The 72,089-nt window shown below is 45.2% G+C and overlaps 3 pseudogenes; 2 read left to right on the top strand and 1 right to left on the bottom strand.

Moving 5' to 3' along the window:
* Positions 1-7,434: 7,434 nt before the first annotated feature.
* On the top strand, positions 7,435-7,740 carry LOC114494931 (annotated as a pseudogene).
* A 10,241-nt stretch (positions 7,741-17,981) lies between these two features.
* LOC114494324 lies at positions 17,982-19,097 on the bottom strand (annotated as a pseudogene).
* A 22,283-nt stretch (positions 19,098-41,380) lies between these two features.
* On the top strand, positions 41,381-43,240 carry LOC114494930 (annotated as a pseudogene).
* Positions 43,241-72,089: the final 28,849 nt, after the last annotated feature.

Raw genomic sequence — 72,089 nt, 5'->3', positions numbered from 1 at the left:
ATGAAAAATATGGAGTGGAAATGTAAAAGTATAGAGCTTCAGGATGCAATTAAACTTAAGTTGTTATCAGGTTAAAATTATTGGAAATAACCACAAAGCAAAATCCTATAGTAGATACACAAAAGATAATGAAAAAAAGAACTTAAGCAAACCACTAAAGAAGTCATGAAACCACACAGGAAGAGAGTAAGAGAAAAAAGAAAAAAACAGAAAAGAACTATAAAACTGCCAGAAAACAACTAGCAAAATGGCAATAAGTATATACCTATTAACAATTACTTTGATGTAAATGGACCTGATTTTGTAATAAAAGAACAAAGAGTGGCTGGATGAATTTTTTAAAGAAGACCCACCTATATACTATTTACAAGACACTCATTTCAGATGTAAAGACACACACAAATTGAAAGTAAGAGGATGAAAAAGCTGTTCTGTGTTAATGGAACCCAAAAGAAAGCTGGGGAAGCTATACTTATATTAGACCAAATAGAGCTTATAACAAATACTGTAATAAGACACAAAGAAGGGTATTACATAATGATAAAGCAGTCAATCCAACAAGAGAATATAACATTTGTAAATATTTTGCACCTACAATAAGAATATCTAAATATATAAAGCAAATATTAACCTAAATATATAATGCAAATATAGACAGCAATACAATAACAGTAGTGGATTTTAATACACCATTTATATCAATGAATAGATTATCCAGATAGAAAATCAATAATACAATATTGGTCTTAAATGACATTTTAGACCAGTTGAACATAACAGACATGTACAGAATATTCCATCCAAAAGCAATAGAATACACATTCTTCTCAAATGTACATGAAACATTCTGTAGAATAAATCAGAATCATGTGTTAGGCCACAAAACAGACTTAGTACATTTAAGAAGACTGAAATCATGTCAAAAATCTTTTCCAATAAGAATGGTATGAAACTAAAAATCAGTTATAACAAAAAACTGGAAAACTCACATATATGTAAAGATTAGACAACATATTACTAAATAAGAAATGGGTCAATGAAAAAATCAAAGAGAAATTTTAAAAATAGAGAAAATGAAAATAGAAATACAACATACCAAAATTTATGTGATGAAGCAAAAGCAGGTTTAAAAGGAAAGTTCATAGCAATAAATGCCTACCTGAAGAAACAAGAAAAATTTCAAATAACCTAACTTTACACCTCAAGGAACTACAAAAAGAAAAACAAATGAAGCCCAAAGTTAGTGGAGGAAGGAAATAATGAAGATCAGAGGGGAAATAAGTAAAATAAAGACTATAAAGACAATAGAAAAGATCAATGGAACTATGACCTGGTTCTTCGAAAAGATAAAACTGATAAAATTTTAAGTAGACTCACTAAGAAAAAAGAGCACTCATGTATATAATTGAAATCATAACTGAAAGAGGAGTCATTAGAACCAAAGCCACAGAAATACAGATTCAAGAGAGACTTCTGAGAACAATTATATGCCAACAAATTGGAAAACCTAAAAGGAATGAATAAATTCCTAGAAATATGCAATCTTCCAAGACTGAATCATGAGGAAATAAAAAATCTGAATAGATTGATACTAGTAAGGAAATTGAATCAACAAGGAAAATCTTCCCAACAAACAAAAGTCCAGGACAAGATGACTTCACTGGTGAATTCTTCCAAACATTCAAACAAGAATTAAAATCAGTTCTTCTCAAACTCTTCCAAAAAGTAAAGAGGAAGAAACACTTTCAAATTCATTTTATGAGGCCAGCATTACTCTGACACCAAAACCAGACAAGGACACCACAAAAAATATTAGAGGGCAATATCCCTGATAAATATATATGCAAAAATTCTCAACAAAGCACCAAACAATATTTAATAATACATTAAAAGTATCATACACCATGATCAAATGGGATTTATTCCAGAGATGCAAGGACAGTTCAACACCCACAAATCAATGAGTGAGATACACCATATTAACAAATGAAGAATAGAAATCGTATGATCATCTCAATATATGCAGAAAAGCATTTGACAAAATTCAATATCCATTTATGATAGAAACTTTCAATAAAGTGGATATAGAGGGGACTGACCTCAACATAAAAAAGCACATGCAGGACAAGCCCACAGTTAATACATTCAATGGTAAAAGCTGAAAGTTGTTCTCCAAGATCAAGAATAAGAAAAGAATGCCCACTCTGTCCACTTTTATTCAACATAGTATTACAAACCCTCGCCATAACAATTAGGCAAGAAAAATAATGAAATCTTACAATTTGTGGTGACATACATGGACCTTGAGGGCATTATACTAAGTAAAATAAGTCAGACAAAAATAACATATGATCTCACTTATATGAGGAATCTTAAAAAAAAAAAATAAAGCTCACAGATATGGGTGGTTGGTTGCCAGAGGTAGGAAGTGTGGGTGGTCAAAATGGGTGAAGGGGATCAAAAGGTACAAACTCGCAGTTATAAAATAAGTAAGTCATGGGAATATAACATACAGCATGGAGACTGTAGTTTTTGGTCTATATTGCATATTTGAAAGTCGCTAAGAGAGTAGATGGTAAAAGTCCTCATCACAAGAAAAAAATTATAACTATGTTGGGGACATATGTTAACTAGACTTATTGTGATCATTTCATAATGCCTACAAGTATCAAATCATGTGGTGTACCTGAAACTAATATAGTGCTATATGTCAGTTATACCTCAAAATACTGTTTTTCATTTATTTATATATCAGTATTTATGAATTTTTACTTAAATATTTACTTTTACATATTGGAAATAAATGTCTGGTTGTTGCCACTCTTCAACCTCCCACCCACTTTGATGACAATGGCATTTGAGAGGAGGGCGGGTCACCACAGCTGCTGAGCAGACACATGTTCTGCAAACACCCAGCTGGGAGTCCTGAGCCTCCATTTCTGCCTTCAGTGCGTCTCACTTCGGCTGTACCTCTAGAAGTCATTTGAGACCTTTCATGCATCTGAGAGTCTCTGTTAATCCCTTGCTTTTAATAACTTTTGAAATTTTCATGGATGATGAGCCTTCCACCCTGCCCAAACACACCACAGATAATATTCTTTCTTTACATGACTGTATTAAATCACCTTGTAAATAGATTCTTGGTATTAGAGTTAAATCTTAGGATAGAAAAAAGAGTCCAGTGTGTGATTCCTGGGTACCATCTTGAACAAAAATATGTTTTAAATTTTAGATATATATTGAGATTTATTTGCAGAAGGATTGCCCGAGAGTTCCTGTTTTCAGTTCTTTATTTGGAATTATACATATTTTGGTTTACTAAAGTAGAATTTCTTCATATTATTTGAAATATTTCCTATTACAGCATTCTTTGGAATAATTTACTTATATTAAAATTATTGAATTTTATTTTACTTTTCAACAGGTTACCCTGATATAGAGGAAAGTCTATGATTTGTTGGTATTTGCCTGCTCTTTTGCTCCAAGTATCTGTCATTAGCTAGAATTATCAGTACAATACTTAACACTATTGGAAATAGTTTGCATACATTCTTGTTTCACAGTTTTAATGGGGCCAACTCTGGAAATTTGCATAATATATTAATTACTCACTAGAGAGAGGGAGAGAGAGTCTAAGCCTATGCTTACATTGTTAAGTGTGATTTGGTGTTAGTACCTTCCAAAGTTTTATGTAATAAATAAAATAAATATGTTCTGTGTTCTGGACCTAGTAGCTCCTATGGCATGAAAATTATTTGAATTTTGAAAAAAGAAAACTATATGAAATGCGCCTTAGTGATAATTTAAATTAAAATATATATATATATTTCATGATTATATCTCTATTCTATTTCTGTTACTGTCTTCTGTTAATTTGGACTATTTTATTTTACCACAGAAGCATTCGTACATTAAAGTTTTTGATGTAATAACTTATCTGATCTTCCCTATATTCTTTGAAATCTCTTTTTTAAAAGATTATACTTATTTATTTATTTATTTATTTTCAGAGGGAGGGGAAAGGGAGGAGGAAGAAATGAAGAGAAACATCAGTTGGTTGCCTCTCATGTGCCCCCAATTGGGAACCTGGCCCATAACCCAGGCATGTGCCCTGACTGGGAATTGAACCAGTGACCTTTTAGTTCACAGGCCAATGTTCAACCCACTGAGCCACACCGGCCAGGACCGAAATCTCTTATGTGTTAGTTATAACACTTCTTAAGCATACATTTAATACAATCAAATATATATATATATATATATATATATATATATATATATATATATATATTTCTGTTTGTTAGCTTATTCTTTACTAACTTCCCCAGACTACTTCAGCTTGGCTCCTATGCCATTCTTGCATTCAGGGATTACCTAGTAATTTACATTCTTTATTATTTTATTTTTACTTTTTTAATTGAATCCATTGGGATGACACTGGTTAATAAAATTATGTAAGTTTCAGCCCTGACCACTGTGGCTCAGTTGGTTGGACTTCATCCCACAAAGTGAAAGGTTGCTGGTTCAAATCCTAGTCAAGGGTGCATGCCTAGGTTGCAGGTTCCCTGTTGGGGCATGAATTAGAGGCAACTGGTTGATGTCTCTCTCTCACAATGATGTTTCTCTTCCTCTCTCCCCTCTCTCTAAAAATAAATAAATAAAATATTTAAGAAAAATAACATGAGCTCGAGAGTCAGATTAGCCCAGGTTTGACCTTTAAAAAAATTATATAACTGACTTCAGGCCAAGAAGAAGGTGTAAGTAGATACACTTTGCCTCCTTGCACAACCAAAAGAAGGACAACAACAAATTTAAAAACAAAAAATAAGCAGATCTGCCAGAAAATCAAGCTATATGGAAGTATGACAACCAAGGAGTTAAATAAGAAACATTCATCCAGACAGGTAGGAGGGGCAGAGACAGGTAGCTGGGTAGTGGGGGCAGAGAGGACTCCTGGCAAGGTGGTGGCTGGAAGACCAGGGCAGGAGAGGTGGCAGCTGGGGAACTGGGCAAGGCAGTGGCTGGCGGATCAGGTGGTCCCACATTTTCATGGGTCTGGACCAAGAACAACAGCTGGGGAACAAGATGAACTGTGAAGCCCAGGGTTTCAGTGTGGGAAAATAAAGCCTCAGAACCTCTGACTGAAGAAACCTGTAGGGGTTGCAGTGGCAGGAGAGACTCCCAGCTTTGTGGGAGAGTTCATTGAGAGACTCACAGGGTCCTGGAACATGCACATGCCCACCCACCTTGGAATCAGCACTGGAGGGGCCCAGCTTGCTTGTGGGTAGAGAGGGAAGTGACTGAAAATCAGCCGAGAACCAAGCAAGTGGCACTCTTCCCTTCCCCACATATAGCACTACAACTTAGCCACATGGGTTGCCCCACCCTGGCCATACCTAAGGCTCCACCCCTTATTATGTAACAGCTGAGCCCAGACAAAAAAATATGGCCCAGATGAAAGAACAGATCGAAGCTACAGGAAAAAAAGCACAACTAAGTGATAAAGAGATAGACAACCTATCAGATGCAGAGTTCAAAACACTGGTAATCAGGATGCTCACAGAAATGGTTGAGTATGGTCACAAAATAGAAGAAAAAGTGAAGGCTATGAAAAGTGAAATAAAGGAAAATGTACAGGGAACCAACAGTGATGGGAAGGAAACTGGGACTCAAATCAATGATTTAGAGCAGAAGGAAGAAATAAACATTCGACCAGAACAGAATGAAGAAACAATAATTCAAAAAAATGAAGAGAGGCTTAGGAAGTTCTGGGACAACTTTAAATGTTCCAACATCCAAATCATAGGGGTGCCAGAAGAGGAAAATGAAGAGCAGAAATTGAAAACTTTTTTGAACAAATAGTAAAGGAGAACTACCCTAATATGTCCAAGGAAATAGACTTCCAGAAAATCCAGGAAGTTTAGAGAGTCCCAAAGAAGTTGGACCTAAGGAAGCAAACACCAAGGCATATCATAATTACATTACCTAAGATTAAAATGAAGGAGAGAATCCTAGAAGCAGCAAGAGATAAGGAGACAGTTACCTACAAAGAAGTTCTCATAAGACTATCAGCTGATTTCTCAAAAGAAACCTACAGTCAGGAAGGGGCTGGAAAGAAGTATTCCAAGTCATGAAAAGCAAGGACCTACATCCAAGATTGCTCTATCCAGCAAAGCTTTCATTTAGAATGGAAGGGCAGATAAAGTGCTTCTCAGATAAGGTCAAGTTAAAGGAGTTCATTATCACTAAGCCCTTAGTATATGAAATGTTAAAGGGACTTATCTAAGAAAAAGAAGATAAAAATATGAGTAGCATAATGATAATAAACTTATGACTATCAACAATTGAACCTAAGAAAACAAAAACAAACTAAGCAAAGAACTAGAACAGGAACAGAATCACAGAAATGGAGATCACACGGAAGGTTATTAGTGGGGAGGTGGAGGGGGAGAATGGGAGAAAAGGTACAGGGAATAAGAAGCATAACTGGTAGGCACAAAATAGACAGGGGGAGGTTAAGAATAGTATGGGAAATGGAGAAGCCAAACAACTTATATGTATGTATGACCCATGGACATGAACTAAGATGGGGAAATGCTGGTGGGAGGGGCAGTACAGGGTGGAAGAGAATAAAACAGAGAAAAATGGGACAATTGTAATAGCATAATCAAGAAAATATATTTAAAAAATAAAAATAATTATATAAGCTTATATTTTTGATGTTCATAATTAATTTGTTTTATCAGAACTTTTGTCTTCAAATCTTTCCAATTTCATTGTGTTTTCTTTTTTAAAAACTGTAACAGATAAATTTCACCCTAATTTTTTCAAAATAAACAAACTTAAGATTATGCATTTACAATTAAATAAGAAACAAATTTAAATATAAAACATAGTTATATGTAAAGTTGTCCATTCAGTTATTTGTTAAATATTTAACCCATTGAAATTTGGGGAAATAGTGTTTTCTCATGTAAAGTTTATGATACATTCTCAGTACATTTTAAAGTCATGTTCAAAGAACATGTAGGCATTTTGTCTTGTAATTGATTGAGGTTTTTATTGCAGTTTAATATATGTTTAATGTAGAATTTTATGAAAACTTGGGGGAAATTTTATCTCTTTGCCTATGAAGAATAATATGTCATAGACATTACATTACTCTATATTATAATTTACATTCAAATTATTTACAGTCATGCTATTTTAAAAAGTTTGTTTTTTCTTATTCTCTTGTTCATTTTCTCTTGACCTACCACAGAAATGTATGATTGTATAAAGTTTCTGGGTGCAGTTTGGTGTGTCTAGTTATTTGCATTTATTTGAACTAAAAAGAAAATATTAACATTTCAGCCTATTTATCTGTTCATGACAGAAGACTGTGGGCATACAGAAAATTTCAGGGAAGAAGTAAGAGTAGGCCACCATGCCCTGCACCAGCGTGAGTGCCTCTTCTTCTCTTGCTTTGGACCTTCCGCCTCACCACTGCTCGAAATGGATCCCAAATGCTCCTGCTGCACTGGTGGATCCTGCAGCTGAACCAGCTCCTGCAAATGCAAAGACTGAGAGAAGAGCTGCTGTGCCTGCTGCTGCTGGGCTGTGCCAAGCGTGCCCAAGGCTGCATCTGCAAAGGAGCATCAGGCAAGTGCAGCTGCTGTGTATGACATCAGGGACAGCCTGTTCCCCATTGTAAATAGAGCATTGTCTACAAACCTGCATTTTTTAATTTTTCATAAGCCTTAATCCAACTGCTGTTTTCCTTTTTGTATGGAATATTTGAATGACAATAAACTTATCTAGGCTCTTAACAACAACAAAAGTATTAAAAGTAAGCCACAATCCACCTATCAAGTATTTCCAAACATCTCAGGGTTTTTAATGTATTTTGACAGAATTTTGTTTAAATCATTAAGTTTCATGACTACTATAACAATATTATCTTAACAACATTATTATGAGGATGTTTAGGCTTTTAACGTACATTGTTACTTTTGCCACATTTATTGTTTTGAATGAATTTGATATTTTACTGCTTCTGTATTTTTTATGCTTCTTTTTTATGTCATTCTTATTCTTATAGTTTTTTAAAAGATATATTTTTGTATATATGGCTAAATTTTCATCTATTGCATTTATTTATTTATTTATTTATTTTCACCCCAGGATATGTTTATTGATTTTTAGAGAGAGGGGAAGAAGGAGAGAGAAAGAAACATCGATTGGCTGCGTCCCGACCAGGGATAAAACCTGCAACCCACATATGTGCCCCTCCTGGGACTTGAACACACAACATTTTGGTGTATGGGACAACATTCCAACCAACTCAGCCACTTGGCTAGGGCATGCCTTCTTATGCTTTTAATTTTCGAGTTCTATTATCTGTATTTCTTGTCATGCACAACATTTCTTATCTTTTTTACTATATTTAATTTTAGGATTTCTTACCGATTTTCTTTTTTTTTTTACTTAAAACAACATTTAATTGATTTTATCCACTATGATAAAAGACTATACAGTTTACTACATTTAATTCTATGGCTATAATTATTAAAATAGTAAATATGACACTAAACACATATTATATTCAATTGAAGGAAAAATACTGTCACACACAGAAATAGATTAGAAGTATGTCACTTTTGTTTTGCTTTTCCCATTCTCTTCTAGAAATTTAAAAATGTAATCAGGTTTCACATACTGTATTAATTAGGAATTTAATTCACCTTTAAGTAATCTCAACATGAAAATAATAGTTACGTTTTAAAATTATATATTTTGAGTGGTTTTACTTCATATCACATTAAATTTTGTAACTATACACATGCAACATATTGTTTACTTATTTTTAATGAAGTATCATCACAATTGATTTCAGAATCAAACTAATTTAGTAAATGACCGACACACATAAACAGGCAAATGTGACAAGCTTCAGTTTTACATAGAACTTCTTCAATGAGATCTATCTCCTCAGTCTAGGTTAATTCTCCTCAGCTATGGATTATATCATGTCCTTGCCCTGGGGGTCAGGAGAAATCAATTTTTTTTTAAAAACAAGCTCTGAATTAACATGCCTTATGATGTTGTCCAAAATGTATAAGCTCCTTTTTCCTCGAAAAGAACCACCCCAGGCCTCCACTGTACTTTTATTTTAATGTAATGTTTGGGACAATTGTCCCAAAGGGCTGATATTTCCCAATTAATCTGAGGGTATAATAAAATGAGCCACAACACAATATTTGAGATTTTGGTTTCTCACCCTTATCAAGACTCACAGCTTCCCGTCATCAATATTTATTGAGCATCTGCAGTGCATTAGGCACAACAACATACAAAAAAACATTGTCCCTGCTCTGGAGGAGCTTATATTCTAAAAGAAAAAAAAATACACCCCTTTTAAAATGGTCTTTTTGTTTGGTGTTTTTGCAAGATACTGAGGAAACCGTCTGTAGGGCGGACTTTGGATATAACTTCGCTCCATTATTTAAAAAAGAGAAGAAGAGGAAGGATTTTAAAGGCAGCCAATGACAGACCTTTCAGGATAGGTAGAGTTTACAGGGAGATAATATGATCTCATCAGCTAAGGAGAGATTTAGGGCAGTAAATAGGGCAAGGGAGAGAGTTTGTGGGATGTAAGCAAAGGGAGCCAGAAAGATCATTCAACTCTTCTACCAAGTATATGCAACCAAGTAAGAATGGTTGGTGACAGGACAGAAGGCTAAAAAAGGTAACCCTCTGCACCTGACAAATAGAAAGAATGAAGGATCAAAGTTGAAGGCAGGTTATAAAAGTATCAAGAAATTCTTAAAAACAAAAGTGATTTGGAAGCACAAAACTTAATTAATGCTACACAATGTCATGATGGGTCAAGGACATTGAAGCTTCTGAAGTTAGAAAATGCCATATACTGAAGGTGGCAGCACAGGGAAATACGACTTGCCTCATCACACAACAATCAAAATTACATCTAAATTATAGAACAACCATTGCTCAGAACTGGCAGAAATTGAATAGAATGGAAGTCTGACAACTACAGAATTAAAGAAACCACATCCATCCAGACTAGTAGGAGGGGCACAGATGTGGAATGAGCTAGTCTAACATATATGTGTGGTAGATAAAAATTCAGGAGGGATATCTCAGGAATGAGGAGTCCCTGCCCCACATGAGGCTCCTCAGCCCAAGGTACTAGCTCCAGGAAGATAAGTCCCCATAACTTCTGCCTACAAAAACCAGAGGGGATTCAGTCAGTGGAAGAAAATTCTGGAGCCCTAAGCAGTTCTTGACGAACCCACACATGAACTTATCAGACTCACTCTCTCTGAGCTCCAGCACTCGGGTAGTAGCTTGAATGGCTCCAGCAGCATACAGGGCAGAACTGAAGTGGCTGGCATCAAGGCGAGTGCTGGGAGAGAGCTTTGTCCCAGACAGAGGGTGGGCAGACCCACAGAGCAGGCAGGTGGGTGCCATATCTGGGACTCCATTAACATGGCTAACTGTTTTTCCTGCCCTGGAGATCCTCTGAGGCTCTGTCCCACCCACCTTACAGCTGCAAACAGTAGCTTTTCCCTATGAATGGTTGGTCTTGGCTGAAGCCTCACAACTTCCTAAATCCCTTCAAACAAGCAACAGCTGGCCTCAGTGAACCCCCCAGCCCCCCATACCTCTTGCTAAATGGCCTCAGGACTGGCACTAGCAACAGCTGTAAGGTTTTCTATGTACAGTATCATGTCATCTACAAACAATGGCAGTTTTACTTCCTCCTTTTCAATTGGATGCCTTTTCTTTCTTTTTTCTTTTTTTTTTTTTTTTTTTGTCTGATTGTAGTGGCTAGAACTTCCAATACTATGTTGAATACAAGTGGTGAAAGTGGACAGCCTTGTTTTGTTCCTGATCTTAGGGGGGAAATTTTTAGTTTTTGTCTATTGAATATGAGGTCGGCTATAGGTTTCTTGTATGCAGACTTTATTATTTTGAGGTATGCTCCCTCTATTCCCACTTTGCTGAGTGTTTTTTTTTTATGATAAATGGATGTTGTACTTTACCAAATGCTTTTTCAGCATCTATTCGTACAATCATGTGATTTTTGTCTTTCATTTTGTTTATGTGATGTATTACGTTTACTGATTTACAAAAATTGTACCATCCTTGCATCCCAGGGATGAATCCCACTTGATCATGGTGTATGGTCTTTTTAATGTATTGCTGGATCTGGTTTGCCAATATTTTGTTGAAGATTTTAGTATCTGTGTTCATCAACAATATTGCCCTGTAGCTTTTTTCTTCATTGTGTCTTTATCTGGTTTTGGAATTAGTATGATACAGGCCTAATAAGAAGAGTTTGGGAGTCTTCTGTGTTCTTGAATTTTTTGGAATAGTTTGAGAAAAACAGGAATTAGCTCTTCCTTAAATGTTTGGTAAAGTTGTCCTGTGAAGCCGTTGGGTCTAGGGCTTTTGTATGCCAGGAGTTTTTTTTTTTAATTACTGCTTCAATTTTACTAGCTGTTATATGTCTATTCAGGCTTCTGCTTCTTCTTGATTCAGTTTTGGATGATATGTTTCTAGAAATGTGTCCACTTTGCCTAGGTTTTCAAATTTCTTGGCATATGTTTGTTCAGTAATTTCTTACAATCCTATACAAAGGATTGTGGTATTGATTGTAATTTCTCCTCTTTTGTTTCTGATTTTATTTATTTGCATCCTCTCTCCTTTTTTCTTGATGAGTCTGGTTAAAGGCTTGTCAATTTTGTTTATCTTTTCAAAGAACCAGCTACTGGATTTATTGATTCCTCGAATTGTTCTTTTAGTCTCTATGTCATTTAATTCTGCTCTGATCTTGATTATTTCCTTCCTTCTACTCCCTCTGTACTTTGTAGTTGTTCTTCCAGTTCTTGTAGATGTAGGGTTAGGTTGTTTATTTGAAATTTTTCTTTTTTTAGGTAGGCCTGTATTGCTAAAAACTTCCCTCTCAGGGTTGCATTCTCTGTGCCCCATAGGCTTTGGGCTGTTGCTTGATTATTTTCAGTTGTTTCTGGAAACTTTTGATTTCTTCCTTGATCTCACTGTTAACCTATTCATTGTTCAATAACATGTTATTTCAATCACCATGAGTTTGACTGTTTTTGAGTTTTTTCCATGAAGTTGGTTTCTAGTTTCAAGTCATTGTGATCCTAGAAAATGCTTGATATTAGAAAATGCTTTCAATTTTCTTGCTTTTGTTGAGGCTTGTTTTGTGTCCTATCATATAATCTATCTAAGTAGAAAATGCTCCATTTGCATTTTAAAAGAATGTATATTTTCCTTCTTTGGGGTGAAATGTTCTGTATATATCAGTTAAGTCTATTTGATCTAGAGTGTTATTCAATGCCTCAATATCCTTGTTGATTCTTTGTTTGAAAGATCTATCCATTGTTGACATTGTGGCATTAAAATCTTCTCCTATAAATATGTTTTATCTATATCTTTCTTGAAGTCCTCCAAGATTTTCCTTATGTATTTGGGTGCTCCTATGCTGGGTGCATATATGTTTATAATGTTTATGTCTTCCTGATGGATTCTACCCTTCAGTATTATGAAGTGTCCCTCTTTGTTTCTTTTTATGGCCTTTGTTTTGAAATCTATTTTGTCTGATATAAGCATTGCTATCCCCCAGCTTTTTTCCCCTGCCCATTGGCTTGGAATATTTTTTCCCAACCCTTCACTTTCAGTCTGTGTAGGTCTTTTGGTCTGAGGTGGATTTCTTGTAGACAACATATATGTGGGTCATATTTTCTTTTCCATCCAGCTACCTTATGTCTTTTAATTGGTGCATTTAATCTATTTACATTTAAGGTTATCATTAATAGGTACTTATTCATTGCCATTTTACTTCCTTCGTACCTGTGTTCCTCTCTATCTCACTCTTTTTCTTCCTTTTCTTAAAGCAGTCCCTTTAGCATCTCTTGCAGAGCTGGTTTGGTGGAGTGTATTCTTTTAGATTTCTTTTTGTCTGGGAAGATCTTTATTTGGCCTTCCATTTTAATTGAAAGCCTTGGTGGATAAAGTAGTCTCACTTGCAGGCCCTTGGTTTTCATTACTTGGAATATTCATTTCCAATCTCTTCTGGCTTACAGCGTTTCCATTGAGAAGTCAGCTGCTAGCCTTATCAGGGCTCCCTTGTATGTTACTTCCTGTTTCTCCCTTGCTGCTTTTAATATTCTCTCTTTGTCTTTAAATTTTGCCTCTCAATTATGATGTGTTTTGAAGTGGGTCTCTTTGGGTTCATCTTGATTGGGGCCTTCTGTACTTCCTAGACTTGTGTGACTTTTTCTCTCAAGTTAAGGAAGTTTTCTGTCATTACTTTTTCAAACAGGTTTTCTATCCCTTGCTCCTTGTCTTCTCCCTCTGGTATCTCTATTATATGGATATTATTATGTTTCATGTTGTCCTGCAGCTCCCTTAAACCCTCTTTATTCTTTTGAGTCTTTTTTGTTTTGTTTTGTTGCTGTCTGGGAATTTTTTTATACCTTGTCCTCCAGCTTGCTGATTCAATCCTCTGCTTCATCTAACCTGCTTTTAAATCCTTATTCTGTGTTCTTCATTTCAGATATTGTATTTTTCATTTCCTCCTGGCTCTTATTGATAGTTTCTATGTCCTTTTTCATGCCAGTGTAGTTCTCAGTAAATTCCTTGAATCTTCCCTGGAGTTCTTTGAAGTTCTCACTGAGCTCCTTGAGCATCCTTGTAACCCTTATTTTGAACTTGATATCTGGTAGTTTAGTTGCCTCAATTTGGTTTAGCAGTCTTTCTGGGCATTTCTCCTTTCCTTTCAATTGGATGTTGTTTCTTTTTCTCCCCATTTTAGGTGACTCTTCTTGTTTGCTTCTGTGTATTAGATTGATCTGCTTTCACTACCTGACTTTGTGGTGTGATCTCCTATGGTAGGAGACCTGTGAGATTCAGTGGTGCAGTCTCCTTGATCTCCTGAACTTGATGCTCTTGGGATGCCCTTTATGCCATTTATGTTGGTTCTCTGGATGTAATTGGGTTTGGGTTTCTGTTGGGTTGTTCTTTGGTGGGTTCTTCCTTCTAGCTGACTGACTGAGAGTCACTCTGCCCACCACATCTTCTATGCTGTTGTGCAGGTGCTGCCATTACAAAAACCAAACAGCTCAAGAAACAGACCCACATCTGCAAAACTAACCCCCACCCACAATTACACTACCAAAAGCAAATAAGTCAATATTAATAAAGGTGTAAAGAGATTAAGACTACTATAAGAAAGGAAAAAAGAATATGAGATGACTGAGAGAAAGGAGATTTTAAGAGGTTAGAGGGAGGGGCAATAATAAAAGTAGGGAATAGAGATAAGACAAAGTGGGAAAGCAAATAAAATTTACTTTGTAACTAAAAAAGGGAGAAGGGAAGGTAGAATGGAATAAGAGAGGGGAAGCCTATACTACTAGGTCAAAACTGAAATTTAAAGTGTGTGTGTGTGTGTGTGTGTGTGTGTATGGAGAGAGAGAAGAGTCAACCACCACTATATATATATAATTATATGGACCTAATTGCAGAAAAAAGCTCCACCACAGAAATATCAACAACAAATGACCTAAGATTTATATAGGTGAGAAGGGAATAAGAGGGCAAAAGGAAAGAAAAAAGAGCTTAAAAGATGACTGGAAGAAAGAGACGTTATTTTGAGAGGATCAAGGGAGAAGAAATTCTAAGAGTATGGGAGAAAACCTGGCTAAGACAGGGAAAGATTAACATGTAAAATGAAAAAACGAAAGGTCAGGAGGAAGGCAAAATGGAGTAGGAGAGGGGAACAGTGAAATTTGAGAAATGCAAAGAGTCACTATGTAGAAATAAGATTGAAGAACTGTAACAACAGCAACCTTCTCCACAACCTATGAGCAAAGATTGACAAAGGTGGGGAGAGAATAGGGGCATTTTAAGAACAGGAGAAGGAATGTGAGATCACTCATGACAATCACGAATGTCTTTGAGAGGCTGGAGGGGGGAGCAAGAGTAAGAGTGCAGAATAGAATTAAGTCACAGCAAGAGAGAAATAGAATTTAAAACAAAAATATGAAGGGGGGAAAGGGAGTAGTATGGAGTACGAGAAAGGAAGAGCAATACATGAGATATGAAATAAACTATATTATAAAACCTGGTCCCATATTACACCCAACCCTGAAGGATATGACATGAATGTTAAACACCTTTGCAGGAGAGAAAAAAGTGCCTTGTTGCACCTGTCTCTATTCTCCCTGCTCTGCTGGGTTTAGGAAATCAGGCACAAGGAGCAGTGTAGCACATAGTGTCTGGCAAAGGGCCCTGCCAATGCTTTTTCTTCTTTCCCCTGGGTAAATGTATGCAGCAGGAAGCTCCTGAGCCTGATCTCCCAATCCACCAAGCTTGTATTGCCACAGGTAGGGGAACACAGAGTCTGTGAGAGGCTCTGGCTGACTGCAGCCAATCTCAGGCCCTGCCTTCCAGAACCAAGCCTGCCACTCTCTCACAAGAGGTTCAGCTCGAATTCACTCTGAGCTGCGCTCTGCTCAGGAGCTGTGCTGCGTCGGGTCCTTTCATTCTTATAGTGTATTTCTGCCTCTGACTTTTTGGTTAGCAAAACTGCTGCACCCCGCCCACGTGCCCAGGCCTGCAGAGCTTCCGGTCTCCTTTCAGGTCTTCTTTTAAGAGAGTTTCTGTGTGGCCTGCACACTGTAGCACCGGTCTCTGGGGAGCCTGTTCTCCACACACTCCACCCTTCCTCCAAAACACAGTCTCTCACATTCAGGGCTGGCCACCTCCTTTCAGGGCCTCCAACAGTTTTAGATAAAGTTTCTCTCTGAATCTTTCCCAGATGGCATTGGGAAGAGCCCCATAGCTATATTATAACATAGGGCAGTGGCTGTGGCATGCTGACCCCGCTCCCTCCAGAGATCTTCAGCCTCGGGTATGCCTGCTCCCACCATGCTGTTTCTGGAGCCTGCACCTCCCAGGTATTCTCTCACCACCCTAGTAGCTCGCAGGTCCTGAGCTGATCTACAGCTGCCCTGACTCTGTGCTGCCAGCAGTGCTGGGCTGGGCAGTGGTAATGGTCTGCCTAAAAAGCCCAGGCCATCATCCCCGGGGCGCCCAGCAGGCTGGCGGCTCCCTGTGCACTCCTCACACTCTCCTGTGCACACGCGCTCACTCACAGACACTTTTACTCTCTCTTCGCTTTGTGTCTGGGAGCAGATGAGCAGCGTGGCCTGCTACTCCCCTGCCCTGTTGGATCCTTCTGATAAACTTCGTATTTAAACCTGGTAAAAGCCTATTAGCCATCTAGAGGGAATAAGGGATAAATTTCCAAAAATGTACAATTTCCTTTAGAGAAGTTTCAGAATCAAAAAACTAATTGACATGAAAAGCCATAGAAAAGTAGTTGAAAGTCCGTTCATAGAACTTTTATCCCATTCCATGAACTTAATAAACGTGTTCTTAACAACTATCCTAAAATGGTTCCTGAAAATTTCATAAGACACTAAACAAAGCTAGTCATCATCTCAAGTTATTTCCCCTCTATTTTTAGAGCACATGCATGCATGTTAGGCAATGCAAAACAGAATCACAAAAGCAAAAAAAAAAAAAAAAAAAAAAAAACAAAGGAAAGAAAAAGAAAAAAAACCTAAGAAGTTAAATACATGTGTTTTCTTTTTTGTTTTACTGTTGTGCTTGATGTACATGAAGTAATGGCTATCAATTCATTTTACTGCATCTTCACTTGTATATTTGTTCTTAGGTTGCCTAAAACACTTGAATACAAATAAAATGCATGTAGCAAAAACAGTGCAAACAGACAGCAGGTACCTTTACAAACAGTGGGATGTGAGCCGCTTCTGCCCTTATCCAGAGTAAACAGGTCACGAGGGAAGGAGCACTCCTGCAGCTGCGCGGATGTGTGCGCACTGCGACTGAGTGCCCCGCAAATGCGGGCGCGGTTCCACAGCACGGTCCGCAGCCCCGTTTCTAGCACGGCCCTCTACCCACAGCAGCTCCGCCTGTAGCTGGAGCCAATTAGCCCTTCTGTTCCCCACCAGGACAAGCTAAGAGGTAGGCAGTGTTTTTTGCTTAGACATGGGAGCGATTTTAACACTGGCCCCTGAGAAACCACAATGTACCAGAAAATGCTATGTCAAACATTTATAACTGTATAGGAATCCCACATCCCCATACTGGTCACCTCAAGATGAAAGTGTAACTCCCTAATTGTCAACTGGCTCTACTCCCCTAATATTAAACAGAAAAAACACACAGGAAATAAAGAAAGTCAAATAGAAATAACATAAACCTGTCATAAATCATAAACAAAAAACTACTTGTGGGACAGAGTAACTGACAGATGGTATATTGTGTAAATTTTAGAATGAGGCAGACGAAAGTTGGAAGGCCAGTTAATTTTCTCCTCCTTCTCTGCTTCAGCTTCATCTCCTTGGGCACCCAATGTCCACGATGTCAAGTTGTCTCTCAGTAATAGCATTATTAGTGTGCTTCTTTGTATGACTCTTCACATAATGTACCAATTTCAGCACTGGCTTCATCAAAAGCTGTTTGCAAGAGAGCAGGCGTTCTCTGGGGAGTTCAGAATCTTGTAATAGAACAGTAAGAAGTTAAGGGGCAGACCCAATCTGATAGGATGTATTGGTTGCATTTCCTTTTTCCTGATTAAAAAAATTGTTTAGATTCATTCAATATATTTAATAAGTTTTATTATTGTACAAGGAAATCATCTCTTTATCTCAGGCTCGATAAATAGAGCACTCAGTCAAATCTTCACTGGGTTACATTTTCATTTCACATGGTGGTCTTTCATCAAAGCTTAATAAAAGACATAGCCATTTTTAAATGTTTCTATTCTAGAAAATACATGTGTGGCTCTTCAACAATTGTATATTATTTGTTATGACTATAATTTGGACTCATGAAATTTGGGGGGTGTACAGTGAACTTTATTGATGGTACATGACAAGGTAGGGCTTCTTAAGCCCCTCCCCTCCTCAGGGGGTCCAGGATGGAAACTGGAGGTCAGGATATTCTCAGTGCATTGGGGGATTGATCTGGGGCAAGGACTCCCCAGCAGCTGAGGGCCTCTCTTCCTGTTGTGGGGCTGATGGTCCAGGGGGCTCTTACTCCTTAGAGGCCATCTGGACCATGAGGTCCGCCACCCTCTTGTTATAGCCAAATTCATTGTCATACCAGGAAATGAGCTTGACAAAGTAGTCATTGAAGGCAATGCAAAACCCCAGCATCTAGGCGGAGGAGTGGGTGTCACTGTTGTGGTCACAGGAGACAACTGGTCCTCAGTATAGCCCAGGATGGCCTTGAGGGGGCCCTCTGACACCTGCTTCACCACCTCCTTGATGTCACTGTATTTGGCAGCTTTCTCCAGATGGCAGGTCAGATCCACAACTGACACATTGGGGGTGGGCACAAAGAAGGCCATGCCAGTGAGCTTCCTGTTCAGCTCAGGGGTGAACTTGCCCACAGCCTTGGCAGTGCCAGTGGAAGCAGGGATGATGTTTTGGGCAGCCCCTCAGCCATCACACCACAGCTTCCCAGAGGGGCCATCCCCGGTCTTCTGGGTGATAGTGATGGTGTAGACTGTGGTCATGAGTCCCTCCACGATGCTGGATGACTCATCCATGTATGACATGGATGACCTTGGCCAGGTGGCCAAGCAGTTGGTGGTGAAGGAGGCATTGCTGACAGTCCTCATGGAGTTATCATACTTGTCATGGTTCACACCCATCACAAACACGGGGGCATCCTCAGAAGGGGCAGAGATGATGACCTTCTTGGCTCCTCCCTTCAAGTGAGCCCCAGTCTTCTCCATGGTGGTGAAGACACCAGTGGACTCCACAACATACTCAGCACCAGCATCACTCCACTTGATATTGGCAGGATCTCTCTCCTGGAAGATGGAGACAGACTTTCCATTGATGACAAGCTTCCCATTCTCAGCATTGACTGTGCCTTTGAACTTGCCATGAGGACAATCATACTGGAATATGTAGACCATGTAGTCGTGGTCAATGAAGGGGTCATTGACCTCCTGGGTGGCAATAATAGCATGGACTAATAATGCCAAACATCCACTTTGCCAGAGAGAAAAGCAGTCCTGGTGACCAGGCGCCCAATACAGCCAAATCCATTTACTCCTACCTTCAGCACTGTGTCTCAGGGTTGAGGCTGGCACTGCGTGGGAAGATGCAGTTGTCTCTGGAACATCGGGAGTGGAGAGCCTACACTCATGAAATTTTAACTGGAAGCGTAGAAGTACCTCTTGAAAAATGAATATGCTTTCCTTGAGAGATAAGAGAAAGTTCATAATCCATCATATTTTCCAATTTTCTTGGTCCCCAGAAATTTTAGAACTAAAGGTGTGCGCAGTGATCTTATTATCTTGGGTTCTGTTATATTTATTAATACTTCTTCCCTAATTCGTTCTATATGATTCTGTTAATGGCAGTTTGATCATAAAAGTACAATGACACATACCCATTGCAAAAACTTAAGCGTCTCGGGGATGTGTGGTGTAGGACACAGAGGCTCATCCTGCAGCTGCGAGTCTGCTTTTCCAGAGGGAAGTGTGGCTGATCGCTGGAGAGAATATCCTTTCAGATAAGACACCCACACTCTCATAGCCCCTTCCTGCAGCCAGAAGTATTTTTGAAAGAATTTAAATCTTTAGCTTGCCTCTCTCAAAATACGAACAAAACGTATTTTTAAAACCTAGCAATAATTATGCTGCTTTCTCATTTTACTCCATTGTCTTTCATTCTATGGCGTACAAAAGATTTATTTCCCAATAAAATATCCTCTCTCCAGACTCTTTTGAGCTCTGTGCCCCACACTTTTTATTACCTCCCTGGCTAAATGCTCCCAGTGGCCTCCGGAGTCTCAGGCACAGCACGTCTCAGCTTGTTTCTCTTATTTCCTATTGCCAAGGCCAGAACCTGACTTTCTAAAACTCCTCAGAGGCTGGGGGAAAGGGAAGGGCACTTGGAAGGCAAAACAAGACAACACTTTCTCTGAGACACTCAGGTTTCCAGGGCCCCAGGTGACTCCTCTGTCAGCGACGCGGTGCAGCTGTGGTGCAGCTGTGGTGCAGCCAGTCACAGGGGTCAAGGCCCTGCCTGTCACCAGTGAGATCCAGCTCTATACAACCACACAGGCAACTTCAGGTTTCTACAGTGCTGTCTGTCATGTTAATTAGTAAATTACATGAATTCTGAAAAGGAAATCTCTGTTCTTAAGGAAAGGGAGTTAATCTAACCAACTTGTTTGTTAGCTGATGTCCTTAATGTATCACTTGCAAAGAAGAGGAAAGAAGCCTCTGAACTGATTTCTAAATCTTTACCCAACTCTTGGATAATGCACAAATCTTAGAATGATTTAACATCTTACACTCTCTCGAATTTATATTATTTTGGGGGGTATTTAATGATATATTATTTCTAAATCCCACAAGATCATCTCAGTTGTTTTATCAGTGGTGTGGTTTGGACGGCCCAAGGATTCACCACTCTTCCTTCACTTCTCACTTCATCCCAGACTTCCTATCTGGAGCTACTTTTCTTCTGCCTCCAGTGCATCTGTTAGAATTTTTTTCTAAAATCAGCTGCTGGTGAATGATTTTGATTTTGATTCATCTAAAAATGTTGTCCTCGTTCTTGAAAGATCTAGTCACTGAGTATAAAACCCCAGGCCCGCAGTTGTTTTCACAGGCCCCAGGAGAGCACGACACTATTTCCGGCTTCCGTCATCACTGCCAGAAGCCAGCAGTTAGTCTCATGTTCCCGTTTTGAAGATAATCTGCATTTTAACCCCCCTGGCTGCTTTTAAAATATTCTCTTTCTCTTACACATTCTGCTGTTTCACCAGGGTATATCTAGTGTTTTCCTTTTCATTTACAGTGCTTGGGGTATTTTGAGCTTCTTGAACAGGTGAGTTGGTGCGTCATCCATTCTGGAAGCTATTTTCAGAAGAGTTAAGCAGCAGCGTCAGTGCTCACGAAGCATCTTCAGCATCTTCGGTACCTGCCACTAGCATCTGGCTGGCTGGCTGTGCATAGGTTCAATGTTTAGTAGCGGGACAATGACCTATTACCCACTCATGGCTACCGTGGCTACAACAGTGCGATTCTGCACCTTCTAGCAAACAGTGACTGTACATGGCTGAGGGATATCTTACAGCAGGTTCTGCAGGCTGCGGGGATGGCTGGCTCCCAGCTCCCATTTGGGAGAAGGTGCTATAGATTAATGGCAACAAAATTGCCTTTCAGGTTAATGGCTGTTTCATTCCACGTTTGCCATGGGTGCCACTGTGAAGATCAGACAGAACACTGTGCCCCTGTTACTTTTGGGCAGTTTTATAGCATAAACGTGATCAAATTTTTGATTCCAGGATTCCATATTTGAGATGGGAAAATGCATTGAAGATCATACTTAAAGACAGCTCTTAACTTCAGGCCTTCCATGGGAACTGGGATCCAGAGATGCCTCTGGAGGTACGTGTACAAAAGGTCTCCTTGTACACAAGACTTCTTAACCAAGAGAACCCTACATCACCACCCTACTGTCAGGCTTAGGGATCATCTTTTGGTGGGATGGGAGATAATACTCAGACACAGGGGTAATGATATATTTATCAAGAATATTTTCTAACTGTCTGATCAGGATACATGGCAAGCCGATGTGTCCTTTCTGTTGAACCCATGCAGAGACCACGAGAAGGTGCCATACGGCCTCGATGACAGCAACCTGCTTTCCAGTGGAGCTCAGTGTGTTACCAGACAGGGACCTGGCCCTGAGTGCATCTGCCTAGGGCTGGCCAGCAGTGTGTGGGTCCTTGACTTCGCACAGGAAAGATTTCACAACAGGAATCCAGGTGACTATGAGGGTACGTTCATCAAAGCTAGGGACAGTGGGACAAGGAAGGGCTTGGCACAGAAGAAGCAACAAGAGAGCTGGGCTGCTTTGGTTCTTCTGAGATGTCATAGGAAAGAAATGAGCTGAGGCAGGGCTGCCCAAGCCCACTGGGAAGTCAGAGAAAAGGGCACCTTGGGGCAAAAGGTTTAGTGGGGGTTAGCCTGGGACTAGCCGATGCTGCCCATTACTCCCCTGGTTGCAAGTCCCTGGGGACCCTTAGAGTTTAGGAGATGTGTCCCTGTTGGGAAAGAAAGGGGAGAAGGGGAAGGCACAGGCATGCTGGGAGGGAGGGTGGAGGGTGGCAGGGGACAGGGAGAACGCAGGCTGGGTCCTTTGTCTTGAGGTTTTTCTCTCTCTCCTGCAGGCAGGAATCTTAGGAAAGGTCTCAGGAGAGAGTTTCAGCAGAATATTCATTGGTCCTCCAGGTGTGCTCTCTCAGGGTCGCAGGCTCCACTGATCAGTCAGCGCCAGGGTGTGGGGTCGTTAGTCATTGCAGCTGGTCCTGGCATCTCCCGCCTGGTGTTGCTGCCTTTCTGGGTATGGAGCTGAAACACAACTGAGGCCTAGGACGTTAACTCCAGGGTGGTGACCTTCTGTATCTGACCAGTCTGCTCAGCTCTCTGTCTCAGTTTCCCTATTGCACTTGCCGAGGGATTTTCCTAGCTTCTTACTGTCCTGCCTCAAATACCTCTCTACACAGAGGTCACAGGGTCATTAAGATATTTGAAGTTTGGGACTTCCGGCCAAGATAGAGATATAGGTAGACACACTGTGCCTCCTCACACAACCAAAAGAAGGACAACAATTTAAAAACAATAAAACAGCCAGTACTGACAGAAAACTGAACTGCATGGAAATCTGACAACCAAGGAGTTAAAGTAGACACATTCATCCAGACCAGTAGGAGGGGCAGAGTCAGGGAGCTGGGACAGAGAGGACTCGCAGCAGAGCAGCTGCCAGACCCTGGGTGCGCAAAGCGGCAGCGGGCAGACTCAGGGAGGCGACAGATTACAGAGCAGCAGGGCGTGTCCTATCCCACATTTGCACGCAAATAAACCCGGTGAAACTGGGGAGTGAGACAGACCACACAACCCAGGGTCCGAGCATGGGGAAATAAAGACTCAAAACACCAACTGAAAACACCTGTGGGGGTTGAGCTGCTGTGAGAAACTCCCAGACTCACAGGAGAGTTCGTTGGAGAGACCCATGGGGTCCTAGAATGTACACAAATCCACCCACCAGGGAATCAGCACTAGAAGGGCCCAATTTGCTTGGGGGAAGCAGCAGAAGTGACTGAAAGCCGGCAGAGAGCAGAGCAAGCGCCATTGTTCCCTCTTGGACCCCTCCCCCACATACAGTGTCACAACCCAGCAACGTGGATTGCCCCACCCTGGTGCACACCTAAGGCTCCGCCCCTCATATGTAACAGGTACATCAAGACAAAAAAAAAATGGCCCAAAGGAAAGAACAGATGAAAGCTCCAGAAAAAATACAACTAAGTGATGAAGAGATAGCCAACCTATCAGATGCACAGTTCAAAACACTGGTAATCAGGATGCTCACAGAATTGGTTGAATTTGGTCATAAGTTAGATGAAGAAATGAAGGCTATGCTAAGTGAAATAAAGGAAAATGTACAGAGAACCAATAGTGATGGGAAGGAAACTAGGACTCAAATCAATGGAGTGGACCAGAAGGAAGAAAAAAACATCCAACCAGAACAGAATGAAGAAACAAGAATTCAAAAAAAAAAATGAGGAGAGGCTTAGGAACCTCCAGGACATCTTTAAACATTCAAAAATCTGAATTGTAGGGGTACCAGAAGGAAAAAAGGAAGAGCAACAAGTGGAAAAGTTACTTGAACAAATGAAGGAGAATTTCCCCATTCTGGCAAAGGAAATAGACTTCCAGGAAGTCCAGGAAGCTCAGAGAATCCCAAAGAACTTGGACCCAAGGAGGAACACACCAAGGCACATCATAATTACATTACCCAAGGTTAAAAGATAAGAAGAGAATCTAAAAAACGGCAAGACAGAAGGAAAGAGTTACCTACAAAGGAGTGCCCATAAGACTGTCAGCTGATTTCTCAAAAGAGGTGTTATAGGCAAGAAGGGGCTGGAAAGAAGTATTCCAAGTCATGAAAGGCAAGGACCTACATCCAAGATTCATCTATCCAGCAAAGCTTTCATTTAGAATGGAAGGGCAGATAAACTGCTTCTCAGATAAGGTCAAGTTAAAGGAGTTCATCATCACCAAGCCCTAATTATATGAAATGTTAAAGGAACTTATCTAAGAAAAAGTATAAAAAACATGTATAGTAAAATGACAGCAAACTCACAATTATTAACAACCACACCTAAAACAAAAACAAAAACAAACTGAGCAAACAACTAGAATAAGAACAGAATCACAGAAATGGAGATCACATGGAGGGTTAACAACAGGGAAGTGGGAGGAGGAGAGAGGGGGAAAAGGTACAGAGAATATGTAGCATAGATGGTAGGTAGAAAATACACAGGGGGAGGTTAAGAATAGTACAGGAAATGTAGAAGCCAAGAACTTGTAAGTATGACACTTGGACATGAACTAAAGGGGGGAAATGTGGGTGGGAGAGGGTGTGCAGGGAGAAGGGGAGTGGAGGGGGAAAATGGGACAACTATAATAGCATAATCAATAAAATATATTTTTTAAAAAAATATTTGAAGTTTGGTGTTTTAAGGACATTTTTACTGATTCTTTGGAGTCTATATCAGATGGCATTCTGGAAGGCCTGTGAGTTTCCACCTGGGTTTTAGCCCCCAGTCTGGAGGTCCAGTGCGGAGAGGACTGTCAGTGTGCTCCCCATGGCATCGGCCTGCATGGTGCCACGTTTCCTGATCCCGTGGCCGATTGAATGACATTGAAATTGCAATTAAAATTGAATTTGAAATTGTAGTTGCAATTTCCAATCTTTCTTGGTTTGGAAAACTGTATAGAGTCTGAGAATATCTCTTGATTTTCTCAAGAAGTTTTATATTTAGACTTCACAGGTAATGCAGTAACAGATATCTGCCAGAGGCGCGCCAAAGGCTCCCATATGCCACAACTTTCTCTCAACATTGCATGCCCTGCTTGAACATTCTTGAACCTCTCTAGAATTTTACAACTCACTGAACAGTTTAAATCTTCGTCATGGTGGTGTGCCTTTAACTAACACAGAGAGTAGCCAGAGGCACCTTAGAAGCCTCTCTAGGTGAACACTCCAGTGAGTTGTCCGCATGGGAGCGCGGCTCAGAGTTCGTTTCTGGTGGCCTGGGTCACAACTGCACAACTGCGGGCAGAGAGACAGTGGTCAAGATGAATGGCGTTGCAATGAGATCAGCAACATGCTGAAGGGAGTGTTGACAGGTAAAACAAACAAACAAACAAAAAACAAACAACTTAGCACTTAACTCCTGTTCTGGAAGGGAAATGAACGAACTGCTGTGAATTTGCCTAGTGGCAGGACCGACCGTCTGTTGGACTGATTCTTTTCATACTTCTGTGTCTTTCAAAGCTTAGAATTTGAGAAAGCAATGGGATTCCTCACTTTGGGAGAAACTTAAACTTTCTAGTAGTCTTTATGTTATCTTCTGCTGTGGTTATTAGAAAGCATTTTTCCTCTGGTTAACGATGTGGCCATGTGTAGATAATTTCTTATTAACTGTTCTCTTTGTTCTTACTTTAACAACTGACCAGACGTCCCTGAAAGCTTTCTCTTTAAGGTCAGGTCCCACACCCAGAACTATAGAGACTGATAGAGTATCCTTCTCAGCCAAATCATCTTTAGTGCCAGGCTTTGCCCCTGTGTCTGGCCTGTGGGCCCTGTGTGACCAGAACAGGGACTCCTGCAATAGTCAGTGAGTGTTCTCGAATCACTCCACAGGACTCAGAGTCGCTTCAACCAGCATCCCATGGAGGAAGAAATGTCAAGTCGAAGGGAGGAGCTCATTCTCCCCCTTGGGGAAGGTAATTATTAGTATGTTCACTTTTTCTGAGTAGAAGCTTACATCTATAAGGAAGAACTACTAGCAAATAACTGGCAAGGATTGTATTATTGATTCTGAACAAGCGAAACAATATTCCAGGCACAGACCTGGAATCACTGGGCAGTGGCTAATGGAACACCAAAGTGGAGTTTGGAAAAACAATCTGGCTGGTATTTGTACTGGATTAAAATTTGGATTCTTTGCCACAGCACAATAACACAAGATCTAGATCAAAGAAACACAAAATTGAAACGCTTCCTACTGACAGTGTTAATGGACAGGCCTATGAGGATTCCCTCTCTCTGTGTTCTCTCTGTGACCACTCAGCACAAACATTCTGGTCCTAGAGAAAAAGTGATGTTAAAGTATTTTAAAACACAGGTAAATTAAGTCAAAATATAAATTGCAGAAGTTGAAGAAGCCCTGTCAACTGACTCAGTGTAAGGACCGGTCTGTCCAGAGCTCCCACGGGAGGCTGTCACTGCCATCTCAGCAGACCGGCCAGGCCTGGGTGGCCCTGCTGAGCGCTCATTCAGCCTGTCAACTGCACAGTCTCCTCATGGATTCGTGTCTCCCATGGTAAGAAGAATTGGTCCAGTTTATGCACTTCTTGTTATTGATAGTTTCCCCTTAACTATAAGGACCAGTAACCTGCTTCTTACTTTAAGTTCCAAATTAGTGGTGATAGCTTCCTGAAGACTATGGAGAATGTTCTGAGATATTTGGACAAGAGACAGACATTCTGTGCTACCTGTGGCTTGCTGATAACAAAAACACCTATTTTCCTAGATGTATTGTGACCTTTCAGGCACACTACACAGGAGTCCCATTGTGTGATGACTGGTAGGACTCAAGATGTTCTATAATGCTGCAAATTGCAGCCCACCTGTTGTTCAACAAAAGCCTGTGCTTCTGACTGTACAAGAGGGGACCCTCCAGAACCAGAATTTACTTATTACACTAAATACACTAAAAACTAGTGTATTTATTCCTACATGTTTAAAGTTCAGTCGCCTACAAAGTACTCTCCATTTGATGCAATACACTTATTGAGGCATGTTTTCCACAGGTCAAACAGTTTTTGAACTCATTGATTTTTATGCCTTTTTGTGCTTCTGCCATTTTTTGTTTCACCTCTTCCATATCAGCAAAACATTTCCCTTTGAAGACTTTTTCATCCAGGGAAACAAACAAACAAAAAAAGTCGCTCAGGGCAAGATCAGTGAATAGGGAAGGTGGGGCACAGGGTCATGCCATTTTTGGCCCAAAACTGCTGAACACTCAGTGTGGTGTGGGCAGGTGTGCTTGTAAATCACCCATCATGAAATGGGCAAACACACTGAAAAAATCTTCACAAAAAATTCACTTAAGCCAAATGCGGCCTCTCACAGCAACACCAGCTAGTGCTGATACAGATGGGTTCCTAGAACAATCACCTAGTGGGGGAAGCCTGTACTACAGGGGGCCTGCACTCCAGAAGATAATCCAGTTTGGGGGGAGGTCCCCCTTTGTACTTGTTTCTTCCCCAGAGTGTAGTCATTTTTTTCCCATAAACACAAACGTATGATCCCCTGCATCAAAATCAGGGACTGTAGAACTTCTGAACTGATAACCACTTTCTTCCAGAAACCAAGTTCACTGCCTTTTCCTCAGGGATGATCCTTAATTTGACAGCTCTCCTACACAGCAGAGGTGAGCAGGATCCCTGTCCTGCTGTGAACCGTGAAGAGGTTCAGCCTGGGGGCCATCTGTGGACTGATGGTGCAGGGACTGTTGTCACATTGCTTTACCTGAACTCTTCTTATATTGAACTAACATTGAAGAAAAACATGAGATATATAATATTTAAAGCAGCAATTTTTGTCACACATAATTTTGTACTACCTAGAAACTTTAATTCATAGTTGTTGGCCCATTCTTTTTAAAAATAAATTTGTACGATTTGTAATAATTGGATCCCCAATTCTTTCCACAACAAAGGGAGCCTGGGCGCTCACCCTCCACCAGAGCTGTGTAAGGCGCTCCATGTACACAGGTCATTTCTTCTCGGCTCTCCTCCAGTAAAGCCTCTCCAGCCTGGTGTCCCACTCCCTCGGGGTCTTGAGAGGATTTAGAAACAATGATATCAAACTAATTCCCATCCAGTGGTTCCATTTGTTATGTTGAGTTATCTGAAGAAGAGAAAAAGTTTCTCTGAAATTTTATGGGGAGTCAAGACAAATTAGAAGGGTCTCTCTTAGAAAATCCCGTGTTATGCCCTTAACAGAATCTGTGATGTGGGTGCCTCTCTCTAATATGTGAGGCCCCCTCACTCTATCCTTTCCTTTCTCCCTGAACCCCAGTGTTTAGAAGGCCTGTGTCCCTGTAAGGGAGGTTCTCTGACAGAAGTTGGGGTGGGTGTTCTCTATTCCCCCTGTGGAAAGCCCCCTGGAGCTGAAGCAGGGATTTCTGGTACTTGGAGTGACCCTACAGATAAGAGGCATCTGCGGGGTGTTCTTTGATGTCTTAAAGAACTCAAGGCATCTTCTGAACACCTGGCCAGGTTAGTGTCCATTACCAACCTGTCTTGAACCTTTCTGTACTGTCAGTTTCTCCTACATCTCCTGTTCTCTGTCCTGAGCTCGCAAGTAGGAATTCAACTATTAGAGGCAAATTGTATAAAATTCTCTTTTTTAAATTAAAAATATTCAACTATTAGCAATTTCACAGGTTCAGATTGCACACTTTGAGCAGGAGTATAGAGAGAGTGTGAAGTCTGCTTGCATCCCAGGGACTGAAAGTCAATAATCAAGTCAAGGGAACTCAGTCAGTCTCCTGGAGTCTTGGCCCCAAATGTCATAGGTCCATTCATTGCGCTTTCTGTTTTCTTTAATCAGCCATGTTTGGTTACCTCTACTTCCAGCCCCCCCCATTCTTTCCCCAACTATGTCATCACCATCCCTGAGACTCCCCAGAGTTTGCACAGACCCTCAGCACTGCAACAGATCCATAGACAAGTAGTGATGGTTTCCCTCTTTCTTAAAATCACCTTTTTCTTACCTGTATCTTTCTTCCAACTAGTAGGAGGAGGAAAAGAAAGATCCTCTGAATTTTTCACAGGAAGTAGAAGAGATATAATGTGTCATCTGAATAAGAGAGTGTAGAAGCTCGAGCCCCTCTGCTTTCCAGGAACCCTACAATGAGTCCCAGAACCTCGGTTCATTCACTGAGACCACAGATATTTATCTAATCAACTATTATTCACTGGGCTCTGTTCTAGGCTCAAAAAATACTATTTGAATATGATGGAAAGTCCCCTGTTATCATGGAACTTAGCTAACATCAGGGGAGAAAGACAACAAATAACCCCATAACATTTAAGAAAGAAAATTCAGGGACTATTAATGGCTCTGGAAATAATACACTAGGGGCCTTTGCACTAGGGCACGATCACTGAAGGGCTTATGTGCAGATTCGCCCACCCTGGGGTAAAGTGAAAAAATGGTGGTTTAAAGGGCACCTAGATTACACTGGAAGGAAATCCATTTACGAGCCCTAGAGCATCTGCCAAGTGGGAGGGGAACTATAGGAACTCTCTCTGGTGTCAGAGGCACTGGAAGGAACCAGTCACTTGTTGGCACTCACTCTCCCCCTTGATCTCAGGGACAGGACATAATTCAGGTGCTTCAGCCAGCCAGCATTGGTTGTCAGAGTGCCCACCAGACCACAGGCCCACACCAGACCTGTGGCTCATCCCCAGGACTCCCCATAGGCCACACCCACTCCAACTACAGCTGTCCTGCTAAAGACACCTGCACACACAGTCTACAAAGGGGAAGTTCCCACACAAGTCTATGCCATTAAGACTGGGAGAGGTCACTGTTTCACCTAATTCATAGAAACAAACACAGAGACAGCTAAAATTAGGGTATAGGGAAATAGATTTCAAATAAAGGAACGGGAAAAAAAGAAGAACTAAATGAAGGAGATAAGCAATTTACCAGATAAAGGTAAACACTGGTTATAAGGATGCTCAATGAACTAGGGAGAGAAGTAGATGAACTCAGTGATAACTTCAACAAAGAGATAGAAAAATATTTAAAAGAATGAATCAGAACTGAAGAATATAATAATTGAAATGAAATAAAAATACTCTAGGAGGAATCAATAGCAGATGAATTGATGCAGAAGAATGAGTCAGCAAGCTAAAAGACAAGGTAGTGAAAATCACTCAATCAGAAGAGCAAAAAGAAAAAGGATTTTTTAAAAAAACGAGGATAGTTTAAGGAACCTCTGGGAGAACATCAAGTGTATCAACATTTGAATAACAGGGGTCCCAGAAGGAGAGGGGGGAGAGACGGAGAGAGAGAGATGTAAAATCCACTTAAAAAGTAATGGCTGAAAACTTCTCCAACTTTGTGAAGAAAATGGACATACACATTGCAAAAACACAGAGTTCCAAATGAGATGAACCCAAAGAGGCCCATACCCAGACACATCATATTTAAAATGCCAAAAGTTAAAGAATTTAATGATAGCAAGGAAAAAAGCACCTAATTATGCACAAGGGACCCTTTTTAATACTATCAGCTAATTTTCAGCAGCTACTTTTCAGGTCAGAATGGAATGGCACAAAACATTCAAAGCAATGAAAGACAAAAAACCTACAACCAAGAATATTTTACCCAGAAAAATCAGCATTCAGAATTAAAGGAGAGATAGAGTTTCCCAGACAAGCAAAAGCTAAAAGAGTTCACCACCACTAAACAAGCATTAAAATAAATGTTAAATGGAAAATAAAAGACCAAAACTAAAAATAAAAAAATATTGGAAAGAAAAAATTTCACTGATAAAGGCAAACATTTGTAAATGTAGTGGACCAACCACACATAAAGCTAGTATGAAGATTAAAACACAAAAGTAGTAAAGCCATGTGTAACTATAGTAATAAATTAAGGGACACACACACAAAAGGAGATGTAAAATATGATGTCAAAAACATAAATGTAGGGGATGAATAAAAAATGTAGTAGTTTTAGAATGCATTTGAACTTAAGCTATGATCAACTTAAAATATATTTCTGGAAACATAGTTCATTATATATGAATCTTATGGTAACCCTAAACCAAGAACTGATAATACATACACTTAAAAAAAAGAACCCAAAACAAAACACCAAGAAAGCCACCAATGTACCAAAAAAAAGAGAGAAAAAGAAGAAGAAAGGAAGAGAAGAACTACAAAAGCAACCAGGAAACGAAAAAATAGCAATGAGTACATAACTATCAATAATTACTTTAAGTGTAAATAGACTAAGTACTCCAATCAAAAGACAGCATGACTGCTCTGGCCAGTGTGGCTCAGCTGTTTGGAGTGTTGTCCCATAAAACAAAAGGTCACAGGTTTGATTCCCAGTCAGGGCTCATACTTAGGTTGCAGGTTTGGTCCTGGTCAAGGTACATACAAGAGGCCACTGATCAATGTTTCACACATTGATGTCTTTCTCCCTCCCTACCCTTCTCTCTAAAATCAATAAGCATGTCCTTGAGTGAGGATAAACAATAAATATTAAAAAAACAGGTGACTGAATGGATTTAAAAACAAGACCTGTGCATATACTGCCTACAAAAGACTCACTTCAGTTCAAAAGACACATATAGACAAAAAGTGAAGGAAAAGAAAAAGGAATTTCATGCAAATGGAGATTTTAAAAAGCTATAGTAGCAGTAGTTACATCAGACAAATAGACTCTAAAACAAGGGACAAAGAAGGGCATTACATAATGATAAATGGATCAGTCCAACAAAAGAACATAATGATTGTAACATTGAAGCACCAAACATAAGAGCACCTAAATATTTGAAACAAATATTAATAGACATAAAGGTAGAGTTGACTGTAGCACAATAATACTAGGGGACTTTAACACCCTACATACTTTAATAAACCGAGTAATAAGACAGAAAATCAATAAGGAGACAATCATCTTAAATGACACACTAGAATAGATGCACTTAACAGATACAGAACATTATAACCAGAATCAGCAGAATACACATTCTTTTCAAGTCCTCATGGAACATTTTCCATGATAGACCACGTGTTAGGACAAAAAACAAGTCTCAGTAAATTTTATAGGTTGAAATAATGTCAAGTATCTTTGCTAATCACAACAGTGTGAAATGAGAAATCAATTACAGATGAAAACTGGGGAAAGAAACACAAACATGTGGAGGCTAAACAACATGGTATTAAACAAGTGATGGGTTAATAAAGAAATCAAGGAGTAAATAAAAAATATCTTGAGACAAATTAAAATGGAAACACAACAACACAAAATCTTTGGGGAACAGCAAAAGCAGTTTTAAGATAAAAATTCGTAGCAATATAGACCTACCTCAAAAAATTAGAAAAACCTCAAGTAAACAATCTAAACTTATACCTAAAGTAACTAGAAAAGGAAGAACAAACAAAGCCAAAGTCAGTAGAAGGAAAGAAGTACAAAGATCAGAACAGAAATAAATGTAGTGAAAACTAAAAGTATGATAGAAAAGATAAATGAAACTAGGAGGTGTTTCTTTGAAAAGATAAACAAAATAGATAAAACTTTAGCCAGACTCATGAAGAAAAAAAGAGAGAGTAAATTTAAAAAAAAAAAAACAACAGATAAATAAAATCAGAAATAAAAAGGAGAAGTAAAATCAGAAATAAAAGAGTACATCCACCACAGAAATAAAAGATTATAAGAAAATATTATGAACAATTATGCCAACAAATTGGATAACCTAGGAGAAATGAATAAATTCCTAGAAACATATAATCTTCCAAGACTGAATGATGAAGAAACAGAATCTGAAGACTGATTACTACCAAAAAAATTGAATGGGGGGAAAAAAACTCCCAACAAACAAAAGTACAGGGCCAGATGGCTTCACAGGTCAATTCTACCAAGCATTCAAAGAAGAATCAGTAGCAATCCTTCCCAAGCTATTTCAAAAAATTGAAGAGAAATTAAAGCTTCTAAACTCATTTTATGAGACCAGTATTACCCTGATATCAAACCCAGACAAAGATACTACCAGAAGAAAGAAGGAGAAGGAGAAAGAAAAGGGGAAGGGAAGGGGGAATGAAAAGGAAAATGGAGAAGGGGAAGGGGAAGCAGAAGGAGGAGGAGATTACAGGCCCACATCCCAGGTGAACATAGATGCAAAAGTCCTTAACAAAATATTAGCAATCCAAATTCAGCAATATATTAAAAATATCATACATTGTGATTAAGTGGGATTTATTCCTGGAATGCAAGGTTGGTTCAATATCTGCAAATCAATTAATGTGCTACACCACATAAACAAAATGAAGAGTAAATGATCTTATCAATATGATCTTATCAATAGATGTAGAAAAAGCATTTGACAAAACCCAGCATCATTTATGACTAAAAGAAAACCCTCTCAGCAAAGTGGGCATAGAGGGGACATACCTCAACATAATAAAGGCCAAATATGGCAAAACCACAGGTAAAACACACTTAATGGTGAAAAGCTGAAAGCTTCTTCTCTGAGATCAGGAACAAGACAAGAATGCCCACTCTCACCACTGTTATTCGACAAAGTTTGAAAGTCTTAGCCACAGTATGCAGACAAGAAAAAGAAATAAGAGGTGTCCAAATAAGAAAGAAAGAAGTAAAATTGTCACTATTTGCAGATGACATAATACTGTATATAAGAAAATCCTAAATACTCCACCAAAAAGCTATTAGAACTAATAAGTGAGTTTCTTAAAGTTGTAGATACAAAATTAATATTCAGAAATCTGTTGTGTTTCTATACACAAATAACAAACTATCAGAAAGAAAAATTAGGAAAACAATCCTATTTACAACTGCATTAAAAAGAATAAAATACTAGGAATAAATTTAACCAAGGAAATAAAAGACCTATACTCAGAAAACTACAAGACATTGATGAAAAAATTGAACAAGACACAAGTAAATGGCAGGATATACCATGTTCATGAATAGGAAGAATTATCATTGTCAAAGTGTCCATACTATCCAAAGGAATATACAGATTCAATGCAATCCCTATTAAAATACCAATGACATTTTTTACAGAACTAGAACAAACTATCCTAAAATTTATATGGAACCACAGAAGATTCCAAATAGCCAAAGGAATCTTGAGAAAAATGAACAAAGTTGGAGGTATCATACTCCCTGATTTCAGACTATACTATAAAACTATACTAATCAAAGCAATATGGTACTGGCACAAAAACAGAAACAAATCAATGGAGCAGAGTAGACAGCCAAGAAATAAACCCACATTTATAAGGTCAATTAATCTACAACAAAGAAGGCAAGAAAATATAGCCCTGGCTGGCATAGCTCAGTGGATTGAGAGCAGGCTGCGAACCAAAGTGTCGCAGGTTCCATTCCCAGTCAGGGTACATGCCTGGGTTGCAGGCCATGACCCCCAGCAACCGCACATTGATGTTCCTCTCTCTCTCTCTCTCTCTCTCCCTTCCCTCTCTAAAAATAAATAAATAAAATCTTTAAAAAAATACAATGTTGAAAATACAGTCTCTTCAATAAGTGGTGTTGAGAAAATGTGACAGATACATGCAAAAAATGAAACTAGACCATTTTCTTACACCATATAGAAACATAAACTCAAAATTAATTAAAGACTTAAATGTAAGATCTGACAGCATAAAAACTCCTAGGAGAAAACATAGAGAGTAAATTCTCTGATATTAATCATAGCAATATTTTTTTGGATATGTCTCCTTGGGCAGAGGCAACAAAAGCAATAACAATAACAACAAAAAGATGGGACTTCATCAAACTAAAAAGCTTTTGCACATTGAAGGAAACCATCAACAAGATGAAAAAGCAACCTACTGAATGGGAAAAGAAAGTTCTCAGTGATACTTCTAATACTAGCTTAATATCCAAAATATATAAAGAATTCATACAACTCAACATTGAAAAAACAATCTAGTTTAAAAATGGGCAGAAGAACTGAATAAACATTTTTTTCCAAAGAAGATACATAGATAGCCAACAGATACATGGAAAATATACTCAACATTACCATCACCAGGGAAATGCAAATCAAAACAACAACGAGACATCACCCCACACCTGTCAGAATGGGTATTATCAAAAGGCAATAGCAAGCGTTGGAGAGGTTGTAGAGAAAAAGGAAGCTCTGAACTGAATGGTGTGGCTAAGTTGATTGGGGTGTTGCCCCATGGATCAAAAGATCATGGGTTTGGTTTCCGGTGAGGACACATATGAGAAGGCAACCAATCAATGTTTCTCTCTCTTTCTCTCCCTGTCTGTCTGTCTGTCTGTCTCTCTTTCTCCCCCACCAATTCCTCTGTCTCTAAAAGCAATGAAGAAATGTCCACATGAAGAAAAGAAAAGGAAACCCTCGTGCACTGTTGGTGGGAATGTAAATTGTATTGCAGCCACTGTGGGAAACAGTATGAAGAGTCCTCAAGAAATTAAAAATGAAACTACCATAAAGACCCAGCAATTCCACGTCTGGGTATTTATTCAAAGTAAAGGAAAATATTGGCCCTGACCAGGATGGCTCAGTTGGTTGGAGCCTCATCCCATAACTGAAAGGTTGTGGGTTCAATTCCCAGTCAGGGCACATGCCTGGGTTGTGGGCCCTATTCCTGGTCTGGGTGTGTGTGATCCCCCATCCGGGCACATATCAGAGACAACCAATCAATGCTTCCCTCTCGTGTCGATGTTTCTCTCCCTTCCTCTCTCCCTTCTCCTTTCTCTAAAAAGTGAAAGTGTCTTTGAGTGAGGGTTTTTAAAAAAAATGAAAAGAAAATGAAAACACTGATTTATATACATCAGCATGTTCATTGCAGCATTATTTACAATAGCCAATATGGGCAGTCAGCCTTGGTACCCATCAGTAGATGAATAGATAAGGAAGCTGTGATACATATATACAATGGAATATTACTCAGACATAAAAAAGTAAATCTTGCCATTTGAAACAACATGGATGGAGAATATTATGTTAAGGGAAGTAAATCAGGCAAAGAAAGGCAAATAGCATGTGATTGATATTATATGTAAAATCTAAAAATCAAAACAAACAAAATGAAACAGAAACAAACTCATAGATACAGAGAAGAAATTAACGGTCACCAGAAGGAAGCAGTAGGAAAGGGGTGGAAAAGAAGAAGGGGTTAACGACAAACTGTCATTATAAAATAAGTCGTGGGCCCCCAGCTAGTGTGGCTCAGTTGGTTGGGCATTGTTCCGCAAAGCACAAGGTTACCAGTTCAATTCCCAGTCAGGGTGCGTGACTGGGCTGCAGGTTTAGTTCCAGCTAGGGTGCATACAGAAGGCAGCCAATCGATGTTTCTCTCTCACATCAATGTTTCTCTCCCTTTCCTTCTCCCTTGCTTCCCTTCTCTCTTAAAAAAATTAAAAATTGAATTAATAAATAAATAAAATAAGTCATGGGTTTATAAAGTACAACATAGGGAATATAGTCAATGATATTGTAATAACCATGTACAGTGATGAATAATTATTAGACTATTGTGATGATCACTTTGTAAAGTATATAAGTTGAATCACTATATTATATATCTGAAAGTAATATAATATAATACTGCACATCAATTATAATTAAAAATAAATTGAATTTTAAAATAAAGTAGCTGTCCCAATTATACTCTTTCTAAAAAGAGTGGCTGGGAGCAGGATCCGAGTTGAGCACTCTGTACACACAAGCATTCAGTGAGGGTGGGGAGCCTGGTTGATGTAAGAAAATGTTTAGGAGAGATCCAAGTGGGGGCGGAGTAGGTGGAAGCTGCACTAACCTACTCCCAGGACAAAATTGAAATTACAGCTAAACTATAGAATCGTCCTGAATAACGAAATGAATACTAGCTGAAGAGAAGCCTTATAACCAAGAATTTATGGAAGAAGCCACATTGAGACTGGCAGGCAATGAGGAGGCACGAGAGGGTTGACCTCGCTCCCACGGGCAGTGGCTGAGGTTCTGGAGGAATATCTTAGCTGCCAGGCCAAACCGCAGCTGGGCTCCCCAGCCCAGTGCATCAAAGCTGGGAAGAGGCTCCCACATAATATCTGGCTGTGAAAAGCAGTGGGGCTTCTGTCTGCCAGGGAGAGACCACTAGAGACACAGGCAAACTCTTAAATGGCCAACGCACAAAATTTCCTTCAGCAACTCACCCTGGGCTCTGGTGGAGAGAGGGCAGAGTGAACTACAGTCACGTGAGGAGAATCTGGGATTTGTGGCTCTGGGGAGAGAGCTGAAGTGTCAGCTGCCTGGATCTTGGTACTAAGCCATTCCTCCATACCACAGAAGCCATCTTCCTTGGGTGGACCACTCCCTTGCATGAAACATCAGCTTGGGGGAAAGCAATATCCCCACCCTCTGGATCCCTCTTGCCCCACCCTGTGGAACTTATTTCCTACTGAGGAGTATAGGCGGAACTTCTATCAGTGGCTGAGCCCAAACATCAGCCAGCAGGTGGAGGTAAGTAGAGGCAGATGTCTGGGTGCTTTGGACTTTTGATGACCTATCCCCAGGCCTAGTGGTGGTAAAAGCCTACCTTGGTGCACAGTTTGGTCCTTTCCACATGCACCCAGGCCCAGCAGAGGCAGCCACAAACTGTAGATCACTGATAGCTCCAAACAGCTTGCCAGTCACAGGCAGTGTCTGACATTGGTCTGCACCTGCACCAGAGTCCCTCCCAAGATGCCCAGAACCAACACATCCAGTGGCCAGCTTCAGACAACAGCAGAGTAGGAGCCAATAAGCTTCAAAAGCAGCATATGCAAAGGGAGATCTCAGCAGGCACCAAACGCTATTGAGGCAAATTCTGCTTTGTGTGATCAGCGTCTACACAGCAGCTTGCATACTGTAGCGGGGGTTGGGCCTTGTAGTCAGCCAGCCCAAGGGTTGATTCCAAGCACTAATAGGACAACATCAATAATGAACTGTTTGAAAGGGAAAATACCCTGACAGGTGTGGTTCACTTTGTTAGGGCATTGTGCTGTAAACTGAAAGGTCATGGGTTTGATTCCCAGTCACAGCACATGCCTAGGTTGCAGGTTTGGTCCCTGGTAGAGGTGTGTATGAGAGGTCCCTGGTTGGGGTGTGTAGAAGTGGCAACCAATCGATGTTTCTCTCTCACATCAGTGTTTCCCCTCTCTCTCCCTCCCTTACCCTCTCTCTAAAATCAATAAGCATGTCTTTGGGTGAGGATAAAAAAATTAAAAATAAAAAAAGAAAGGGAAACTAAGAAAAATTCTTTCACAATTGCTTCAGAAATAATAAAATATCTAGGAATAAATTTAACTGAGGATATAAAAGACTTGTACCTGAAAAGACACTGAAGAAACTGAAGAAGATACAAATAAGTGGAAGCACATACTATGCTCATGGATAGGAAGAATTAACATCATTAAAATGTCCATACTACCCAAGCAATGTATAAATTCAATGCAATTTCTATCAAAAATACTAGTGCCATATTTCACAGAACTATAACAAATATTCCAAAAATGTATATTAAACCGCAAACACTCCAAATAGCCTTGGAAGTCTTGAGAAAGAAGAACATAGTTGGAGGGATCATGTTACCTGATATCAAAGTATACTACAAGGCCACAGTAACCAAAACAGCATGGTACTGGCATAAAAACAGACATACATATTAATGGAACAGAATAGAGAGCCCAGAAGTAAACCCACACATTTATAGTCAATTAATATTTGACAAAGGAGGCAAAACCAAAAATGGGCTAAAGATATTCTATTCGATAAATGGTGTTGGGAAAATTGGACAGATACATGCAAAAAATGAAACTACACCACTTTTTTACACCATACACAAGAATAAACTCAAAATGGATTAAATACTTAAATGTCAGACTCAAAACCATAAAAATCTTAAAATAAAACATCAGCAGTAATATCTCAAACATTTCTTGTAGCAATATTTTTTCTTATATGTCTCCTCAGACAAGGAAAACAAAAGAAAAAATAAACAAATGAGACTACCTCAAACTAAAAGTTTTTGCACAGCAAAGGAAACCATCAACAACCCACAATTGATGAATATGGGGAACCATCTCCCATATTCATCAATATGAATGGGAGAACATATTTGCTGATACATCCGATAAGGGTTTAATGTCTGAAGTTTTTAAAGAGCTTATAGCCCTGACCAGTGTGGCTCAGTTGGTCATCCCACAGAGCAAAAGGTCACCAGTTCGACTGCCAGTCAGGGCACATTCCTGGGGTGTGGGTTCAGTCCCTGAGTGGGGCACATATGAGAGGCAACCAGTCAATGTTTCTCTCTCACATAGATGATTCTCTCCTTCTCTTCCTTCCCCCTTTCTGCTCTCTCTAAAAATAAATAAGTAAAATCTTTTTAAAAGAAATGACAAAAGTCAAAACAAAGCAAAACAAAAACAATCCAATTAAAATATAGGCAAAGGACCTGAATAGACACTTCTCCAAAGAGGATATTCTGATGGTCAATAGACACATGAAAAGATGTTCAACATCACTAATCATCAGAGAAATGCAAATTAAAACCACAATGAGATATCACCTCACACCTGTCAGAATGGCTGCTATTGATAAATCAACAAATAGTAAGTGTTAGTGAAGATGTGGAGAAAAAGAAACCCTCACGCACTGTTGGTGGGAATGCAGACTGGTGCAGCCAGTGTGGAAAGCAGTATGAAGATACCTCAAAAAATTAAAAATGTAACTGCCTTATGATCCAACAATTCTAATACTAGTGTGGTGTCCAGAGTGAGGGCAGGGACACAGGAAACCCCTGAGGCTGCACAGGAGAGGCTGCGTTCCCTAGGTAACCAACCTAGCCAAGGCGTGTGATGATAGATTCCTGCACCAGGCAGAGATGTGACAGGAGGAGGCTTTGTACAGAGTCTGCACAAGTCTAGAGAGAGATGGACAAAAGGAAAAGCCCTCCTAACCCCTTCCAGTTCATGACTGAAGGGGAAACCAGAGGTCACAGTGGCATGGGTACCATAGAAATTACTGTGGTGGGAGGGGGAAGTGCTGACTTGTCAATCTAGCCTGGGTGAAGAACAGGATTGGCTAGGGAGCTGAACCCTTCTGGAGCATATGGAAAATTGGGTTAGGAGATTTAAAAACAGAGGGAGGGCAGGCCAGAGTGGTCGCAGGGCCCAGCAGGCCCTGGAAGCTATGTGGCTGGGTGACAGGCACTGGGCCCCACACACAGAGCCAGCTGCAGTGTTGGCAGCAGCACTGGGCCCCTTGCACAGGAAGCTTCAGTGTGGAAATGGCAGCGAGGGCCACGCACACAGACTCCAGGGGGCCTGAACCCAGACAGCCATCTACCTAGCAGCCTGGGTCTCTGAAGGACAGATAAGGATGGAGTGGGGTTTCTGAGCATGGTTTTGAGTTTCAGTCTTTTGGGGAACAAATGGGTTTTTCTGTGTTTAGCAGAAGATGGGAACTTGGAGCCGGGGAGTCCCCCATTTCTCCAAATTGTACAACATTTGAATAAAGAGAAGACTTATTTCCTCCCCACTCAACCTCTGTCTTATGCCTGTGTTCAGTGGCAAGCAGCCGACCCCACTTTCTTCAGTAATATTCCACATCCGGGAATTTATCTGAAGAAACCCAAACACTAGTTTGAAAGAATATCTGCACCCTGTGTTCACTGCAGCATTATTTACAATCGCCAAGATCTGGAGGCAGCCCAAGTGTCCATCAGTAGATGAATGAATAAAAAAATTGGTGGTATAGTTATAGAATGGAATATTACTCATCTGTAAAAAAGAAGGAAATTTTACCCTGTTTAACAGCATGGGTGGACCTGAAGAACATTATGCTAAGTAAAATAATTCAGTCAGAGAAAAGCAATTACCATATGATCTCACTGACATGTGGAATCTAATGAACAAACTGAACGAACAGGCAAAATAGAGACAGACTCATAGACAGAGAGCAGGCTGACAGCTGTGGGGGTGGGGTGGAAGGACTGAGTGAAAAAGAAAAAGAACTCATGGACAAGGACAACAGTGTGGTGATTGTGGGGGAAGAGGGGTGGGTGGAGGTAGAGGAGGGGATAGGGGGAATAAACGGTGATGGGAAAAAAAGAGCCCTGGCCAGTGTGACTCAGTTGGTAAGAGTGTCATCCTATACTGAAAGGTGCTAGGTTCGATTTCCTGGTCAGGGCACATGCCTGGGTTGCAGGTTCCATCCCTTGTTTGGGCATGTATGAGAGGCAACTGATCAATGTTTCTTTCTTACATGAATATTTCTCTCCCTTTCTTTCTCCCTCCCTTCCCCTCTCTCTAAAATCAATAAGCATGTCCTTGAGTGAGAATGTTTTAAATGGTTAAATACAAGACAAAAAGAGTGAATGGCCAGTGCCATTGAATGGGAGCTGTCCCCCATTCACCCTTTGCCTCCTGGTATAAAAGGCTTAAGGGGTACAGAGCCCCAGGAGGCCAGACCACGGGTGTGCACCGTCTGGAGGTGCAGGAACTTCGGAGCAGCTGCGGTGCTGTGGCCTGGACACTCACGGCCTTGAGGCTGAGCTTGCTGAGTGGCTGCAGGCCACACTGGAGGACGAGGGTGACAACAAACCCAAGCAAGGAGATGTCATGGACAGTATCATCAGGCAGAACCAATTCTGTGAGACCCAGGTCAGCAAACAAGGGAACGAGTCAGGAGACCACTGGGAATGGAGCAGCCACAGGCCTCTTGCCCTGCGGGAGCGAAGACAGGGATGAAACAAAAGCACCCACCAGCTTCCTCCCACCTGAAGATGACACCCTTGTTGCCTTCAACACATGTAACTTCAACCTACTCTTCAAGGTGACCAGAAACCAGAGTCATGGCCACACACTTACCATCGAGAGCTTTGCACACCTGTGGTCAGGAGCCCATGCCGGCCATGGGGCTAGAAGGGGGGTGTGTGTTTGAGGTGAAGGTAATGAGGAAATCTCCACGCAGCACCTCCCATCCATGGAGCCTGACTCACATGCCATCTGCACCGGCTGGCCCCTTGACCCCCACAGCACCCAGCCAGGCCCAGAGCCTGTCTTCAGGGGCTGTGGAGGCACTGGGTAGAAGTCCCCCAATGGTTGGTTTAAGCGCCACGAAGACAAGTTTGCAGAAATGATGTGACTGGCCGCTTTGCGGACTTCAAATGTGGAAATGACATGGAACTTCCCTTCATCAAGAATGGGAAGTGGATGGACATTACTTTCCAAATTCAAAAGGAAGCCTTGGGGGGTGCAGGACTTCTGCCTTCATGTCCTGGTGAAGAAATGTGCAATGATGTTCGATTTTGGGCAGAGAGCAGAGTCCTACTGTCCATCTTCCCTGGCTTTCCCTTCATCCAGTACCTTCTTCTGAGTGAGCAGGTCTGGGGCACATTGGACCAAGACCAAGGTGGAGTGTGAGATTCTGACCACGTGGGCCATCAAACATGCAGCCTGCAACCCCTGCAAGAAGTTCGACATCATGGGTACCAGTGCCACCACAGATACTCACAGGTGCAGGGCCTGTGCCAGCACCCGGATAACCTGATCCGGCGGGCCACCCGGTGTCTCAACCAAATCAGCGCCCACAAGAAACGCAACTATAGCGTAGAAGAGACCGATGTTCATAGGTCGGCCAAGTGATAAAAAATGAGACCATTCGAAGGCTTCCAGCCAAAGCTATTGTCATTTGTCCCACTGATGAGGATCTAAAAGACTGAACAGTAAAGTGAACCAACGAGGAATGGAAGGATGCCCCACCCAGACATCGAGGTCTTGGAAACGAAGGCCAACTTCACGTTGCCAGATGGGGGGAGCTTCCTGGGTAAGGTGCTGTTCACTGAGCTGCAGCTGGAGGAGGAAGACACGCTGGTCAGGCAATGCAGCAAGGAAGGCCGCAAGGCTGGGCCACCCCCAGAAACGTGCTTTAACAACCAAGGGTGCAGTCAGGGACACGGGGGTGTCGACAGTTTCTAGTGCTAAGATAACTGAGCCCCCTGACCCCGGAGGTTTCCAGGATGGAGAAGGAGGCAGAGGAAGAGGAGACAACTACTGAGGAGGTTTCAACCATGGGGTGGGGGAGGGACTATGGCTAGAACCTTTGAGGTAACAATGGCTGGGATAACAACCTCCACAACCCAGGCAGTTACAGCTGGGCTTCCCAGCAGCAGCCACCATGCCACAGACAACACCACCCAGCAACAGCCCTGCTAGGAACCCTCCAGGGGCCATGACAGACCACCACCTCCCACTTACAGCCAGGGTTGTACAGCCCCGCCACCTCCACCTCCACCACCTGCCCACAGCTGTGGCAGCTGCCGTGGCTGCACCCTAGCCCCCGCATCCCACCACACAGACCTGCCCTCAGCCGCTGTAACCAGTACCAGCAGGAACCAGTTCTCTTGGAACCCGGGCTGATGGCCACCATACCGCAGTAACTACATGGGGGTATGAGCACGCAGGAACCAGTGAGCCTCCGAGGCCCCTGCTGGCTTCCCCCTCCGGTGCCCACCTGGCCCCTCATCTGCCCCCAGGGGCCCTGTGGTCAACCCAGGACCACCGCCCTCCAGCCCACTGCCTCCTCTCTGAGGGGCTTCTTCCCCCACAGGGCTGGGCATTTCTCTCTATCTTCAAACCGCCAATAACAATGCTTTATTTTCTCTTTCTCCCCCCATCTCCTCCCTCTTCCTCCTCTTTTTACCTTCTTCCTTTTTGACTAAAGACCCCCTCCTTGGTTATACAGTGAAGCTACAGTGATTGAGGGGGAGATCCCTTCCTGTCCACCGTCCCAACCCTACTGTACCCCCTCAGCTTCCCACACCCTCGTGCGGTTGGCTGTGCATTCTTCCAGGAGCTGTTTCACTGTCCACCTTTCAGTGTTTAAAAAAAAATTAAAAACTCTTTTAAAAAGTTTAAAAACAAAAATCTGGAGGGGGAGTAGCAGTGACAGACATTTTTTGGTAATTGTACTATTTGTAATTTTTAGAATTTGTCCATTTTTACTGTGGGTTTGGTTGTTAATATTTCATCAGGATAACCATTTCCTTGCTGCATTCATGCAACCAAGGAAGAGCCACACCCTCATAACAAAAAACACAAAAAATAAAACCACAGAAACATCTTCAATCTAACTTTTTGTATGATGTCCAGTTTCTCGTAACTTTGCACATAAACTTCTGTACTGAGTTGAATTATCATTGTTTTTTGAATCTGAAGAGAGTGGCTGTTGAACTTGAAACCTTTTTTTAAATATATTGTATTGGCCTGGCTGGCATGGCTCAGTGGATTGAGCACTGGTCTGTAAACCAAGGGGTCACTAGTTTGATTCCCAGTCAGGGCACATGACTGGGTCGCAGGCCAGGTTCCTGGTTGGGGATGAGTGGGAGGCAGCCACACATGGGTGTTTCTCTCCCTCTCTTTCTCCTTGCCTTCCCCTTTCTCTAAAAATAAATAAATAAAATCTTTAAAGTAAAAAAAAAATCAGAAAGTGAAAACTATCATTAGTTTATTGAAAATATATTTTTATTGATTATGCTATTACAGTTGTCCCATTTTTTTCTCCCCTTTATTCCCTTCTACCCTGCACTCCCCCTCCCACCATCATACGCAACTGCCCCCACTGCTTAGTTCATGTCCATGGGTCATACATATACGTTCTTTGGCTTCTCCATTTCCCATGCTATTCTTAACCTCTCCCTGTCTATTTTGTACCTACCATTTATGCTTTTTATTCCCTCATTCTCACCCTTCCCCTCCCCACCTATAACCCTCTATGTGATCTTCATTGCTGTGATTCTCTTCCTGTTCTTGTTGTTTGCTTAGTTTGTTTTTGTTTGGGGTTTTGTTGTTTGTTTTTTTAATGTAGATTCAGTTGTTGATGGTTGTGAGTTTGTTGTCATTTTACTGTTCATAGTTTGATCTTCTTCTTTTTCTCAGATAAGTCCCTGTAGCATTTCATATAATAAGGGTTTGGTGATGATGAACTCCTTTAACTTGACCTTATCTAGGAAGCACGTTATCTCCCTTCCCATTCTAAAAGATAGCTTTGCTGGATAGAGCAATCTTGGATGTATGTCCTGGCCTTTCATGATTTTGAATACTTCTTTCCAGCCCCTTCTTGTCTGCAAGGTTTCTTTTGAGAAATCAGCGGATAGTCTTATGGGCACTCCTTTATAGGTAACTGTCTCCTTTTCTCTTGCTGCTTTTAAGAATCTCTTCTTATCTTTAAACTTGGGTAATATGCCTTGGGTGGTGTGCCTTGGTGTGTGCTTCCTTGGGTCCAACTTCCTTAGGATGACTCTCTGAGCTTCCTGGATGTCCTGGACGTCTATTTCCTTTGACATATTAGGGAAGTTCCCCTTCATTGTTTTTTCAAATAAGCTTTAAATTTCTTGCTCTTCCTCTTTTCCTTCTGGTACCCCTATGATTCGGATCATAGGTAACCCAAAGGTACCCCAAAATGTTGGAACATTTAAAGTTGCCCCAGAGGTCCCCAAGCCTCCCCTCATTTTTTTTTAATTTTTATTTCTTCATTTTGTTCTGGTTGAATGTTTATCTCTTCCTTGTGCTCCACACCATTGACTTGAGTCCCAGTTTCCTTCCTTTCACAATTGGTTCCTGATACATTTTTCTTTATCTCACTTTTCATAGCTTTCACTTCTTTCTCTATTTTGTGACCATACTCGACCAATTCTGTGAGCATCCTGATTACCAGTGTTTTGAACTCTGCATCTGGTAATCTGTCTATCTCTTCATCACTTAGTTCTACTTTTGTGGCTTTGATCTGTTCTTTCATTTGGGCCATATATTTTTGGTCTCAGTGGGCCTGTTATGTAGTAAGGGGCGGAGACTTAGGTATTTGCCAGGGCAGGGCAACCCACGTGGCTTCACTGTGGCACTGTCTGTGGGGAGGAGTCCAAGAGGGAACAATACCACTTGCTTGGCTGTCCACTGGCTTTCAGTCGCTTCCTCCACTATGCACAAATAATTGGGCTTTTCTGATGCTGATTTCAGGGTGGGTGGGTTTGTGTACATTCTAAGACCCTGTGGGTCTCTCCAGCAAACTCTCCTGTGAGGCTGCAAGTTTCTCTTGCTGCTGTGATTCCCACAGATTTTTACAGTCAGAGATTTTGAGGCTTTATTTCCCCATGCTAGAACCCTGGGTTGTGCAGTCTGTCTCACTTCCCAGTTGTTCCTCCTGGTTTATCTGCACACAAATGTGGAACCACCCAGTACTCCAGCCACTGCCTTACCACAAGTCCTCTCTACCCCAGCTGTGTTTCTCTGCCCCTCCTACTGGTCTGGATGAATGTTTCTGCTTTAACTCCCTGGTTGTCGAACTTCTATAAGGTTTGATATTCTGGCAGTTCTGGTTATATTTTGTTTTTGAATTTTTTGTTGTCCTTCTTTTGGTTGTGCAAGGAAATTCTATTGAAACCTTTTTTTTAAAGAGTATTACTCTATATGCCAAGAAAAGATGTGATTAAGTTAAGAATCTTGAGAGGAGAAGCTTATCCTGGATTATCGGGGTGGGCCCTAAATGTCATCACCAGTATCCTTACGATAGAGATGAAACACACAGAGAAGGCAACATGAAAACCAGGCAGAAGGAGATGCCACTGCAAGCCAAGAAATGCTGACAGTCACCAGAAGCTGGGAGAGGCAAGAAATGAATTTTTTCAAGAGCTTCTGGAGGGAGGGAGCATGGCCCTGTTGACAGCTTGCCTTCAGACTTCTGGCCTCCAGCACTGTGAAAGATGCTCTTGTTGAAGCTGCCAAATTTGTTGTGGTTTGTTACAGCAGCCCTCAGAAATGAGTATAAACAATGGGAGCCTAGACCTGCCAGGTAGCCGCCTTGTGCCATGAGGAGAGGGCCTGCCTGTGATCGAGCTGGCTTGGAGGAAAGCAGAGGTGAGGGATGGAGAGAAGGGGACCAGGGGTCAGGCAGATCCCCGAGGACATTGGGTCACCCCTGAAGGCTTCCTTCCTTCCTTGGCCTTCTCAGCAACATAAGCCAACACATGCGCCTTCTCACTTAAGCCAGTTTGAACTAGTTTCTTGCTGCTTACAACCCAAAGAGTTGTAACACTCTCACTAATAATTATCAAGAACTTTAAAAATAGCTCCAATATTTAACTCAGCAATCCCAATTTTCTGCCCTGAGGAAATAATTTGTATGAGGACAGTCACTACAGTGTGAAAAAAATAGAAAACTATACATATAAAATCACTAGGTATTGGGTTCATAAATTACATAATCCTTGTGGGGGGATGTTATGCAGAAACCATATTGTCAGGCCCGTTATAAAATGTTAGGCGAACAGCAGGACATTCAAAATACATGCATAGGATGGAAATGACCTAAGTGTCCAATGATGAATGACTAAAGAAAACCTGAAATATATATATATTTCATGAGTTATATATGTATGAGTTATAACTCATGAGAAAACATGATATATATGTATATGTATAAAACTAAGCCACAAAAAGGAAAGAAATCTTACCATTTGTGACAACATGGATAGACCTTGAAGACACGGTGCTAAGTGAAATAAGTCAGACAGAGAAAGACAGATACCATATGATCTGACTTATATATGGAATAAAAAAAAAAAAATGGAAGACCAAGCTCACTGATACTGAGAACAGATCGGCAGTTGTCAGAGGTGGACACTGGGGGTGGGGGAGTAACAGGGGAAGGGGTCGGGGGCACAGACTCCCAGCTGCAGGAGAAGGGAGTCCTGGGGCGTGATGTACAGCATGGCGACTGCAGGTCATACTAACTGCTGTGCGCGTATTGGAAAGTTGCTAAGAAAGTAGAAATTAAAAATCCTCATCACAAGAAATAAATTGTAACTGTGTATGGTAATGGATGCTAACTAGGCTTCTTGTAGTGATCATTTCATAACACATAAAAATATTGAATTATATGTTGTACACCTGAAACTAATGTAATGTTATATGTCAGTTATACCTTCATTAAATATATATACACATGCAAGAATAACACACAAATATGTACATTACATACATGTGTGTCTATATACAGAATATCCCCACTTTATTTGATCCTGCTTTAGGTCATTGTTAAAGAAAAAAAAGCATTACACATATAGCTGAGGTCCTTTGGGACTTCTCCCCACTTGCTCACATGGCCCCTCCCCCCTCCACAGGTAGCCACTCTACATTAAGTATCACTCCCACACATGAATTTAAATATGTTTACCTACGTATGTGTGTATAAATAACACAATATTTATATTTTTACATGTTTTCACATTTTAACAAATAGTATGAGACTTGCTGCAACTCGATGTTTTTCAACCAATAATGTTTGGCCCTGGCTGGTGTAGCTCAGTGGATTGAGCATGGGCCTGCAAACCAAAAGGTTGCAGGTTCAATTCCCAGTCAGGGCACATGCCTACGTTGCAGACCATATCCCTGGTGTAGAGCTCGTAAGAGACAACCACATATTGATGTTGCTCTCCCCCTTCTTCTCTTTCCCTTCCCCTCTCTCTAAAAATAAATAAATAAAAATCTTTAAAAAAATATGTCCGTACACTTAATCCGTCTTGATAACATGTGACATTAATTTTAACTGCTGTCACAGATTCGGTTTCTAAGAATCGCAGGCTTTATTTATCCTTCCTCTGGTTAGAAATGCTGAGATTAGTGATAATGTTTTTTTCCCATAAAATGCTGCGGCCCTTCGGCTTCCTCGTGTACACAAGAGAGGTCCCCTCTAGGGACTGCACCTGCGTGCGGTGCTGCGGAAGCATGCTCCGCAGTCATGGTGCCAAGAGTGAGTGGAGTGGCCCCCTGTCCCGCACCCCTGACAGAGAGACAGTTTCGTTTTTGTCAGCCCAACAGGTAAGAAGTTGTTCCCATGGCTTTGTGCACACGCCCTGTTCGTGGTGCTGGTTGTCCTCGTCCCTGCTGAGTCCCACTCAGCTCCTCTCCTGAAAGTGCCTCTGGCTGCCTCCCACTGAGGTGTTGGCCTTTTGAGCCGGGGCCCACTAACATATCTAAATCTTACTCATCTTTCGATGTGAGATACAAGTGCCTCTCTTCCATGAATACTGTCAGAGCTGAGGCCTGGCCGGGAGTGCTGTGGGAATCGGGTCAGTGATGCGTTCCTCCCCAGGACAGGGTCCCGGTGAAGATGGAAAGTGGGAGGACAGAGCAAGCAAAGGAGGCCCAAGGGGAGCTCAGGACTCCACTGAATTGCACGAACTTGGGGGATGAGGCCAGAAGCCTCCCCCTTATAGGCAAGGGGTGCTCGCCTTCTGCAGGCACCCACCAGGCTCTGCTAGGCCCAGGGTCGGAGGAGACAGCCCAGGCTTTAGTCTTTAGACAGAGGCTACGGAGAAGCCTGCTCCTGGCAGTGGAGCAGCAAAGCTGACAAATTCCCGCCTAGGCTTCTGTGCAGGCCTGGGGCCTGCCGACCTGGGGGAGATGCTTGCCTCAGCGTCCCTCAGTGTTCCGCAGCGCCCACTCCTGCCTTCCTGGCCCCGCCCCCCCACCCTGTCTCACAACACCCTTCTCACTGAATCTAGAGTTTTAAAATGAGAAGCATGTTCCCAAAGATATAGCTTATGGGAAAACATCAGCCAAATCAATTAAAACTAAAACTCTTGAGCAAACAGAGCTACTTTTATCATTTTAGAATGTTGTGATTTGAGCGGCAGAAGAAATTAAATTGAAAACGCACAGACTCTGGGTCAGAACCTTAGCCATTACCGTTGGTTTTTAATCTCCTGTGGAACGATCTCTCTTCTGATGACTTCTGTCAGCTTATTCAATGTAATAACCCAGGACACGTGGCCCCCTGACCCCCATCTCCCCACGTGGCTGAGGGGAGGGTACTGCTGGCAGCCGGGCCAACTGACAAGCCTGAAGTGGAGATGGGCAGGGGGGCCAGGGTCCAGCAGGTGATAAGAGGTGGGACAGGACCTAGGGGACTGGATGTTACCAGAGCTGTGCAGGAGAGCCAGGAGGCACTCTGGGCCCCCATCTAACCCCTCACATTACTGGTGAGGCACCTGGAGCACACAAAGCAAAAATTTCCCCAAGTCACACTGAGTCAAGGTTGAAGTCCAGGTGTTTTGACACCTGGGCCACAGTCATTCTGTCGGACCATCCATGCAGATCATCCAGGAAGAGAACTGGTGCCAGGAGTGTGGTACCTGGCTCCCCACCGTCTCTCCGGGCTTATTGAGCTCAGCCTGGGAGACAGAGCTCGGAGGAGTCCAGTCCCATCTTCAGGGAGGCCTTGGCCTGATCGGCAAGAGAGAGGCTGGAGCTGGCGAGGCAGATGACACAGGGTGAGTGGCCTTCATGAGTTGTGTACACACACACAGGCACACTGGTAAACATACAGGCCTGTTTGCACACACACGCCTACATGCACACACTCAGCCATGCATACTCATAACCACATGCTACATGCCAGGTATAAGCACACATAAGCTTTCTCTTACCTCCATGCATACACATGGACATGCACACATGCATTCATGTGTATATACGTGCGATCATGCAGAGACCTACACAGTGGCAAGCCCGGCGTTGTCTGTAGTTCAAATATGCTTTCCTCTGTACATAGGGAGGGGCCTGCACTTCCCCTAGCCACACCTGGGGTCCCCCAGCATCTGTATCACCTAGGAATGTCCCTGAGCCCCACTGCCTGGGTTCCATCTGCACCCCCACCCCTGTCATTGTCCATGAATCTGCTGCCTCCTCCTACTCTGTGGGTGAGCAGGGAGGGGGGCTGGCCTGGAGGACACTCCCAGGAGAGCCCCCTAGAGCTCCCTCCTGCCCAGAGGACCCACAGGCTTAGGCAGAGTCTCCAGGGGGGTGTCTGGGCCACCTGCCAGCCTCAGAGCAGGACTCTCTGTTCCCTAGACAGCCACTAACTGTCGCTCTGTGGTGAACCCCAGGTCTCTGTGTCGGGTCAGGTTCTTGTGACACAGACTCGGAGACAGGGATCTGTAAGCAGGGTTCTTGGGAACTACCCCATGGGAGTGTGAAGAAGGCAGGATTGGGCAGAGCGAGGAGTTGGGCAAAGGCCTCAGCCACTGCCCAGGAGCTGTGGAGTAGGGATGGCCCTGCAGGCATTCCCGCATGGGGAAATGGGACTGTCCTTTACACTGTGCATATTTACCAGTCATTAGGCATAGGCTGCCCCCCCCATATGAGGTAACCTTGAGAGGGGAGGTTCCCTCTAGCCAAGAGCACTCACAAGGATGAGGGCTCCCCTTGGAGCCGTCAGCGGCCAGCACTCCCTGCTGCTGGGCAGCAAGTGATGCCCACTACTGTCTGCACAGGATGAGACACCCAGCTGCCTTCCCACCGCAGGTGCAGCTGGATGCTCCTCCCTTAGGCTTTTCTGGGCCCCACCCCCTTGTCCGGCCCTCGCACATCATCTAATCACCCTACCCGGGTGTTGGCAGCTCCGGGCGTCAGGGTTCTGTTTCCCACTCAGCACCTTCTCTCCCTGAGTTCCTTGGCTGAGTCTGTCTCTGAACACAGGGCAGCTGAGCAATCCTGGAGGGGTTGGGATGATCCCATCCCTCTTGCTACTTCCCCATGACTTAGATCAGCGGCACAGAGGCCAAGGCCGTCTACTCTGCTCTGGCTGACAAGGCAGTGGTGTGGCTTGAGACTTCATGATCTGCCGGCTCTGTGAGTGGCAGTTGCTTTCCATGTCCTTCAGACAGAAGCCCCTTCTCCACCTCACACAGTCCTCTGGTGACAGTGCCACCGTCTCCTCTCCTCACACAGCCTGGCACAAGTGTGAGAAGGCCTGTGGGGCCAGGCAAATCTTCGCCCCTTCCTTCCCAGGGAAAGTGTGAGCCAGAGAGACGCTGGCTTGGAGGGGAGGGGCTGCCCCACCTGGGCTCCGGCTGTATTTCATTGAAGACGCACATTGGTGTTCATATTTTAATGTGCCTAAAATCGGGATATGTCTAACAATCGATGGTTTATCCTGATTTAATCAGCAGCAGTTTTCCCCTTCATGGCATCTAAAATGATAGTCACCATTACATGAATGGTATCTGAGGTTGGATGAGGTCAGGTGGCATCCACCTGAGAAGTGAAGTCCCCTCCCCCCCAGGAGGAGGGGGAGTACAGGGCACTGGAGCGGCACAACCTTTCAGCACCTCCCGCAGCAGGTTTTCCAGGCTCACCTTCAGACTCAAGGCCCTCCAAGGCATCCGGCAGGCAGATGAAACAGAACCCGGGACTCGGGCTGAGGCTCACTTCTGCACCCTGCAGCCCTCATTTTCTGCAGGCACCCTCTGGAGCCTAAATGTTAGAAGAAGCTGGTATTACTCAGCCATGAAAAATGAGAAAATCCTACCATTTGCAGCAACATGGATGGACCTTGCTGTGACGTGAAGTAAGTCAGAGAAAGACAAATACTGTAAGATCTCACTTAAATGTGAAACCTTAAATAAATAAATAAATAAATAAATGAAAGAGAGACTGGACTTGGGGTCACCAGAGGCCGAGGGTGGGAGGAGGGGATTACAGGAAGGCAGTCACACACTTCCGGGCGTGAGATAAAAAGCACTAGGGAGGCGACACACAGTGTGGTGTCTGCGGTGGTAGAATAAACAGCCGAGTTGTTGGGAGAGTAGGCCCTCAGCTTTCTTATCGCAAGGAATACGTTCTTTTTCCTTCTTTTTTTTTTCTTTCTTTTATTTTCATTGTATCCAGATGAGAAGATGGGTGTCAGCTGAACCCACTGTGGTCATTGTTCCACAATATATGTAAATTAAACTGCCATGCTGTGTGCCTTAAACTGATCGCTGATGTATGTCAATTACCTCTCAGGAAAACCAGGGGATGGACTGGTTAGCAGGAAGGACGTCAGAGATGCTGGAAGAGGCTGGGGCTGCAGTCCCAAGTGAGGCCTGGAAGGTGTTAAATGGCGCCCCCCCCCCCCAACACACCCCGCACTGTCTCCAGGTGAGAGGATCCATACGCCTTGAGTGGGAAGGGGGCGGGGCAGAGGCTAGTGGACAGACCTGAACCACCAGGAATTAAGCAAGGAAGCGCTCCCTGGCGCTCAGATAGACACGTATGGGGAGGGGCTGCTGAGCCCAATGTGCAGGAGCAGCACCCCTGGACCTGTCTGACCGCATGGGCCAGGACCCCTCAGAGTAGGGCTCCGTAGGGGCGGACCCCCAGCCCAGCTTTACTCTGTACCCAGGCACTCACGCTCACTGGTGCCCACAGCCAAATACCCACCTGAGCAGACTCCTGATGGAGGAAGTGGCAGGGGGATGACGCTGAGGTCTGAGCCTCCATGATCAGGGGAGATTTCGACCAGCAGCAGAGCCCGAGGGGCAGATGTGAAGGAGGCCAGATGGTCAGGCGGGGGGGAGGTGCTGAGGAGCCAGAGGACTGCTGGGCAGGGTGGCAAATGAACCGAGCAGAAGTCATAGCTGGGAGGTGGCCCTGAAAAAGCCAGAGTGAGGGGGTGCTGAGGGGCTGGGAGGGGCGGGGGGGAGGGGATGGGTATTGGGCACTGGAGGGCAGTAAGTATGCTGGGCCAAAGGGGGCAGGATCTTTCACCCCATCCCAGGCTCTGAAGCACTAGGGAGACATGTACCCAGGGGTGTCAAAATTATTTTTACTGGGGGCCACATCAGCCTCGCAGTTGCCTTCAAAGGGCCAAATATAATTTCAACTCCTTAACAGTTAAGGAGTAGCTACATTTATACAGTCCTAAAATTATTTCGGCCCTTTGAAGGCAACCGCGAGGCTGATGTGGCCCCCAGTGACAATGAGTTTGACAGCCCTGGTGTATCCCTTCTGGGAAACATCTGCCTTTTCATTTAGGAGGAAAAAGTAGAAAAATGACCAGGGAAGTTGTCTCTACTGTTGTTTTAAACAATTGCAACAAAAAAAAAAATGTCACCACTGGGAGCATAAAACCCATTAGGACGATGAAGTAATGGCCTGGCAGCCTTCAGATCAGGCTGGGCCACCCACAGCCTCCTGTCCCTTGGGCCATATTTCAGCCCGGGGCCCCAAGGCCAGACCTGCCTGTAGTCCCTTACCCTCCATCGGTCACCTCACTGGCAAGCCAGGTCCTTCTGATGCAAGATCCAGAATATGCAAGGCCTGGACTGGCCCATCCCAGTTCCACAGCACAACTGCAAGTGGGGAAACCGAGGCACAGGCCTATTCCCAACCCCTTTCTGGACCAGCATACTTACTTATTGTACTGGCTTCCCCCACCCACTCAGGGGCCTGCAGAGCACCAGAGCTGTCCCTGGGCTCATGGGATGACAGTTTGGAACCCTCCTTAAAGAAAAGAGAAACAGATATCTGTGCCTCCCTGTAGCCCACCGCACAAATAAAAACTTTCTCTTTGGATTTTTGCCAGAAAGAGTTCTTTGTTGGGTGAGGCTGGAAGTGGGGAGGGGAAGGGGAGGCCCCGGGGAACAAAGGAAGGATGTACTGCGCTGCCCAGAGCAGAGGCTGGCATCACAGGCTTCTATAAGGCGCCGGGGCAGCAAGGGCTCAGCATTTGTATGGGGTACAATTAGCACGGGCTCTGTGCTAGCAGCCCCTGCCACACTCAGGTGGGGACTGGGTGCCCAGGCAGCTCATCCCCTCCTGTACAGTGGCTGGAGTGGGTTGGCAGCTCCTGCCACACCTTGGCTCCCACTGTGCCCCAGCCTGGAGTGCCCTCTCCTTCCCAGGCAGTTGTGAGTTACTCATCCTTCAAGGCAGAGCCAGATGCCACCTCCTCTAGGAAGCCCTCCACCCTACCAACTCCTGCCTTCCCTGACCTGCCTGAGGTCAGCTTATAAATGGAATTCCATCAGTGGAAGAATCACACAGGGCCTGCAGCTGGTCTCATCTCTTCCTCTAAACACACCACAAGCCCCTTAGAAGCAGAGCCTGGCACTAACCCTGACTTATGTGAAGAACTTTTGAAAATTACCTCTTCCTGTTGAGGGGCCTGACCCAGCGGTGATTCCAGGCCCTGACCTGCTGTCTCTGTGCTCTGAGAGCCCTCCCACCCAGCCTCCCACCCTGCTTCATTCCTCTGCAGGGCCCTCCTCCCATCCACACTTCTTTGTTTATGGTCTATTTCTCTTGATTAGAATGTACATTTCACTAGGGTGGCTGGTTTCACCTGTTTTCTTCACTGCTGTACTCTGAGGTCTGAACTAGTGCCTAGCATGTAGTAGGTGCTAAATAAATGTTTGTTCCATCCTGTTCTTGCAAAGAGTGAATTTAAGCGGTAGAGTATTTCTTTGCCTTGATCCTCAAGCTCAGGCATCTGACGGCAGTGGTGTGTTCTAAACTGAGCAAGTGCAGGGTTTCATACTGTTCCAGGACCCTGCCCCCTGTTGAAAATCTGGAGACTGCTGGCATCTCCCCCATAAAATTCCTTTAATCTGGACTGTAAGCCCTTGGAGAGCTCAAAACACAGATTTTTCTTTGTGTATGTATTTTGCTTGGACACACTGGAGGATCTCTGGAGAACAACCGCCTCTCTGAGATGAGTTAAGTACGGCAACTTGTACTGTGCCACACAGCAAGTTGGCAGCCCAGCCAGAGCCCCATCTCGCCACCCCTCCTCAACCCCAGAGGAGGGCACCGGTCACCAGCCCACACTGGCTCTCTCCTGCACCCACTGAGCCTGAAAGAGACAACAGACAAAGGAGTTAAGCTGACCTGTGATGGAGGCTGCACCTGCCGCATCTCCAGTCCTGGTGGGAAAGCGCCTGCGGGGCGGCCTGGGCCCAGGGCTTCAGCACCACTGCAGCTGGTCCTCAGGCTGGGACTCGGCGGGTCTCACCTGCGGGCAGGGCCGGGCCTGGCCCTGAGTGCGGCCCAGCAGGTCTGCCGTGGAATCAGAATCTGCATTCCTGACCAAGGCTGATGCTGCTGGGAGAGGCACCAGCTTCACGAACAGCAGGCTGAGTGAGAACATTCTTTGTTTTTCATAGGCTCACTCAGGGGAACTAGGTTGGGAGGGAGAGAAATGTAGGGACTTTTGCTTTTTATTTATCCACTTTGGTATGGTTCTGAATGTTTAAAAGCTCCTAAGGATCATTTTTATAACAATTTTTAAAGTTTTAAAGGAAAACGAGCAATTCACACATGGTGTGAATAACAATTATCTATTCAACCTAACAAGCATCTATTATGTGCCGGGCAAATCTTAAATGAATAAGACCCAGGCCCATGGTCTGGACACGGAGTCGTGCTGGGGAGTGAGGCGGATAAAATAACACCAACCGAAAGCAGGAGGGACCGCATCGAGGTGTTTACAGGTACAACGGGAGCACAGGTGGCAGCTCCACCTGAGGAGTCGGGGAAACCTGCCAGAGAAGGTGGCATTTTCGCTCAGCCTTGAAGAGCCCCAGCCAAGGGAAACAGCGTGAGCAAAGCCTGAAGAAATGCAGTGCCTGCATTTTTAAGGAACTGGACCAAAAAAGCCTGGGGCCCTGCGAGGCCTCTGGGATGGGGTGGGGGGTGGGGCGGGAAGGGATGGAAGGCACTGGAGGGAGGCCAGAAAAAGCAGGTGCTGAAAGTCCCTGTCGGTGGAGCTAAGTGTCTGTGATTTCACAGAGAGCCCTCCAAGTTCCGCGGGAGAAAGATGAGACCCTCTGCTGTGTGTTTCAGAAGGGCATCCTGGTAGCCCAGCGGGCGGGCTGGATGAAACTGGGCAGAAAGAGAGGCTGGAGCCCAGGGAGGAGGCGGGGCAGATCTCCTTGAGAGCGGTGCTAGGTCCTGGGTTGGGAGACGGTGGGGCAGTGGGCATGTGGGCACCCCTTGTAGATGCCTGGCCTCAGGAAGGGAAAGGGAGCAAGGGGTGGGGTGAATATGCTCAGAGTTTCCTGGGTTGGCCACAGGCGGTGTCACCAACGCATCATGTGACCGTGCCCTATTTCCCTGGCCAAAACCGACTGGTCCACATCTAGGCACATAATCCAAATGGATGGGGGTGAGATTCTGCTGGAAACCTGCTCTAGAGGATTCTTTTGCAAAATATGTATAATTAAGGGCTCAGTCCGGATACCTCCCACGCTCCTGCAGCACAGCACTGGGGCAAGGGGTGGGGGATGAGTCAGAGCTGGTATTCACTGAAAAGGAAGGCAGAAATGGCTGGTGCAACCAGAGAGGGCTTCCTGGAGGAGTTGAATGGACAGAAGGAAAAACAGAAGACAAGGCAAGAGCACAGGACAAGGACCACGACCAGGCAGGTCCTGAAAGGCCATGTGTCCCTCTTCAACCCTCTTAGTGCAGGAGCCCTGCACCTCAGAAGGAGACCCAGCTTCCCTGCCCTCTCAGCTCCTCTGCTTGGGGTCTCTAAGAGCAGCTTTCATAGGCGTGTCTCTGGGCAAGTGGTCAGGGCTGGCCAGACCTCCACGGGGGGAAACCTGCCAGCCCGTGTGGGACACTGAGGACTGGCCCTGGAGTGCTGGCTCAGGCTGCTGCAGGCCCACCCAGAAACTCCGCACCCAGCCACAGGCTGGGCCTGGGAGTGGGGACTCAGGAGGCTACTCTGCTGTGACCTCAGGAACCGCAGCACCCCCATGCTAGTGGGTAAGGTGGAGAGAGAGTGAAAAGAGGCCCTGCTTGTGTCAGACCACGTGCCCAGGGACCTCTCCTCAGTGGCAAGAATCCAAATGAAGTGATAACAGTGACAGGCACCAGCTGTCCAGACCTGCAGGTCAACACACGTGGGCATCACCCAGGTGGACAGAGGGGTGCTGCTGTAGAAGTAGTGTAACAGGTGCATCCAGGGCCCCCCAAATGGGGATCTGTAACAGGATCCAGAATATGGGGTGCCAGGAATATAGGATATTCTCACCCCCACAAGTCCCACTGTGGGATGGGACCCATGGAGCAGGGCCGCTGAGAGTTATTTTGCATATCGATAACAGGCCAGCTTCATACCTAATGTGCAAAAACAGTTATTTTGCATACCTATTACAGCAGACCAGTCTTTCAGCCTGAGTGGAGCCAGAAAGGTATGCCTACCTTTAACCCATGACACGTAACTGGGAGGCAGCTCCCCCTGTTTTCCATGCCTGCATGAGAGCTTGGAGATGGTCCGCTCCATACCATGGGGCCGTGCCTGCCCGGACTAACTGTGGCAGCCCAGAAAGGCAGAAATCGCGGGGGTGCTGGCAGGTGTAGCCGACTGTGGGAGGAGTCAGAAATGGGGTTACAGAGGAGGTTCCAGGCTGGTATTTAAACTAAAGACAGTACCACGAGGTACACGGTGGAGTGGGGGGTGGGAAGGGGACAATGCAAAACCATGCAGGAAGGAAAGGGGTGAAAGGACTGTTGCTGGTGAGCCATGAGAAGGTGCCACGTGGGTTTGGATTAGGAACTGGAGATCACCGCAGGGACACAGCTGATGGTGCTGGGAACTGAGGTGGGGGGCGGGGGAAGGGGGTGGGGGGGTGCTGCCAGCTGAGCTCAGATTACTGGGAGGGACCGGGAGTCTAGTGGAGCCTTGGACTTCTACTTCTTTTCCTGAGATACGGTACCCCTGCCTGGCCTGCCTGGCCAAAGGGGGAAGGCAGGACTGTGTGAGTGTGTTTGTGGGTGTTTTAAAGGGACTTTGAGATTTAACAGCCACATTCCACCATCACTCTAAACCTGTATAACTTTTGAATAAATACTTCCTTCTGTTTTCACCAAACTCTGGCACTGAGAGCCACAATTCCTAAGGGTGGGGGCAAAGAACCCACAGTGACAAAGAGACCCCGGGGGAAGGGGCCTTGTTTTGGTAACAGTATCTGGGGCCCCCCACGGGCCCAATTCTGTAACAGTAGGGTGCAATGCCTCCACCACTAGGGTTCCCCCCATCGGGAGTAACCGCACCCTGTGACCACTCCAGGCCTGGGGGGCTGCAGGAAGCACTGGCAGCTCTTTTGTCTTCTGCCTCCCGCTGTACCGAGCCATTCCCAGCGGCCTCACCTCCATCTTCTCTGTCACCAGCCCCGCTCCCCTGCCCTCGCCATCTTTGCATTCCTTCCCTGGCCTCCTGCCTCTCTCCCCTCCCTTCTCCTCAGGGCCTGCTTTTTAAACCCCTGAGGAAGTTCTCAGGGAATATCGGCACTGCCCTTGAGAGCAGGCAGACCTAGTGCTGCAGGCCCTGGATGGAGGAGAGGGAGGCCCCGAGGGGTAGCCAGGTGAATAGCCCCTCCTGCCCTCAGTGGCACTCCCACGTGACCTCCTTGCACCCTGCTTTGTGAAGGGCAGCAGCAGAGGGGAAGGGGGATCAGAGTGTCAGCACCTGACCCCAACTTTTAACCCCACGAGGGTCCAGAGTCCCTCCCACCCAACCCCCAGCAGGGAATGGGGCCAGGAAGACCTGTGTCACCTGCCTACCATGGTACAGCAGATGGGGTGGGCTCATAGGGTGCAAAAGAGGCCATTTCCCATGGCACACCACACACAGCGACCAGATGTGGCAGGTCCTCCTCAGGGGCTGGTCCACCACCCTTCTGCACCCCTCCAGGGAGGCTCTGAGTCCCCTGGGTGCCCGTCCCCTCCCGGAAACCAGGGTCGTCACCAAGAGCTGTCACACACCCCAGTCGCAGGCAGCTTCCAAGCTGTGCAGACTTCCCACACCGCCACACACCAGCCACATGCAGCCGAGAGCGACCACGCTGCCCCACGGGCCTGCACCGCCATCTGTGACTAACACAACAAACTCACCTGAAGCACCTCTGAGTCCTGGTGGGTTTTCGTCGTTGAAATTCCTACAGCGACAGATTACTGAAAGTGCAGCTGGAAGCTGTCGTTCTCAAACAGAGTGGGGCTGGTTTTTATGCTTTAAAAAGAAACTTTCTATTATGGAAAATTTCAGAAATACAGAGAATAGTCTAGCGAAGCTCCACGTCTCCATCACTCAGCATCGAACTTCAGGCATCACACCATTTCACCCACCAGTATTTCACTGAAGGTCTCTGAAAGACAGGGACATGTCGTTTTTAAACAGAACCAAAACACCACTATTACACTTCCCGGCAATTCCTTCACGCTCACTCAGTGCCCAAAGCTGTTGGGACTTTATATGCCACATGTGGATCCTTCTACTAGGAAAGGCGGGGCCTCCGGTCCTCTTGTCTGCCTCTCACACGACTGTAACTGCACCTCTGTTCACCAGTCCTGCCCCCCTCCAACGTGGCACATGGCACGACCTCGGGCCAAAACCCCCTCTAAATCCTCCTGTCTCCCCCATTCTGCAGGAGAGAGTCAGGTTGGGGCACCTCTCATGGACCCCACCATGGGTGCTCCGCAAATATTTGTTCAGTCGCACTGAACTGCATGCTGGAGCACAGCTGGGGATCTAAGGCCTTGGAGCTTGGAGGGCAGTGGAGAGCAGTGGGCACTCCCCGCCCCCACAGGAGCAGACCCACCAGGAGAGGATGCAGGTCCAGACGCTGTTCAGGAGAGTGGCTGGGAACAGGGTGGGGAGCCAATCCCCGGCCACTCTCCTGGAGGGCATTGCCCACCTAACCTCTCCCCAACTCTGTCATGACCTATGAGAAGCTGTCCCTAAGCACCATACTCTCCGCTCTACCTAAATGTACCTCCTCAGGGAGCCCTCCTGGGTTGGGGGTTCAGTCCCTGGTTGGGGTGCATATGTGAGGCAGCCAATCAATATTTCTCTCGCACATCAATGTTTCTCTCCCTTTCTTCCTCTCTTCCCCTCTCTCTAAAAATAAATTAATAAAATCTTTTAAAAAAAGAATTCTTTCTACCCTTTGGCCATTTTCTTGATTTTTAAACTAGGGCTTCTTACCCACAAATCCATTTATTTCACAAACTTTAAGTACCACTATGTACCCATGCTGGGCTAAGCCCTCAGGGAGCAGAGAGGGAAGGCAAGGTCACTGCACCCAGAGCAAGGTCAGCGGGGGCGCAGGTTCTGCAGCCCCCCCCCACACACAGACTGGGCCCTACGAGCCCTCGATCCGCACCGCCCCACAAGGCTGGCTCTGCCCCACATTCAGGCGTTGCCAACTCAGACCTGGGTCAGATACTCGGATCTGCCCTGGGCAGAGATGACACAAGTTGGGAAAATATTTTCACGTCTATATGTCATTAAGTCTAGGGTCAACCAGGAGCGGAACAGGGTTTGACGGGATGAACAAGCCCAGGGTTCCAGCGGTGAAAGTGAGATGCAGAGAGGCTCCGTCTTGCCCGAGGGGCGCAGGGCAAGGCAGGCAGGGAGACCGCTGGGATCTGAGCCAGCTTTCTGCGCCAGAGACCACCCTGAGCTGAGACCCAGCCCCATGCCCGCCGTGCGTAGTCTGGCCCCTCTCATGCCCCCATGTCACCACCTGGAAAAACCTCCCTCCAACCTGTCTGTGCTCAGACAGCTGCGAGAGGTGTTCACCCCCACCCCCAACACCAGCACGCACCCCACAGTGTGGCCGTCTCTTCCTCAGCTCCTACGCCACAACCAGAGTAACTGCGCTGTGGTGGGGAGATGCCTCCGCACCTACCGAGCAGCTGCCACACACACCACACATTTTAATCCATTATCTATTTCATGCTCAAATGCCCAGTAAGCCAGGTGCTATGATCCCTGCTATTCCTGTGAAAAGGGCCCTAACCAAGCTGATCCCCAATATTTCTGCAACCTTAGTGGCCAGAAGTGGGAACAAACTTCAGTATCAAAGCTGTCAGTGATTCCTGGCGCATGCTGTGGGAGGAGACTTCCTTTGTTCAGGCAAAAATAATTCAGTAAGGTTTGGGGGGGGGCAAAAAGGTGCTCCTCTTCTTGACTAGGTTGGGTGGGTCTGATGAGAAGCCACGATTTTGAAGCCAGTGTGTGCCCCCAACCCTCTTTCTGCCCAGCAGAAGTAGGGGCCTGGGCGCTGGGTCGCAGGGCCATGCCAAAGGCAGTCGCATGAGCAGGCCGAGGCATGAGGTCCGAGCTGAGGAGAGAGACCCCTGAGGGAGAGGGTTGGGGGTGCTAAGACCCCGGACTGGGACGCCCCCTAGCCCACTTTCCTTTACCACCAACTAAGCCCCAGGTGAATTTGCTTAACTCCAGAGCCAAGTCTCAGCCAGGGTTTGTGAACTATGAGAATTAGGCCTGTCTGCCAGCTTGGAAGGAAGGGGTTTGATGAGGAAGAAACTGGCCTGAAAAATGCCCATGGAAAGGAGGTGGCAGACAGAGCTCAGAAACAGCCCTCAGGAGGTCTGAAAATCTGATGAGCCACCACCATGGATTTGGGAGCTGTGCAGGAATTCCTAGGGACCCCCACAACTACTTTGGAGAGGAACTTGGGCACGACTGGGCTTCCTGCAGAGAGGAGAGGCTCAGAGCCCAGAAGGAAGCCCAGTCCCGGGGAGACTCGAGAAGGAGGAGGCAGCTGGTTACTACAGAAGGAAAATCCGAGGCCCTGAGAGGCGGGGTTGCCCAAGCTTCCCCAAAGCCCCTGCTCTGTGGCTGAACAAGAATGCAGCTCTCTAGCCTCACCCTCGCTGGTCCTCATGGGAACCAGACCTCCCCTCCGGGCTTTCTCTTTGATCGCTGTCTCCCTCCTCTCAATCAGAGACTCCTCCGCCTTGTAGAAGGGATGGGGTTCCTAGCTGGTGTTGGGGGCGGGGAGCAATTCTGACTCCTGCTTCCGCCTCCTCTGCTCTCAGAGCAGTAATTAGGATCCCTTCTCCACGCTCAGCAGCAGCGGTCATCACCACTCGGCAGCTCTCCTAATCACGTTCTCCTCCTTCTCTCTGTCCTGGGGGCAGGTTGCTGACATGTCTGTTGTTTCCAAGAAAAAGTCAGAGGGATGTTGCAGACGGAGGCTGAAGGTGGCTGTGGCGTGGGGTGACTTTCTTAGAATATGAAGAAGGCCAGCTCTGACTTCCAAGATGGACCTGTCGTCGATGAAACACAAGGTCATGTCCAGACTCTGCAGGGAAACTAGAAGAGACCCTCATGACCCCCCTCTAACCACCTGTCTTTGGTGCCTGAACCTCCTATTTAGAGATTTATCCCTTTGGAAAGGGCATGTTAAAAATACAACTATTCCTGGCAGGAGACTAAACTATTACAGTGATTTCTGGTAGACATCTGTGCCGACTCCTGCCTGGCTTGCCGCCCTCCCCTGCTCTGCTCCCCAGCACAGCGGCGGCCCCCAGGAAACCACATGTCCCAGGCTCTCTGTCTGCTGGCTTCCTGTGGGGTTCAGCCCATGGACACCACTGGCTGGAGACTGGTGGGAGGGAAAGGAGCAGACGCCACAGTGTTTCTTCTCTCCCTCTGATCCGTGGGGTCTCTGACAGTGGCTGCTTATCTGCAGCTTCCCCAGTTTGTCCCCTCCACAGTTCCTCCTCGACACGCCAGCTCCCACTGGGCAGCCCCAGATCCTGGGCTGGTACTGGCACCTTTTGTCTTGAACCTTCATCATAGGGTGGGGCAGATTCCTGCCATCAGCCACCTCTGGGTTGTTCCCCCATCTCAAGGTTTAGCTCTTCCAGCACCTCTGCAACTGCTTCTGCACATCGTATTTCCTCTGTTGAGCTACCTGGCCAAAGTTCTCCTTTCCCACCTTCTCCACCTGGTAGATACCCACACAGTACTCTAGTCAGAAACCTAAATACCACACTTGATTCTGTTTCCCACACATCCAGTCTATCACCAAATCCATTTCCAAACATGTGTCTTTGGTCCTTGGTGTTCATCGCCTGCATCTTCCCTCCCCTGGCTTCCCTCCCTGCTTCTTTGCTTGACTCCCCACCGTCCACTCTCCACACAGTGCCTAGGCTGATCTTTACAAACAAAACTCAGACCATGTCCTCTCCTGCCGGAAACTGCTCAATGGCATCCCATTTGAATCCAGGCTCCTGTCCAGGTCAACTAGGGTGCACTCATCTGTGTGTCCCAGCACCCATTTCTGGCTACCTGGAGAAAAAAAGGCTCTGCTAGAGCACATTAGGGCCCCACCGGAGCCCTGATATCAGGAGACGTTAGTCTAAGAAAACAGGCAAGAAGCATATTTTGGCAGGAATAGCCGGGACAGAACATGTCTGAGGCTGCTAACTCCACATCCCTCATGAGAAACCAGAGGGAGCCTGATTTCAGCTTCTTGAGACTCAAAGGCCTGGGCAGGAGGAAGCAATTGGCCAAGCCAGGTGAATTGCCATATCCTAGCCAAATGAGAGAGCTTCTGGCCCTCTGGCTTTCCACTGTGTGTCCCAAAAGAGAAAAGGGTGGATGCTGGAAAGCCAAAGCATGATAAATTTTCATGGGTGGCCTTCAGGTGCTGTGTGATCCAGCTCCTGCCTCCTCCTCTATCCCAGCTTACTCGAACACACCTCACCTGTGGGTTCACTCCCCTGCTCACCTATCTATCAGTTTCTAGAACATAGCCATGCTCTTTTCTGTCCCTACGGTCTCTGTCCTTTGACCCAGCAGCCCACAATCCTCTTACTTGCTCCACTTTTCCTGCTGAAGGAGTGGGAGGGGTAAGGGGCCTGATCCCACGTCTAGCAGGTACCCAGGCCACACTGCAGTCAGCTGTGGTGAGTGGCTCTAATCCAGGCTTCTGGGCCAGCAGAGCCTGGGTGTTGTCTGCACAGCCCTGAGCCCTGGGCTGCTTCCCACAAGGGAGCACCCTCCCCCAGGCCCAGCATTTTCAAGAGGTGCTTCTCCCAGAGGCCAGGCTCCCCCCATCCTCAGCAAGTTCCAGGGTCCTGTTCCTTCATGTCCCTTCACCCAAATGCACCTCCTTCGCCTCCTCCCGACCTCCTTCATCACTACCAGCTGCAAAATTTCAGCTGGAAGCACAAAAGACAGGTGCTTGCCTTTGGCTTTACTCTTTTAAGGAGAAAAAAAAAACAATGAAGAGACAAACCCTAGAAAATTAACTGGGGGGAGAAAACCAACCCTGTGTTCTGGGAAAATGTTAAATCAGCAAATTGAAATGCCAGGGATGAGAGTGGGACTGCCGGGGGAGCCTGTCACACCGCGCTCTGACAAGACGGTGTAGTGATGGCGGTGGAGAGGCAGGCGGTGCCAGGCTGAGGCTTAATGTCAGTGTCCCCCTGCTGCTGGCTCCCGAGCACCCCACCCAAGCTCTCCCTGGCCCCCGGGCCCTCCTTCTTTCCCCCTCCAGCTTAGACTGTATGGGTGGGGGAGGCACTCTGCCCCTGCCCCTCCCCACACCCTACCCATCATTCCGGAGAGAGCTCCTTCGTGGTGCTGTGCTATAGAGATTTACACACGCTGGGCCTTCCCCCTTTCTGGCACAGAGGTCCCAGCAGCATCCTTTGTTGTAATATTTGGTCTTTTGTCCTTGGTTCCTGAAACAACTCCAGAGCCATAAAGGTGAAAGGGATGTCTTGTTCTCATAAAAAGCTCCTTTCTACCACAGCTGAGTTTATGTTAAGGAGGTGGCTTTTGGAAAGCACCTGAAGGTGGGGGCTGGTTGCCAGGGGAACCAAACACATGATTGGAGGGTTAAAAACTTTCAGCCCCCTCTGCCTCCCAGGAAGGGGAGAAGGGCCAGAGATTGAATTCAGTCACCAATGGCAAATGATTTAATCAATCATACCTATGTAATAAAGCTCCCTTTAAAAAACAACAACAACAGGGTTCAGTAGGCTTCTGGGTTGGTGAACACACCCACATAAGAGAAGGGTGGTGCGCTCCAGCTCCTTGGAAACTGAAGCTCCTGAGATCTCAGCATTCCCAGACCCCGTCTTCTGTACCTCTTCACCTGGCTGTTCCTCTGCATCCTTTATAATATTCCTTATAATAAACTGGTGAACATAAGTGAAGGCCTCACTGAGTTCTGGCCCTCTGGCTAGAAGGCCACTCTAGCTAACTAATCAAACCTTAGGAAGGGGTTTTGGGAACCTCCAATTTATGGTCAGCCAGTCAGGAGCGCCTGCACTTGTGGTTGGCATCTGAGGCTGGGGAAAGGGAGGGGAGCCTTGAGGGACTGAGCCCTTAACCGATGGGATCCGATGCTATCTCCAGGTAGATAGTGTCAAAATCGAGTTAAATGGTAGGACATCCAGCTGGTGTTGCAGAACTGATTGGTGGTGCTAGACAAAAACTTACCTTTGCAGAGGTGGCCTCAGCAGGAGATTGTGGCCCCCTGGGCTCTCTAGGGCTCACCCTTATTGTTACTGTTTGGAGACCTGGCTCTGAGTGGGTCTGCCTAGGGCCAGCCACTAGTGCTAGTGTGTGGGTTCTTGACTTTATGCAGGAAAGTTTTCACTATATGAATCCAGGTGACTATGAGGGTATGTTTATTAAAACTGGGGACAGTAAAACAAGAGAGTTCTTAGCATAGAAGAAGCACCTGGAGAGTCTTGGCTGGGTTGCCTTAGTTCACTGGGAAGTCAGAGAAAAGGGTCCTTGGAGATAGGACCAGGGGGTTAACGCAGGACAAGCTGCCACTGCCCCTTGCTCCCCTGGTTGCAAGTCTCATAGGGTCCCTTAGAGTCTAGGAGATGTGTGCCTATGGGAAAGTAGGAGACAGGGGAAGATGCAGGCATGCTCCCCAGAGGGAGAGCTTGAGCTGGGTCTTTTGTCTTGTGGGTTTTATCTCTCTCCTGCAGGCAGGAATCTTAGAGGGGTCTCTAAGGGAGGGTTGTGGCAGAATGTTCATCAGTTCTCCCAGTGTGCCCCTTCAGGGGGGTCATTAGTCATTTAGCTGGTCCTGGTGTTGCCCACCTGGTTTTGCAGCTTTTCTGGGCCTGGAGCTGAAGCACAACTGAGGCCTGGATGTTATCTCTTAGGAGGTGACCTTCTGGCTGTGAATTCCCCAGATAGTCTGTTCAGCATCCATCTCAGTTGCCCTGTTCCACTTGCCAAGGAATGTCCCCAGCTTCTCACTATCCTTCCTCACTCCTGTCCTCCTCTGTCCCAGAGAGGGGTTAGCCCTCGAGGAGTGGATCACATTCCTGTTATCAGGGCACCAACACTCAGTCCTCTGGTCACTAACTGTGGCTTTGGGTCTACTGGACACAGGATGGCTCAAGTGGACTAAGTTCCCAGGGGAAGGGAAGGAGAAAGTGCCTGACATCTGTGGAGAGGGACCTAGTAGATGTAGCTGCTCCAGACTAGGCTGTGAGACAGGGTATGGGAGGGAGCAAAGAATAGTTGGAGACCAGAAACCCAGAGAGGCGGCCAGTGAGATGGAGCAGGAGCCAGTGTGCATGTGAGGCGGGTGTGTGGACAGGTACCCTCCCTGGAACCTGAGCTGGACTCAGAACTAAAGGGTTCACATGGGACCTTGGTCCGAAGCTTGTGAGTTGGAGGGAAGGGCCTGCTGCCCCTGGGAGCAGCCACCACAGCACCCAGTCTGTTTAACCCTCTAATGAGCCGTCTCGTCCCCTCGCAGCATCTGCCCATCCGGGTCTGCGGGAGCCTGGCCTCGTTAAGCAGCCACATGTCTTTCAGGACAAAGTAGGGTCTTTTCCTGGGCTCGGTGCTGAGGCTGTCATCATGAGCTTTGAGGGAAAATGATGACAGGACAAACTGGATTCTCCCCTCCCATGTGGGCCTGTCAAGGCCAGAGGCGGAGGGAAGGAGGGCTGAGCATGGCTGCTGGCTGGCTCTTCATTTCAGGGCTGCTCTTCCTAGAGAGTTAATAGAGAGTTGATAGCTTCCCACCCACAGCAGGAAAGGCTGGGAACCAGACCACGCTCCTCAGCATCCTCCCAAATCTCAGTCTCTGAGCTCCCGGAAGGACTACCCAGCCCCCTCGCCGAGGAGTACCCCTGAGTGAGGGGTAATCATTCCAGAGACATGGGGGGAGGCGACATTTCTGCCCTTACGTGAAAGGAAAATATGTCCAGGTCAATTTGTTTAACTTATTCAGCCCTCCTAGTTCCAAAGTGGGGAGCCTGCCTAACTGGGGCAGGCTGGTGCCATCAGCACCATGGACAGTGACCTGGTCCCAAGCAGCCACTGGTGGCTGTGGGCTAAAGGATGGGAAGGAAATGGCGCTAGGCCTGAAAACCCCCACTCCCGAGGCTCTGAGAGCATGCCCTTTCACTGTAGTTGGAAGGCGCATTGGCTAAGGAATGTCACTGCCAGGCCAGTTCCCTGGTCATCAACCATTCTCTGTGCCCTGCATGGGAAGGCAACTGAAGCAAGAATTTAAAAGCCATAGCGTCACTTCAAATCTAATAACGTCGTGGCTGGCCAGGAATGTGTTTTTGGTCTCTGGAGAGGGTGGAGGTAGAGTGTGGGGTGTTGCTCAGGGCAAGAAGGAAAGAGAAAGAATTGGAAAGGGAGAATTGGTGACAAGAGAAGGAAGGTCCCTGAGGCTTGCATGACTTCCCAGCACATAGCTGAAGTCTGCTCACCACCCCGCCAAGCCCTCTGGATGACTCTGGCCTAAGGAAGTTCTCTCCTCCGGAGCCCTCTGGAACTACAGCTATCTCACGGCATGCAGCACCTCACCCGCCACCAGAGCAAGCGCTCCTGCAGGCATGAGCCGTGCTGTGTCCTCGGGGCCCGCTCCCACACCCAGTGCCTGGCACACAGCAACCCTGGGCAGGTGGCCGTTGACTACACATCGACCAATTCTTTGCCTGAAGCTTTTACCATAGTCCCACCCTTGCCCCCATTACCGCCCACAACTGGGCTCAGCCACCAGAAAAGGAGAGTCACAAAACTCAGGATCCCCGGGAGCTTGTGTGTTAAACACAAAGGACATCTGGCCATTCCTCTTTTGTTTCCAGCATCTAAAAAGAGCTCAGGCACATTCCTTCATGTAAGAGCTCTGAATTTCCTGCTTACATCTAAGACAGCCAGAGAATTTCTAATCTACTGAAATGGGTTAACCCTTTTCACATCAAATAGAACCTCCTGCAGGTAATCCTCCTGCCACCAGCGACTGGCTGGGTGTGACTCAGAGTGAGAAGGGTGCATGGTTCCCTTTCATTTTCCATTCTCCGCAGTGAAATCCTGCACCATGAGGGTTCTTGTTGGGTTGGAGCCATTCTTGCAGTTTATGCTCTGTCCCTTAGGAGCTTACACGTGTCTATTTTAAATAAATTTCCTCTTTTTTTTTGTTACTCCTTTTTGAAAAGAATGACTGTAAACCTTCTCTGAGAAAAGATTTTCTTTGGGGTGGAATTCAGTTCTGACAGTCAAACATGCATGAGATGAGCCCTGGGTGAATACTGATTAAATGAATTATCTCTGTGATTGGCTCTTGCCTGACACCTGGGGTGTTCTCTCAACGTCCTGCAGTGTTTTTGGCTGAAGTTTTCCAGCAACTTGGTTGCTCTTTCAGGAAAAATATTAGTCTAAGGAGTGGAAAGGAAAAAGAGGGGTGGGTGCTGCTGCCAGGAAAGGGGAGGGGCAGCTCTAATGCCCCTTCTCCGCAGCTGCCCGGAGCTCTCGGCTTGCTCTAGATGCAGGTGAGAGTCTGAGGCTTCCCACTGCCTGGGCTGCTCTCTCCGAGTGATCTTGCCCACGTCCAACCCCCCCAGTGTGAATGTAAGCTTGTGCCTCTGGCTCATCCTACTATCCTGATTGAGATTGCAGGACCTGGCCATTTGACACACACAAGAGGCCCCAGGGCTCAGGGACCTGAGGAGCACGCTCACTGCGGTGGCAGACCAGGCCCTGCTCAGACAGACTCTGACGAAGGGGCTGCGGCTGGGAATGGCCCCTGAGCACCTGATCTGAGCAGCAAACACAGCCCCTGATTCCTAAGTGAATTCCTCATCCGCCACCCCCAAGCTTGCCCAGACCCCACCTGGCCACCCAGCCCTAGCTCCAGCCACAGAGGAAACCGAATCTTCTTTCTTTTCCTGCAACTCGCCTCCAGAGAAGGCTGGTGGGAAGGAGGCCTGGGTGACTGCCACCGTCCTCTAAGGCAGGGATTGCGTGTGGCTCACTGCTCCCATTAGCAGCTGCTGGCAGCCCCCCAAACCCAAAAACCGTCAGCCTGGCAGATGTGGGGAAGTCAAGGGCCGAGATTCGCTGACACAAGGGAAGAGAAAGAGTCTGGACAGCTGGCTCCCTTCACCTGAATCCACCTGGACCGGGCTGACATCTGAAACCACTCTGGCTCCCATCCACACGGCGCAAAGCCTTCACCAAGACTTCTCTGCATCTTAACGTGAAAGAACAAACTTTTCTCAAACACAGACTTCCTTAATCGTTTATGAAAATGTGTCAGCTGCCCCTGCATCCTCGGATCAGGGAGCTGGGAGCTGCCTGTCCTGAAAGAGGTGAAGAGAAAGGAGAGGTGTTGGCTTATGAGGGCCAGCCTTTCTGTATAGTTAACTTGTCACTTCCACAGCCATCTGCTTTCTCTTCACACCATCTATCATCTCCATAAAAATATAAATACATACATTTAAAATTCAGTTGCGAGGAGACCCCGCATCAGAGAAGAAGCAATAAAAACAAATCCTGTGGAAATACAGCCACAGACCCAGCTTCTTAGCACCCACATTCTGTCCCTGGAAAAAAAGTTATGTGACCCCTTATGCAGGTTTTATAGCAGCAGCTTTTGTGATAAACGCCCATAAATAGAAACGAAACCCAGAAGCAAGTTGGCGACTGGGACATTTCTGGGAGTGTATTAACCACCCGGGGAAGTATTGACCGGGAAGTCAGCAGGAATGCCGTTGTAAAACTCAGCCGAGTCCCCAAGTTCTGTGCACACTGTCAACAGTCCACGAGGCCGCCGAAAAGGAAAGCATTTTATTGGATGGTTCAGGTTCAGGTCCAGGTTGTCAGCAAGCACTGAATGGACCCCACAGGAAGCTGGAGATGCAGGAATGCCGATGCGAACGGCACACGGGAACCACAGACGGTAAGCCCAGCTCAGGGCAAACGAGGCTGGGGGGACTCTGCGCTTGTGTGTTTTTCTGCTCGCCCGATTCCTGTGCCAGGGACCTCGGGACGTGGCAGTGTCGGCTGTGTGTCACTTCTCAATGAGTCATCTGTGTGTTCTGGAAAATGGCCCTGAGCCACAGAAGGAAAAGAATAAAAATACCCCACAGGTCAGCAAAGCCTGTGTCCCCTGGGCCAGGACACAGTTGTAGCCTAAAATACATCTCTCAGGGCCTCGCCTGCCCTGGTTTTAAATGCCGTCACCATCGCCTGGTATTTGTGCCCACGAGCACAGTCACAGGCGTCTAGCTCTGTGAGGGACGTCAGGGACCTTAACCCCAAGCAGAGCAACGGCTCCACGCCCTCCCCCACGGCTCACGCGCCTGAGAAGCTGGGTTCTTTGCCTCTACTGGGCCTTCGTTTCACACTAGCAACACACACTTTATTCTTACCAGCATTCTGGGCAAGCCAACCTTTTGAAACCTTCCACTTTTCAATATTATACCTGGAGCTTTGGTGCCCCCAGCGCCCCCGGACTCATCTCTCAACTCTGTCTTCCTCTACAGCCACCCTGTGTCTTTGAGGGAGTGAAGCGGAAACAGAGCAGCGTGTGAGAGCCTGGGCCTCCCCCAGGAGCCCCTAGTTCCAGCTGGCCTTCTCTGCTGGCCCCTCCCTGCCACCATGTCCTCTGTCCCTCATCCTAGGGGCCTTGATGACATCTGTCTAGCAGCTCACCTGGCCATTTCCAGCTTGGAGTGCGAAACCCCTAACATCTTGCATTAGGTCTCTGTCCTGCCTGATATTCGATACATCTCCCAGTTTAGTGTCATCTGCAAATTTAATTACCACACCATTGCCTCGCTGTTCTGGGCCGTTAATGAAGATGTTATGGCAGAACCCGGCAAACAATGTTTTCAAGGTCACAGGGAGAGGAGAGCTCACCTGCTAACGAACATCTCTGCTCATCGCGGGGAAAGAGGCATCGAGTGCCGCTGTGCGGTCCGAGTCATTCCCTCCGAGTTTTGTGAACTCCCTTTCCCAGACGTGGGTTGGGTTTTATGCTCCCTCTGCTGTGCGTGCATGGCAGTTCCCATTTAAAGAATGAAGACTGTCAGAGTATGCCTTGCTTATGTTTGTATTCAGTTTGTAGCAGGAGAAATAGCCACTAATGAGCATGTGCAGGGGAGATGCGTGCACGGCAGAGAGGCAGTCCTGACCAGGCTTGCCATCATCGCCAGCTCTCCGTGTTG

The sequence above is a fragment of the Phyllostomus discolor genome, chromosome 4 (assembly GCF_004126475.2).
Source record: "Phyllostomus discolor isolate MPI-MPIP mPhyDis1 chromosome 4, mPhyDis1.pri.v3, whole genome shotgun sequence".
In the NCBI taxonomy this organism is placed as follows: domain Eukaryota; kingdom Metazoa; phylum Chordata; class Mammalia; order Chiroptera; family Phyllostomidae; genus Phyllostomus; species Phyllostomus discolor.
Note: the sequence above shows the minus strand (reverse complement) of the source record. Positions and strands in the feature narration are given on the sequence as shown.